The sequence below is a fragment of the Rhinoderma darwinii genome, chromosome 5, assembly GCF_050947455.1.
Source record: "Rhinoderma darwinii isolate aRhiDar2 chromosome 5, aRhiDar2.hap1, whole genome shotgun sequence".
NCBI classification, from domain to species: Eukaryota; Metazoa; Chordata; class Amphibia; order Anura; family Rhinodermatidae; genus Rhinoderma; species Rhinoderma darwinii.
The window spans coordinates 327905721-327977809 of NC_134691.1; positions in this window are offsets into that span (position 1 = coordinate 327905721).

The window sequence follows — 72089 nt, forward strand, 5'->3', positions numbered from 1 at the left end:
GATCTGGTCTGGGGTCTTATTTATGGGGTATGGTCTGAGGTCTGTATTAGTTTAGAAGTTTGGTGGTCTATTTTTAGGGGTCTGGTCTGGGCTCTTTAATGGTTTAGTGGTCTGTATTTAGGGATCTGGTCTGGGTCTGTATTAAGGGGGTTGGTCTGGGATCTGTATTAGTTTAGAAGGTCTGGTGGTCAGTATTTAGGGGTCTGAACTTGGGTCTTAAATGGTTTAGTGGTCTGTATTTAGGGAGTCTCGTTTAGCAGCTGAATTTATTTAGGGGTCTGGTCTGGGTCTGTATTTAGGGGGCTTGGTCTGGGGGTTCTATTTATTTAGGGGTTTGGTCCGGGTCTGTATGTAGAGGGTTTGGTCTGGGGTCTGTTTTTATGGGGTATGATATGAGGTCTGTATTATTTTAGAAGGTCTGGTGGCCTGTATTTAGGGGTCTGGTCTGGGTCTGTACGTAGGGGGTTTGGTCTGGGGTCTGTAGTTATGGGGTATGATATGAGGTCTGTATTAGTTTAGAAGGTCTGGTGGTCTGTATTTAGGGGTCTGGTCTGGGGTCTTTATTAGTTTAGTGGTCTGGGATCTGTATTTAGTGGGTCTGGTCAGGCTTCTCAATTTATATAGGAGATGGTCTGGGGTCGGTATTTAAGGGGTTTGGTCTGGAGTCTGTATTTATTTAGGGTGTCTGTTCTGGTTTATTTTAATATTTTTTTGTATTTTTTATGTTTAGTTTTTCTTTAGGATGAAGAGAGTCTTATCCAAGATCTCCTCTGCTTTGTACTCAAGATCCGGGAGGGAAATTCCTGCAAAAAACCCGCAGATTAAGATACTTCACCTTTTTACAACTTTAATGAAAAGTCCAATTTAGCCTTTATATCATTTTCAGACGTTTTCAGGCAAAGACAACAGACAATTATTTTCTTTAAACGCGGTCATAAAATTTCTTCTGAGCTACTTTCATTTTTTCTTGACCTCAAAACATCCAACATCTCCAAATTTGGAAAAAGGCTTAAGTTTTGTCTTTCACGTTAATAATCTCTTCCATGTGTTTCATATAGAAAGTCACTTTTTTTTCTTAAGAAAACCAGTTCAGACTATTTTGGTCGTCTTAGCCCGTTCCCCTGGATATAAAACACAGTTAATGAAAGGAGACATTAAGAAAACACTCATCAGTCACTCCGCATTTTGCCACCTCATGAGATTGCTATGGTGATAGGAATTTTCTGCCCATATGAAAATGTAACCCCTTAATGAACACCAATACGCCTTTTTACGGGCGCTGTAGAATAAATGGTGCATGAGTATCCGGTGCCGACCTGGAGCGGAAGTGTCTATCTAATGACAGCTTAGCTCCTTCTCTGATCCCGACCGCTCGATCGTTGTGATCAAGAGCGATCACGGCATGATCAAAGGGGTATCTTCTGTTTAGTCAGCCCTGGGAAGCTAGGAAGAGCCCCAGCGCTATCTTTACATACACAAGTGTGCTAATAAATTATACGTTTAAAACAAATATCTAAAATAATAATCCCATAATGGGCTTACAAAAATGTAAAAAAAAATGTAATAAAAAAATTAGAAAAATGAGGCTACAACACAAAAATTACAATAAATTAGACTCTATAACATCAAATAAGGTTTGTTATGCATAAGTTACATAAAAACAGAAACATATTAGTTATCCCCACGACAGTAACATCCTGAAAAATGAATTTAACAGGTTATTTAGTATGAACCATGAATAGTATAAAAATAAAGGATATAACAAAATCATTTTTCTCTAATCTATTTGTATTTTCTGATTGTATATTTTATTAAAATATTTTATTTACATGGTTATGGGAAGTTATTTTTCTTGAGTTTCTGCAAGTTAGAAAACGACCTATTGATTTATATAGAAAAGGGTTGTGGGCATGCTCTATGACATATGCAAAGGTCACTGTACAAGGAGGGGGAGTTGAGCTGTCCCTATGAACTAATGTCAATAACACTGTCATAACAGCAATCTGCAGCCCTCCCTAGGGGGAGCTCACTAAAGACAAATTTTTTAAAGCTCTTATTGTACAGTACTAGCTACATAAATTCATGTGCAGTTAGCTCCCCCTATTGGTGACTACATGGAGCCAGAATTATCACAGTGCTACCCTATACAGATGTTATGCACAGGAGTTTGGACCTAAAAATGAAATAAAGGTATAGACATTTGGCGGAGCACTCAGTGGGGCTTACTCCAGTTTTGCTCTGGGACTCTATAATTTCTGAGTACGCCCCACCTGAGTACATAGGGGGTCTGGAGTATGGACAGTTTTTTCACCTACTCCCATTATCAGTGAGCCATTGGCTATTTCTGGCCATCCTAATTTTTCTAGTATATTATACCTTAATCCATTGCACCAGGACCAGCGTCAGAACCCGGCGAATCTGGGCAAGTGCCAGGGCCCACTACCTTTAGGGGGCCCACTCAGCCACCGGGTGCTGACGCTCTTGCCAGGAATTTTCCTCCTAGAGGGAGAGGCCCCTGTCTAGAAGGGGAATCCCTCCCCAGAGCGTTTCCAACGCTCTGGCCGGGTATTCCGCTCTTGGAGAAGCCCCTGAACTCACTATCCATATATGGACAGTGACATCAGGGGATCCCCCTGAAGCAAAATCCCCGGCCAGAGCATTGCTGATGCTCTGGCCAGGGATTCCGCTCCTGGAGAAGCCCCTGATGTCACTACCCATATATGGACAGCGACATCAGGGGCTCCTCCAAGAGAGGAATTCCCGGGCAGATCGTCTGCAACGCTCTGGCTGGGGATTCCACTACTAGAGGGAGCCCGAATAGTGCTACCTGCAGTAAGGGGGCTGTGTGGCACTACCAGGGAAAGGGGCTTTGTGGCACTACCTGGGATGGTGGCTGTGTGGCACTACCATTGGAGGGTGGCTGTGTGGCACTGCCTGGGAGGGGGATTGTGTGGCACTATCTGGAAGAGGGGCTGTCTGGCAGTACCTGGGAGGGGGGCTGTGTGGCACTACCAGGGAGGGGGGCTGTGTGGCACTACCTACGAGTGGGGGTCTGTGTAGCACTACCTATTAGAATGACTGTGTGGCACTACCTGGAAGGGGGGCTGTGGGGCATTACCTGGGAGGGTGACTGTGTGGCACTATCTACAGGGGGCACTAAATATATAGGGGCACAAACTGGGGGCATAATTGCTATATGAGGGTATAAACAGGGCCTATAAGGGGCGGTTTCACTTCTGCCGTGAATTCCCCCGCAAAGGGGAGTTAAGGAACTAAGTGTGTGTTGCCCAAGGGCCCACATAAACCTGGAGCCGGGCCCACCGAGCACCATATAAATTCAATGCATATTTCTCAATATTTCTTACATGTAAGAACATTCTTATCTGGTGCATTATACTTAACGCACGGTACCGTCTTCCTACCCCTCTGAGAGCTGATGAGTCGTTACTTCTCGCCAGACACACTTTATATTTATTTAGTTCGGCTATTTTTGTTTCATTGCACAGAGACTTCTCTGCTGTAACTGTTGCAAAGCTGGCAGTATAAAATACATTCATGAGCATGCTACTGATACCACCTTGTTAAATTATTTAACGGAATATGATAATGAGACTACGTGGACTTTACCAAACACTGAGGTGAATAAAAAATTCACTTTATGTTAACCTCCTGCTAGCAGCCAGTTGCTTTAGCCCTGGCAGCTGGTTTAAACAACATTCAATGACTTAATCTGTTCACTGTTCGGAGCTTTCAATAATAAACTGGTTTGTTTAAACAGAGGATTTCAGCAGATATATTATATACCATGCAGTTAGCCGATACATTGCCATGTTGTAGAATTATTCCTTTTCTCCTTTCCATTGCAAAATACAGAGAAATCCGGTTACTTTGATGCATGTTGTCCATCCGGGACACTTGCACAAAGTCATGGATTTTATAGGATTCTAGTCAGGTGTATGATTAACCAATTATATTAAACAAGTAATAATGATCATCATTGTCATATGTAGGTTGAAACGCAGTCATTAACTGTAACAGAACCAGCTGTGTAGGAGGCTTAAAACTGGGTGAGATATAGCCAAACTCTGCTACAATGGTGAAGTTGTGCAATATATTTTCATGTCACAGGTCCACCATGGCAAGAATGAGAACAGCAACAAGAGACATGGTAGTTATACTGCATCAGCAAGGTCTCTCCCAGGCAAAGATTTCAAAGCAGACTGGGGTTTCAAGATGTGCCGATCAAGCTCTTCTGAAGAAGCACAAAGAAACAGGCAACGTTGAGGACCATAGCTGCAGTAGTCGACCAAGGAAACTTAGAGCAGCAGTTCATAGACACATCATGCTTACGTCCCTTCAAAATTGGAAGATGTCCAGCAGTGCCATCCGCTCAGAACTGGCAGAAAGCAGTGGAACCCAGGTACACCCATCTACTGTTTGGAGAAGTCTGGCCATAAGTGGCCTTCATGGAAGAATTGCGGCCAAAAACCATACCTTTGACATGGAGACAAGGTCAAGCGACTCAAATATGCATGAAAACATAGGAACTGGGCAGAAAGATGTCAGTAGGTGCTCTGGACTGATGAGTCAAATATTTGGCTATAACAGAAGGCAGTTTATTCACCGAAGGGCTGTAGAGCGGTACAATAATGAGTGTCCGCAGGCAACAGTGAAGAATGGTGGAGGGTCCTAGAGACCAGTACAATATTGAGTGTCTGCAGGCAGCAGTGAAGCACGGTGGAGGGTCCTGGAGAGCGGTATAATATTCAGGGTCTGCAGGCAACAGTGAAGCACGGTGGAGCTTCCTTACAAGTCTGGTGCTGCATTTCAGCAAATGGAGTTGGGAATTTGGTCAGGATTTATGCTGTCTTCAATGCTGAGAAATACAGGTAGATACTTATCCATCATACAATACGATCAGGGAGGTGTCTGATTGGCTCAAAATTTATTCTGCAGCAGGACAACGACCCCAAACAGCCAATGTCATTAATAACTATCTTCATCGTATAGTAGAACAGGCAGATTCAAAGAGAAAAGAGCCGCCTCAGTTTTTTCCGGGTACCAAAAGTCTGGTCATCCTCTCGGAACATTCATTTGAAGGTGCCTTCATACAAGCTTGCTCCCAGGTTCCTTGGTCCTTTCGAAATTCTGCAACAAATAAACCCTGTCTCCTATAAGCTGCGGCTGCCTCCTACCCTCAGAATCCCCAACTCCTTTCATGTGTCCCTCCTGAAACCAGTGGTCCTAAACCACTACAGCAAGACTTCTAGTTCCACAGTTGCCCCCAGCGGTTCTTCTGATGTGTTCGAGGTGAGGGTGATCCTGGACTGCAAAAGGGTAGGAGGAAGGACTTTCTATTTGGTGGACTGGAGAGGGTCCTGGGAGACGGAAGAGAACCTCAGTGCTCTTGCTCTCATTAAAAATTTCCTCTCTTGCTCTGGCCCCAAGAAGAGGGGGCGTAAGAGGGGGGATACTGTAGCGTCCATGGCCATGGGCCGTCGGGTTTACTCACTTCCCGACGCCCACAGCCATGGATCTGTGAGCGCTGGTCCCCATCTCCTTCATAGGAGACGCTAGCGCTCACTTCCGCTCCGGTCTGCTGTGTCCCGTAGCTTAAAGGGCTGCACTTCTAAAACAATCATCATCATCAACCACATGATTTCCTGGTCTATAAGAAGGCCCCAGCCCTTCTGATCCTTGCCTGAGCGTTGCTAGTTAAGTCAAGTCTGTCTTGTAAATGGTCCCTTAGTGTTTCCCGTTCCAGTCGTTACCCGTGCCCTGTTACCTGTTCCTGTATCCCGTGCTGTTCTTGTTCCTGTGCCTACTAGTGTCGGAGTCATGTCTACTGCACCTGCTGTCGTTGCCACGTGCAGTGTCTTCTGCCACGTCCAGTGTCTTCTGCCATATCGGATACTGCCCGCCTTGTCTGGCACTGCCTGCTGCACCGACCTCCATCTGTGCTGAAGCCACAGCCACTGTCTGGACTAGTTCAGGTACACAAGTGTTACTAACTACTATAGACTTTCGTATAGACTGTGACCTGGTCAGCTGCCTCTCCGCTACGGCGGAGCGGCCTAGTGGGTCCACATACCCTGTGACCGTGACAGTCACCTTTTTGTTAACAGGTGTAAAATCTGGCAACAAAGCTCTCAGAAGAAGCAAAAATTATGACTGGGGTTGATGTTGGATTTACATATTCTTCTTTGCACCACTATAGCCCAAAGCTACTGTCACATTTCTCTAGGGTTCTCTAATCCACTCTATATTTGGATGTATGCATATATAACCATTATTTCTAATTCGGTCATGTTTATAAAATGCACAAGGAAATCAGAAATACCAACAAGGGAGATAAAAATGGAGTGTAGTGAATGGACAACTGCTCCCTATTTATGGGTAGCATAGGTTTAGGCCAATGTGTCTATCAGAGGGTCAGTTTTGGACGTGTCTGGCCCACGACAGCAAGAGCTAGTTCACACAGCAGGTTTTATGTGGCGGGTCCCGCCGCAAAATCCGCCGGGGAACTATTCCTCCCTCCCATTGACATCAATGGGAGGTTCGGGCAGAATCCGCCTGAAGATCGAGCGCCTGACTCCCATTGAAATTAATGGGTGGCGAAATTCCTCCGTGTGAACGTACCCTAACACGGGACCCGACCCAATGATGGTGCAGTAATACAGCAGGCACAGCACAGTTCAAAGAAAGAAGACTGTAATCTGTCTGGGGCACAAAGCATAATAGATACAGGCAATAGTATTTACGGATACAGGCTTGGCACACAGCTTAGAAGTTATAGGCTCTGAGAGGCACTTGGCGGTTACAATTCTGGTGGGCACTTGTCTGGTCTTCAGTCACTTTCTCAGACAGGTGTGACCAGGCCTTCACCTAGTCACCCCTGGGTAAAGGAATACTCAGGTAGAGGTCCGAAACCGCTCACAGGATTCACACTCACAGGCCTCCTCCAGTCACCGAGCACTCCCCTGGGAAGATCCAAGTTAAACGGTAGTCCGGTAGGGTCAAGATGCTGAAAGCGGGCCGGAACCACTCAGCAGGACACACAGCGTCTGCCTTTGCAATGCTGCCACAACCCAATCCTCTTACAGAAGCTCTCCGGTTCTCTGCTATGTCTATGTTCCGTGTGTTACTTCACTCGCACCACACAATCGTCACTGTGACATTCTCTGACGACTCAGTGACATTTCTCACCATGAGGCGCGCCAAAATGCCTCCTTTATAGATCCGCTCCACCCTAGTACAGAGCCTCTTTTAGAAGGGGCCACAGTAAAATAACCCGCTCATGTTGAGCTGGATCAGTAAACCAGCTGAAGATTAATTGCCTGGAGACGGTAAAGTCTGAATGTCAGCCTATGATTTATACCCGTGTATAATGTAACTTTTTCTGGACCGGCTAAAGCTTATTCAATCCCGCTGCGCTATACAGCTAATGGTCCCAAGTGTCTGGAATTGTTCATAGTGCTTAAAATTTGCAAAGCACAAGCACCACTTTATGTTCAATTCAGCAGGAAGCTATTATCTGCATTTTATACTCTGTATCCTACTGTGTTTTGTAAGTCTCACTACAATAAGAATTCATAATTTTCCTCCAACCTACAATTATATATCTAGGACACATATGGAAATATTATTTTTGAGACGCACAAAAATCCACACAGCCGTCAACCAAAGAAATAGGATTGTCTTCTATAACAATGCACTTAAAGAGCAAAACAATAATACGTTTCTCTATGTGAGGGTGATTTTGTGAAATAATTCCCAATGGAGTTCTTCTAAATGTCTTTCGTGTTTCCTAATCACAGTGGCTACTCATAAATATTCAGTTTGGGTTACACCCGATAAGGTATTCTTAGAGTACATACTTTACCAGCTTTCCCTACAGTGTGACAGCTGACTGACCCTTTTAAATTGGCATAAAATTCACTGTTCACCCTCATTACATCTGTTTTTTTCAAAAGACCCTTCTGTGTATATAAAAAAAAATCTGAAAACCATTTTTTAATATCTCCTTTCTAGGCTGAGATGTAATGGCTTGAAGTTACAGGCCCAAAGCCTGAGGCTGAACTACTGAGGGATTCTGATGACATATTCTCTACAGATTTCTGTCAGGTGTAGTGATGTCAGGGAGATCTTGTGGGGATCCAGGTCATCTAGTCTTCAAGAACTTAGTCTAATGGGCCCTGGTTCTTAAAAAAGAATTTCCCCAGTTATGGGACTGAAAATCAAGCGCTAAGTCCTTGTTTCAAGAGGAAATGTACATGGAGAGAATTGAAGGGAACCAACTAGGGCCAGACTGGCCCAACCGGATACGAGAGAAACCTTCAATGGGCCTAGGCTAAGGCACAATAAAGGATCCCTAATACCACAGGGCCCCATAGGTCCAGCAGAAGACAACCCAAACGTTTGGAGGTGACATTGGAGCCAATGACTTGCCAATGGGGTCTTTTTCATGTGAGAGGACATGTTCTGTATAGGTGGAGGGAATTATTTCCTCTGTTAGGCCCAAGTCTGACACTGGAGCTTAGCTTGAAACCCAAGGAGACCAAACTGACGTAGAAAGTGGAGAAGACGGTATCAAGAATAGAGGTCATACAAAAATATTCCAAAGATTATTTAGAAATATTAAAGTTTTTAACTCAACCGGAGAATGTTTTACGTTTTCTAGGCAGCAGTAGGAACATCACATAACATTAATAATAAGTCTTCTTGGCCTCGGGAAAGCTTGCTTCAAAGCTGCAGAATCTGTAACTTAAGCACGGGAATGGTTTAGCTAATTTGCAGTTAACTGCAGCAAACACTTAAAGCTTAAAACTTACTCCTTTACTTTATAGGCAACCAGCTGAATTTCAATTTTTCCAATTTAGAATTGGAATCACAGTGTCAAGAGAATTCCTGCCCATAAAAGAAACTCAAAAAACATTTTACACTAATTTTTCTGAAAAAGGACAGGAGTGAAAATTCTGAAAATTCAGGCTGAACCTAATTATATACGGCTCTACTCGAAAGCTAAGTCTGCTAATGACTGCAGTTTTGCATTTGTGCACCTTGATAGTAACTCCCAACGTCTTCACACCTTGGTAACTGCACCAGTCACTCTGCGATACCCAGCAACGAGCAATCTTGCCTTCCCTCCATGCCGTTTTTTTCTGCTTTAGGTGGGCATTATCACCTTCGTAAGTTGGCCGGATCGGAGCTATAATTAGGTTTTCTTCAAAGGTTCAATTTGCTGCCCTAGCCCTGTATCCAAATACACTTGCCAAGGCAAAGTGGCGGGTTGGCGCGACCTTAGCTATGCTGCTGGACTGGATAATATTTTAACTCGGATTGCCTTGAATTCTGCTTTGTATTTCGACTACACATTTACTCTGCTTGGCCATATTCACCCCCTCTATTTACATTAATCACCTATTCACAGGATAGGTAATGTTAGATCATTTGGTCTCCGACTACTAAAACCATAAAAAATTGTAGAACGTGGGACCTCTGTGCCCCGTTCTTTCTCCTGTGGATGGTTGTCATGGGAAGAAATGGTTTGGAGCCGTGGACAGGCGTGCATGTAGCTCGCACAATACAATATTTGGAAATAGAAAGACAGCCAAGTCTCCCATAGACTTATATGGAGTAAGCCACACATGCTCAGCAACTACCCCAAGGTAAGTGCTCATGCATACATCAAAGCTGTGTGTCTAGACCCTGCACGGTGGAAGATAGAATCCCTATGCATCTGTAATATGGACCTGTAGGCACGACCCATGCCTACGTGAGGCACCGTATTCTCCCCGCAAGCAATGCTACTAGGGAATAATACCTGTGCAATATAGCTTGTGATGGAGCATGTCACATTTTTTTTTTTTTTTCAGGGATTTCATTTGAATCCATGACCCCAAACCTCTGTGTACAGTATGGGCCCATAGCAGGCTATGGGTGTAGTATTATAAAGCTCCTTTTTTCTGGGAGAACTCCTAATTCCCAACATAGAATTAATGGGTTTCCAAACTTTTTAAAAACTTTTGGCATGTCATATTGAGCCTATACACCGCTCGCTCAGCTTTCCGAGGAAAGGCGATAAACAAAAGAAGCGGCACAGCACTGACCCTCAATGCTCAGACCCCCACTGATCAAAATTTCTGACATTTCACTATGATGTATCAAAAGTTTTTTAAAAATTGAGTTGCCCATTAAAAGATAACACGCTGTCTATGTGCAGCCGCCACTAGAGGGAGCTGAGGAGCTTCCTGCATACATTGAACTCAAGAATGACACAGTATGCTGTAAGCTCCCTGTAGTGGTAGCTGCAGGAAGTCAGTATGTTATATTTTAACTATATGTCTATGCAGGGGATTAGGAACTCTGTATAAGAAAAACATAGCATCAACTGCTGTAAAGTTATGTCAACACAGAATTTTGGACCTAAAACAACTTCATGATAAAAGGTGGAGATTTACTTTAAGTATAAGGGACACCAATATTAACTCTTATTGCCCTAATAGGGTATTTGTAAATTAATTTTCTAAACCAGACAACACCTTTAGAGACCAAAAATGTGTTCATGAATACAAAATATCAGATTTGGAATGTTTCTCTAAAGGTTTTCCACCTAAATTTAAGTTTTAAAAAATCTGATTTTCTGTAAAGTAGAAACAGAGAGATAAATATTTAATTTCTGCAGTCAATAACTGTCTATTGGGGGAGATACCAAGGGCATTTCCATTAAAGGGGTTTTCCAGTCCCTAAAAATTGATGGCCTATCCTCAGGATAGTAGATTGATGAAAAACTGCAGCACTTCTTTTTTCTTCAATCTACTGTGTGCAAGTTGTCCCGTTGGACCTGGGACATTTATGCTGCGTGCACCATCCCTTGCTAGGGCTTATCTACCTTGCTTCCCTCAAAGGAACCTTTTTGGCTGTGCTGCTGATTTCTTTAGACTATCCTCAGGATAGGCCATTAATAGCTGATCGGTCGGAGTCCGACTCCTGGAACCGCCGGCGTTCAGTTCCCATTGAAGTGAATGGGAGAAGGCTGCAATACCTGTGAATCGCCGCTACATCTGTGTCGGCGATTCAAAGTGAGCAAGAAGAAATGAAGGGTAAGCAGCGCTCGTACGAGCCCTGCACTCCCTTTAAAACAGCTGATCGGTGGGGGTCCCAGGAGTCGCACCCCGACCGATCAGATATTGATGGCCTATCTTAAGGATAGGCCATCAATTTTTAGGGACTGGAAAACCCCTTTAAGTTTTGACTGGATATTGAGGAACCTGCCATGAAACTTGCAAATTAGTTAGAAAACATAACTTTTGATAATGAAGTGAAATTCAATGTCTAACAAAGAGGCGACAATTTAGTTAATTTAGAATATCTTAAGACTTCTTTTGACTTTTGCACTGCGCTGGAATATGAAGGCCAGGACCTGTATAAAAGAAGGAAATTTCATACGTTTTAATTCTTCCGCTTCATGCAATCTGCTTAGTAGAATTTACAGGCGGACTATGAACTGCGGTAATTAGTTCAGTCTGGTTAAATGAATTCAGTGGATCCAGTGCAGTCGTCTCACTCTCTTCTATCTTATAGTAAGGAAATGTTCAAGGCCTGTAGTTATCTTAAATTACTTTCTAATCCTCTTGTCCCATATCCTTATCATTTACAAACCTTAAAGCGCTAAATAATGTTGGAGTATCCTAATAATGCTTGTTATCTCAGGACACAGTCTACAAGGATTGAAAGCTATTTAAATATTGTTCCAAAGATAGAGTTGAAGAAAATTCCTTCTCATGCCTCGACAGATAAATACCTCACTGGAATGGATCAGTATGTAACTATCCCTAGAATTAAACGCCATTTGTGCCCCCCACATTCACATATCCTCCCCCAGAGGCAGCCAGGATTCAGCGGAGGCCAAAAATGTGCACCTTTGCCAAAGTCATGAGGACACAAAAAATTTTTGTTCTTGTTTCGAAACAAATGCCATTAATTGGTTGAAATAAATCCTATTGCAACGTATCTAATTACATTTCTTGTTATTCATGACTTAGATACTGGCTTTTAATCCATATATTTAGATTGTACTATTTTAATTGGCCTGACAAAGGCAGCAGAAGTCCCCTGTGCCCACGTGTGGTCCTCTTGTTCTTCAGCTAAGGACACCAGCGAGGTGGAAGCTGTTTTAAATAGCTTCTGTCTTTACCCAGATTTGAAGTCTTAATCGTATCTATATGGAGTGATGATGTGTCCAAATGATGGGTACCTCAAAGGTGTTGGGCCCTTTGCAGATAACATGGCGCACAGGCCATAACATGTCCATCCATAACAGTGTCCTCTATATTGTAGACTACTGTATTTGGAAAGTACGGTTTCCAAGTAGCAATGTAATGCTCCGTTCATATCTGTGCAGGGGCTCCGTTCATGGGTTCCGTCTCAGCTTTCCGTCAGGGGAACCCATGAACGGAATCCAAACTAAAACAAACGGAAACCATAGGTTTCCATTTGCATCACCATTGATTTCAATGGTGACAGATCCGGTGCAAATGGTTTCTGCTTGTCACCGTTGTTTAAGGGTTCTGTCATTTTGACGGAATGAATAGCGCAGTCGACTACGGTACTGATTCCGTCAAAACAACGGAACCCTTACACAACGGTGACAAACGGAAACCATTTGCACATGATCCGTCACCATTGAAATCAATGGTGATGCAAATAGAAACCTATGAGTTCCGTTTGTTTCGGTTTGGATTCCGCTCATGGGTTTCCCTGACGGAAAGCTCTGACGGAACCCATGAACGGGGTCCCGACGCAGATGTGAACGAAGCCTAAGATGGTAGCTTGTTGGCATTTTTAATCTGACAGTGATATTTCTTAGTTATGTAGAGGATTCTTTTAGGCTCTGTTCACACCTGCATCATGGTTTCCATTGTGACGGGAAGAATAGCGATGCTTGTAGTGCTATTTTTGGCATCTAATCTGCCGGGACTAGCTGTGGAGGCTCAGAACGGACTCTCTGACGGCAGTGTAAACAGAAAACTGATCAATGTCTGAAATCCAAACCTTAAAAGAGAATAAGAAAAACAAAAAGGACCAAAATAATGTATCCTTAAAATTGTATACATGCCCAAAACCATAATTCTATAAATAAATGTAGAATTTTATCGATAAGTTTAAAGGGCATGTCTCTTCAAGACAACCGCTGTCCATGTGCCTTATTGACCGATGTGGCCAGAAATTGAAAGCCGTGGTTATATGTTAGGATTAGTGGGGGCCAAGGTACCGTCAGTGAGGGTTTAGGAGGTGAGTATATGATATTTTGTTACTTTAACATATATACAGCATATTTTAATTTTTTTCTAACACTGGAAAACCCTGGAAAAGTGATTTTGTAGACTAGGTACAATTGTAGCAAACCCTCAGCTGTGAGAAGTATTAGTATCTGGTTGTGAACAATAATGTTCCCATTTACTACGAGCCTGTTAGATAGCTATAAATTATTATTAACATGAAAGAAACCCAGTACTGGGAAATACATTTTATGACGAATATACTGAATTTTGGATGTGATTTTCCCCACTTTGAAAACTTCTCTTCGGTGAGAAGGGTCCCCCCAAACACAAGCTGAGAGTTTAACAGAGTGTCCCGCTGATGGAAGTGGAACCCCACCGATCATCTGTAATTTGCAGGGGCACCTGATAGCAAGTGTTTAATTCCCATGCAGCGCCACCACAGGGGAAAGGAAGCATTACATGGTGCCCATTCATATCAATGGGCTATCCCTGTAAAGCACAGACATGCTGGGTCCTCCAGAGAGAGAGGGAGAGAGAGAGAGAGATGCTCTTTGTAGCTGCTTTCCACTCCAGCTATTCTTTAACTAGTCCAAATAAAAGATCCCTCTTTATTAACAGAGGAAGGCCTGATCAAATATTTCTAAACCAGACAACCCATATCATTAAAGGTTTTTAAATTAAATGTGGAGAATTAATAAACTACAATACTTGAGCTGGGAAAAGATTGTATAGGGGGCGCTATTGAGAACTTATGTGATGTAAACCCGCAATCTTTACCTTTTTTTCTTAGATTGGAAGAATTTTATAGAAACGAGAGGAATCAGACCCCTGCACTGCTGACAGGTGAGTAGATGTCTCCCCAACCTTCCCCGCTATGGTTAGCTTTAGTTCTTTTATGACTAATAGACAGGCGATCGAAGAAAGGAACCTAAACTGTGACCCTATTACCTATTGAGCGAGTGTCGTACAACTAAATAAATTGTCTGTATAGAAGCTGAGGAGAACAAATACAAATAATATATGACGGTGAATACAATTTTTATTACTGACTCTGATAAGATATTAGGTTATTACCGTTTATACCACATCATATAAGCAGATATACACATCATTTTCCATTTGTAAGCCGCATAAGGAAAGTCTATTATCACCTGATAACAGTAAAGGTTGCAATTTACCGCCATAAAATCATACGTGCTTGTCTGTCGTCTGACATCTGCAGACGTTCTGAGACTGTAAAATCCTATAAGGAGAAAGAAAGTGATAAAAATAGATAAAGGATAAAAAAAAAAAGAAAAAAACTCTTCTCATCGGGCACAATGTAGAAAGGAACACTGCAAAAAACATAACAGAGAGAAAAGGGCAAGTGCCGTGAAGTCGTATCATATTCCTAATACTGCGTCAAACCAGAACTGAGGGACGTTCATCTTCTTTGGGGTAAATCATGTTCTCTGATCATTTTAATTTTACTGAAATTGTATGGTGTTCATTTATGCAAACCCCTTTTTAGGTTTTACATTCTTTGCGGATTAATATTTCTTTATAGAGGTCAGATCTTTGCCCCCTGCATAGACATAGAGTTGAATGATAAAAGGTTGGCTGCCTGCATCTGCCACTAGAGGGAGCTTAAGAGCTTTTTGCATAGAGTCTTATTATCAAAGGGGTTGTCCAGTCATAAGAAATTGATTGCCTATCCTCAGGATCTGATCAACATCTGATCAGTGGGGGTCCGACTCTCGGCACCCCCGTCGATCAGCTGTTTTGAGAAGGCCGCGGTTCTCGTATGAGCGATGCTTTACCTTCATTCCGTACGTGTTTGTACTATGAATCGCTGACACACCTGTAGATACGGTTCACAGTATTATAGCCTTATTGCATTCAAGTTATTGGGAGAAGGCTGTAATACTGTGAACCGCCGGTACAAGTGTGTCGAGGATTCACAATATGAGCAGTGACAGTAATGAAGGGGAAGCACCGCTCATGCGAGCGCCGTGCACCCATTCAAAACAGATGATCGTGGGAGTGCCGAGAGTCGGACCCCCACCAATCAGATGTGGATGGCCTATCCTGAGGATAGGTCATCAATTTCTTATAACTGAACAACTCTTTTAAAGGGAACCTGTCATCTCATTTAGGGACCCTCAACCACCACCAACCTGTTATGTATTCAGTAATATTTACATAATGATGCCCATCTTTTCTCTGACCGATGCTGCATAAAGATGCTCTGGTGGTCCCCACTGGTAATTGTAGACTCTTCCCGCAGCGATGACGTGCCGTTCTTCCACACGACTTTTGCAGTCAATCACTGGCCTCAGCAGTGATGGTAACAAGAATGGCATGTCACCACTGGGGCCGGTGATTGGATGTAGCGGTCACGGGCATTAACGGAATGTTATCAAGGCAGGACCATCGGAGAATCAGCGCTGGAGCGGGAGGGCATTTAGTGATGTATGGTTTGTTATTTTATTGGTTATTTTATTTTTTTCTTGTTTTACAGTTTTCATTGGAAACCATATGGCATTGCGGAATGTGAAATTCATTATTTGTGACACTTCCTGCAACATTCAATTTGCCGCAAAAAATGCCTCCTGATGAAACCATCCATCTCTGACGTATTGCAGGTGCACCACTCCATGAATTTCTATAAGATAAAGTATTGTGTATTGACATGCGCAACGTTCAAATGAAAGACAAATATCTCCAATTTGAATGCAATTTTTATTCTGATTAACTCATACATACCACAGAAACAGACTAGGTAACTGCTATGGGGCCCATGGAAATGGGGGCCAAAGCTCATGTTGGCCACTTCCTGATTCCCAATGATTGATAAAAAGTTAAAGGGGTTTTGAAATATGCTATTAGGGAATTCTGAATTTATAGATGGGAGTCTTCTGTTCAGGACCCTCATCCATTAGCCAGAGCAGAGAGTGGCTACAAAGAGTATCTCTTGCTCTGGAGGACCCAGCACGTCCAGCCCTTTGATTTCAGTGAGTCTGTGTAATGCTTAATTTTACCTGTGGCGGCGCTGCAGGAAAAATGAACACAATTACTACCAGATTCCCCCACCAAATAATAGCTGAGTGCTGGGGGCTAGATCAGCGGGACAACCTGTAATCAGCTTATCTCTGACGGACCATTCTAACATAAAGGGATTCTCCAACATGGACAACCCCTTTAAGCAAAACTCCACCTCTCAATGGGCACTGCAATGTTAGCAAATAAATGGGAAGAACCAGTCAGAGGGTCATGTTGCTCTTTTGTCTTAAAAGGGAATAGAGGGGTCAAAAAAAATATATCATACTTTAGATAGAGGATGTGAAATACTGTAGTCGGAATTAGCTCCAAAGTGGAGCCTCATTGGGAAATTAGGAGCCCTCTATATACAGGTCATATCTGCCATTCATGAATCTAGCGCATATAATAATGAGAGTATTACTCTTCTTATTGGCTTCCTTATCTATGTATTAATATCACAGACATGTTGGAGGCCACCACTGTTCTCTCCAAATCTTTCACCTGAGCTTTTCACAAAAGTCATTGCTATTGTTTCTTCCGGGAGACGTATCCTAACTTGCTCTCTGGCTTTTCACATTCCCACTGCAAAACAGGTAACAATAGATAGCTGCAGGCAATAAACCAACAATGCACGCCACCAGTAAATAGTACAGTACAGTGACATGGAACACAGGAGTGGGCATGCTCAGCAGAGCGGGATTTATGGGTAATGCAGACAAGGCCCTCAACTATGAGACCCTAGTTCAACAAAGTCTTATTCTGACTCTAATACCGGGACCCAATAAGTGACAAATAGTTCTAAAGTGTAGCATGAGTACATATATTACTTTTATCCGACAATTGATCCCCCCCATTGATTTCAATTGGAGGCGGAGGCATTTTTTTCTCCGCGAGCGGTAAATAACACTCGCGGGCAGAAGAAGCGACATGCCCTTTCTTCGGGCGTTTCCATCGCTGACCTCCCATTGACATCAATGCGAGGCAGAGATCGTGTGTTTTTGCCCTCGGCGCTCAAGGGTGTAACAGAGTAAGGGCTAGTTCACACAGAGTGTTCTGCCGGCAGGTAAAAATCTGCCTCAAAATTCTTGAGGGAATTTTGAGGCAGATTTTTCTGCCTGCAAAATACTCTGTGTGAACTAGCCCTTACTCTGTTACACCCTTCAACCCTCTCGTGCCGCTCCGTATACTATTCCTGGGGGCCGCTCTGGGGCTCACTACAGAAGACACACGTGGCGCTAATACCAAGACATGTTTTACAGTGTGTGTATATATATATATATATATATATATACACTCCTTAACATTGAAATTGCAGCACCAAGAAGGACGAGCCGTCAGGTTATGCAATTAGAGAAAGCATCAGGTGTCGCTAGGATCTGCATATTATCAAATTTTCAAGTACCTCGCTCCAATCTGTGGCATGTGGAGGGGCATAAAAGCCAGAGTGAAAGGAAAGTTTTTTTAGCCACATGAAACCTTAAAAATTGCATCAGGTGGTGTGGGATGATTGTGCGATGCCTCCTGTTCATCGACGTGACATTTATCGCCACTTATCGCAAACAGAGAGGCCGGACAGAATCCTTGAACTGAGAGACCTTGTTTTATCACTCCGGCAGATCGCTAAGCGCCTAGGCTGAGATGTCAGCGCTGCTCAACATTGCGTGTCCCGAAGGTTGGGAGAACAACAACAAACAGGAATGACAGCAAGAGGGGCGCGGAGGAGAATCTCTGCATGGATGGATTGTATAATTGGAAGAATGTGATCCATTCTGTACTGCAAGTGAAATTAGACATCACATCCCAAGCCTAGGGCGGCAACCAGTGTCGAAACCATCAGAAGGCGTTTGCACGACATTGGGCTACAAGCCAGATGTCCAGCTACAGGTGTTCCATTGACCACACGCCACCGCTCTCAAAGGCTGTCATCATGCACAGCAAGACAGCAATGGGAGATGGAATGAAGGTCTATCCTCTTCAGCGATCAGTACCGCTTTTGTCTCAGACACAATGATAGCCGGAGATTGGTCTGGAGATCATGTGGGCAACTCCATGAAGAGGCCTTCACAAGGGAACGTCACACTGGTCCTACTCTCGGGATTATAGTGTGGGAAGGCATAATGTACGGTAGCCGGACCCCTCTAGTCTTCATTTCAGGTACACTGACAGCTCGGCATTACATTGATTTGGTCATGGAACCAGTGGTACGGCCATTTCTCCAAAGTGTCCCAGAAGCTGTTATTCAAGAGGACAATACTAGGCCGCATGTTGCTCGTGCTACTGTGGCCTAAACATGCTACCATGGCCTGCAGTGTCTCCGGACTTGTCTCACATCAAGAGCATCTGGGACGCCATTGGTCGGCAATTGCAAAGGGAGCTGGCAGCAGCCAATATTGATGATTTGCGTCCCCTAGTGCATTCAGCGTGGCATAACATTCCTGACAACCATTAGTAACCTCATTGACAGCATGCCAAGGCGTGTAACTGCGTGGATTATGGAATAAATCAAGATGTTTGGAATAATTTGTTTCCATTTTTTGATCATTTGCAAATCATTAACATGGCTATCCATCCTGTGATTCATTCTTGGTGTTGCGATTTCAATGTTGAGGATTGTATATATATATATATATATATATATATATATATTTATTTTTTTCCCTTTTATCTGTATACATTGAACATTCCAGATGCTTCACGTCTACCCTGGCATAGTATAGCATGGTCCTAATGATAAAAATGACATGCTGGTTTTAATGGCGACCCAGCCTTCTTTTAACAGTGTATAAGGGGAGGGTAAGCAGACATCAATGGAGCATTGAGATGGATTTTGTCGGTGGCGGTAATCTTATCAGCTGAGCGCACATACTCTCCTAATATTATAGAACCTAAGTATCACCGTTGAGATTTACATCATTCTTAGCAATTGGTGCTCATCCAGTGCAGAATTCTCCTCCAAAACTTTCACTTATCTGTTAAGCCTCAGACCTTTTCATGTCTCCCCTCCCTCACACCAGGTGACTAAGTCATTAAAACATTCCCTCGGTGGTGTTATTTTCCCAGTTCTTAATCTGAAAGAACACAGACCATTCTCATTCCTGTGACTTGCAGGTTATATGGCAGCATATTTTAATGCTGTTTCATCCAAAAAATCATGTGGAGAATTTTTGTTCAATATTTTTTTTAAATATATACTAGTATATGATTATTGTACATTTAACAAGAACACTGTGGCCTATTTGATAAAAGAGACGTCTGTTGTGATAGACTTTCTCATTAGTATCAAGGCGTTACATAATATCGGCCTGAACAAGGTAGTTAAATGGATACTAGTTATTGTCTTTATAGGCTTGAGAAAGTCTCAGGTGAAAATATTTGCTCCATATTATCATCCATCCATTGAAACAATGTTATTTTTATATATATATAGTAGTACGTACTATCAATGGCTGGGGGACCATAGTTTGCCAACAGCTCAGATGACAGGTAGGAATGTAATGTGTGGGTCATTATGCAAGAGGGAGATGTTTATTATTTTGCCTACTGAATTATGTGGGCACATATAGTATTATTTCCCCCCTCTGTAAATTATGTTCGACTGTGTACTGTAATACTACCTCCCTGTCTCTTTCTATCAATGATGCAAGCACAGATAGTATTACCCCCTTGTAGCATCTGGTGAATGATGCAGGCACAAATAGTGCTGCCTCCCTGCCTCTCCCTGTAAATAATGTAGGCACAGACAGTAGTGCCTCCCTGTTTCTCCCTGTAAATAATGTAGGCACAGACAGTAGTGCCTCCCTGGTTCTCCCTGTAAATAATGTGCACCCAGATAGTACTGCCTTTGTGTCTTTTCCTATCAATGATGCAGGCACAGATAGTGCTGCCTCCCTGTTTCTCCCTATAAATAATGTAAACACAGATAGTACTGCTTTTTGTCTCTTCCTATCAATTATGCAAGCACAAATAGTGCCGCCTCCCTGTAAATTATGTAGGCACAGACATTAGTGCCTCCCTGTTTCTCCCTGTAAATAATGTGCACCCAGATAGTACTGCCTTTGTGTCTTTTCCTATCAATGATGCAGGCACAGATAGTGCTGCCTCCCTGTTTCTCCCTATAAATAATGTAAACACAGATAGTACTGCTTTTTGTCTCTTCCTATCAATTATGCAAGCACAAATAGTGCCGCCTCCCTGTAAATAATGTAGGCACAGACATTAGTGCCTCCCTGTTTCTCCCTGTAAATAATGTGCACCCAGATAGTACTGCCTTTGTGTCTTTTCCTATCAATGATGCAGGCACAGATAGTGCTGCCTCCCTGTTTCTCCCTATAAATAATGTAAACACAGATAATACTGCTTTTTGTCTCTTCCTATCAATTATGCAAGCACAAATAGTGCCGCCTCCCTGTAAATAATGTAGGCACAGACACTAGTGCCTCCTTGTCTCTCCCTGTAAATAATGTACACACAGATAGTACTGCCTTTATGTCTCTTTTCTTTTACTGAATAATAATCTTTTGATACATGGAATATGAGCTTTATTTACATATAACCTTAAACTCCTTTAATGGCATAGTTATATAACTACTATTAATGAACCAGGAAGATCAGGATGGTTGCACCCAAATAACAAAATGCATGAAAAATAGAAACATTTCACATTGTTCCATAATTCACAATGAATAGTTAGTATGTTGATTTTTAAAGTTCAGCTTCATAGTCCAGACCTGTCAATATCTATTCATTCAAGACCTGGAAATGCGTCAAGTTTGATACAGTATTTCATGAGTCTGGAGTCTGGTCACGCTGCGTTATGCGGGATTTATAAAGAGGGGTTCAAAACTTATTGATGTCCACGGTGGAGTGGTAAATTGTCCCCCTCTCCACTTTATACTGTCCAGGAATTTACTAATGATTGGTAACCCTAGTTCACACCTAATATTCCTGGGGGAAAGGGATGGTGCAGGTGATAAGGATGGTGGTTTAGGGCAGAATTCTTAATAGAGGTCAAATCTCTTTTTTTTCTCATATAGAGCTCCATGATAATATTCTGCTTGCCTGCAGCCAGCACTAGGGGGAGCTCACTTCATATGGAATTACACAGCTCCCATTGAATCCAATAATAAATGAGTATGCAGTGAGCTCCCCTTAGTGGCAGCAGGAATAATCTTATAACTCAACCGCTTATCATAAACTGACAAAGGGGGTTTACAGGTACTACTTTTTATTATATCAACATGTTCTTTAGGCTCTTATCCGCTCTCCCCTTATGTTCCTGCCAGGTTGTGTGCCTTCCCATTGTCACACCTTATCTGCTCCCTTTTAGGTACTGCGATACTTGTGCAGTGAAAGACAAGCAGAGCCCCCATTGTGCAGAATTAGCCATGCACCCACACCAAGAATTTCTGGGAACTGTAGTTCTATTATTGAAGAGGAATGTCCTGGCAGGGCAGCACCTAGATATTTCCTATTCTAAAGTCAGCAAAAATCATTGGAGCCCATAGCCTTAAACAAAAACACTTAACCCCTTGGCAACATCCGCCCAGGGTTGCCAACCGTTCATAAATTCCTGGACAGTCCATAAAAAAAAGGGTATTTTTTCCAATGTTTGTAAAAAAAAAAAATTGGTGCGTCTGTGATTTTTTGAAGTTGAATGAGTATGTGCCATATATTTGGTTTCTAATTATCATTCGTTTCGAGATCACAGCAGATGCTGCTAATGTGTTCATATCACTATTATAAGCTATAGACATATATTACTTTATAATAATCTTTATGATTAATTGTGGTTTTCCAAATTGTCCGTAGAAAATGTTTGCCGTCCGTGATTTTTGGATAAGTTACCCTGAAAAAAAACAACATATCAGGTTGGCAACCTTGCATCCGCCATATATGTACGGCAGACGTGGCACTAGGATGTATGGAGTGGCTGTGGCGCAGAGCTAGCTCCATACGCACGAGATGTATATCACAGCTGACACCCTGCTTTAACCGCTGGGATCGGAGATAACTCTGATCCTGTTCATTTAACCACTTAGATGCCATGGTCAATAGTGACCATGGCATCTAAGTGGTTAGACAAGGTAGGAGGACCCTATCTATCACCCCATTGGTCCAATAAAGCTGTTTTCATGGTGAATTGGAGAAGACCAAATCAACTGCATGGCTTTAAAGCCGAGTCACATCTCTGATGGTGCGGGTTTTAAGTACAGGACCATACATTATACATTTACAGCACGTGGTCTTTAACTGGTTAATCAAACATATAATTTATATTATTTAGTATGATTATATACGCCCTGTAATTTTTTTGCTCTAGTCTCTGGAAGTCCGCTTTCATAACTTATTCCGTTGTGCTACATTTTTTTAGCTACAGCCTCAGAGATTCATTTCTTGAGCGCAAATCTATAATTTCTTATGTTTTAATTTTCCGAACAATATAAAAATGAATTGCGTAAACAGAATTTCTCTGGTAAGAGTATAAATATTCCTGGGGGCTTTATTTTATACAAGAACAAAATCAGGTCAGACAGTTTTACAAGTTATTCTGCAATCTACTTTCTCCTTGTTAGTCGAGAATCCCGAGCGCTGCAGCCTGAGTAACTCTACGTGGATTCATTATCTGGAACTTGATCGTCAAACTGTTTTGTCTTGCAGGCAACGTACTGTAGTTTTTGGCTGATATTAGCTGTACTTTACTTGACTTGAATATGTAAAAAAAATAAAACTATTACATTCCAGAGGAAAATAACCACTTATCTGCTCGTGATCTATGTACTAAAGTTACTCTGGAAAAGTTCCGACAAGGCGGATAAATTATGCAAATGAATTTTCCGAAGTGTTTAAATAGGGTCAGTCTTGTGGTAGGTTAATTTGAGTTATTATAACAAGGTTGTTTACATGCGGTGTCCTCTATTTGCATCTCAATATTATTATTTGGAAGAGATCTAGCAGTACAAATGCCCATGTAATATTATAATGGGATTTGCATGTGTTGTCTGTTAAGTAGAACAGTTCTATCTCCCTCTTGCCAACGTCGCCAGCGATATCTCCCGGGAAGAGCTTGTATTTCTTTCCATATTTGCTCACAAAAACGGCATTAGCTAAATATATTCAAAACAAATGCTGTGTATGGGCTACTAATGCAATGAAGGTTTGTTGATAGAGCCGTGTAATCTTACCGAGACGTGAATATAGACTACTGTTTTTATCAGCTTATGGTATAATATCCTATCTACAAAACAAGTGTAAGGCATTCAAAAAGGGAGAAGACCATCTTAAAGAGGCTCTGTCACCAGATTATACATTTCCTGTCTCCTACATAATCTGATCGGCGCTAGAATGTAGATAACAGCAGTGGTTTTTATTTTGAAAAACGATCATTTTTGAGCAAGTTATGAGCTAGTTTAGATTTAGTTTCTTAATGCCCAACTGGGCGTGTTTTTACTTTTGACCAAGTGGGTGTTGTAAAGAAGTGTATGAGACTGACCAATCAGTGACCAATCAGTGACATACACTTCTCATTGTTCCAGCCCAGCTTCTTTCACTGCACAATCTCACTGTGCTGTGGATCATGCTGGGCTGGAACAATGAGAAGTGTATGAGGCCGATTTGTCACTGATTGGTCAGCCTCATACACTCCTTTACAACACCCACATGGTCAAAAGTAAAAACACGCCCAGTTGGGCATTAAGAAACTAAATCTAAAATTGCTCATAACTTGCTCAAAAATGATCGTTTTTCAAAATAAAAACCACTTTTATCTACATTCTAGCGCCGATCAGATTATGTAGGAGATAGGGCACTTATAATCTGGTGACAGAGCCTCTTTAAGATGGCCGTATATGACCAATGCAACAGTTGAGCCAGGAATTGGACCAGGTAGGGACAGATATTGAGAGCACACGTTATGAGAATTTCTATCAGGCTCATAGAGAAGGATCAGGCTTAAAGAGGCTCTGTCACCAGATTTTGCAACCCCTATCTGCTATTGCAGCAGATCGGCGCTGCAATGTAGATTACAGTAACGTTTTTATTTTAAAAAAAACTAGCATTTTTGGCCAAGTTATGACCATTTTTGTATTTATGCAAATGAGGCTTGCAAAAGTCCAAGTGGGCGTGTTTAAAGTAAAAGTCCAAGTGGGCGTGTATTATGTGCGTACATCGGGGCGTTTTTACTACTTTTACTAGCTGGGCGTTCTGACGAGAAGTATCATCCACTTCTCTTCAGAACGCCCAGCTTCTGGCAGTGCAGACACAGCGTGTTCTCAAGAGATCACGCTGTGACATTACTCACTTCCTGCCCCAGGTCCTGCATCGTGTCGGCCACATCGGCACCAGAGGCTACAGTTGATTCTGCAGCAGCATCAGCATTTGCAGGTAAGTCGATGTAGCTACTTACCTGCAAACGCTGATGCTGCTGCAGAATCAACTGAAGCCTCTGCTGCCGATGTGTCCTCGCTCGTCCAACACGATGCAGGACCTGTGAGTGACGTCACAGCGTGATCTCTCGAGAACACGCTGTGTCTGCACTGCCAGAAGCTGGGCGTTCTGAAGAGAAGTGGATGATACTTCTCGTCAGAACGCCCAGCTAGTAAAAGTAGTAAAAACGCCCCGATGTACGCACATAATACACGCCCACTTGGACTTTTACTTTAAACACGCCCACTTGGACTTTTGCAAGCCTCATTTGCATAAATACAAAAATGGTCATAACTTGGCAAAAATTGCTCGTTTTTTAAAAATAAAAACGTTACTGTAATCTACATTGCAGCGCCGATCTGCTGCAATAGCAGATAGGGGTTGCAAAATCTGGTGACAGAGCCTCTTTAACCTCCGTCTAAAAGAGGTCAGACTTCTGGAATACGTCTCATGTATGAACCCTGGAAGACGTTTGTTATGCCCGCGGTTGCTGACACCATACTTACCAGCATCCGAGACCGCAGGACTCAGAAAACTTGCCGGCACCTCCCTCCCAGGAGACACCAGCACTCACGGCTGCAATGTCTGTCTGTGCTTTCTATGGTGCGCGCACGCGCTCGTCCCCAGCCTTAAAAGGCCAGTGCGCGCACCAGTGAATTGTTCCCTACCCAATCCCTTGATCCCCCTGGATTATAAAATGGACTCTCCCTCCTTGCCTGAGCATTGTTGTTGTCTTCCTATGTTAGTTAAGCAAATGGTCCCTTAGTTGTATCCTGTTCCCAGTGTTCCCGCATCCTGCTTCCCGTATCCTGTGTCCAGTAACTGTGTTTGTTCCTGAGCTGAAGTCTAGTGTTGGAGTCGTGTTGGTGTTATCTGCCACCTCCAGTGTCATCTGCTATGTCCGGTGTCATCTGCCATGTCCGATGTCATCTGCCATGTCTTGTATCATCTGTACGTCCAGTGTCAGTTGCCACGCCACGCATCATCTGTGCCACGAATCATCTGTGCCAAAGCATCTGCTACATCTCGTGTCTGTCTGGACTGTCATACAGGTACTCTTGTGCTTAGACTTTTCATTGCCTTCTGTTTGGTCAGCTGCCCCCCCCCCCCGCTACGGCGGAGCGGCCCAGATGGTCCACATATCCCTGAATCATGACAACGTCTCATCTGACTATAGACATCTTATAGTATACAGCTGACTTGTCCACTCAGGCTCCCCGTGGATATAGTACTACATGATATTATGGAGATAATGAGAACTCAATGCAAGTATACGGGGAGACAACCCACTGGGTGTCAGTCTTATAAATCCATCTTTCCATTTATGGCCTCCATTAGGATGATGAATATAGACAAAAACTTTTTTTTCTTGCCAGGTTTCACCTATACAATGGATAAACAAAACCTCTATGGGTTAGGTGCCATTTTTCTAATTTAAGGAGAAAAAAATTCTTTCCTCTCTTTTTTCATTTCCAAATTCCCTTGTGTAACTCTTCATTTCTCCTGTGGTGGCGCTGCAGGTGAATTGAACACTTACTGTCAGGTTCCCTCAGAGATTACAGCTGATCATTAAGGGTTTCCCAGATATCCTGTAATCAACCTTTTGTCAGGGGACCCTTCTAATAAGAAGCGATTATCCAAAGTAGACAACCCTTTTAAGTAAGTCATGTATTTGATGTTTTACGTGTTTGTTTTTTTTAGTTTATTTTTTTCTTAAACCTAGTAGGCTGAACATCAATGCAAAGATTTTCCATGTTGCTAGTATTCATCAACATTTCTCTTTTTTTGGAATAAAATTAGCTACAATTTTCCTCACGCCTGACTGGATACGAGCAGGGACATCACCACATACAAAATAATCAGCCTATTTTAATTTTCAGTTCTTTCTTTATCCATGTCCTACTTTTAAAATGTCCCATTGTTTTGTGTCTACAGCTCCAATACAATGTCCTATGTGTTTCCATAGTTACAGACTACAAACTGATACTGCAGTCATACTCCCTGCCATCTGTCCCCTCACTTCTTCCCGAATGTATGTAACCAAGAAAATGGAGACAGATGGAAAGGAGTATGACTGCAGGATCATACTACACAGGGTTTGTTTATAGTCTGTAACCATGAAAATACATAGCTCAGCAAAGGAGCTGTATACACAAAAAGGAGGACATTTTTAATTCAGACTATTGGCAAAGTTGCTCTACTTTTATTTTAGATATACCGTACCTATCAAGTTATTTTCACATGGTGGATTCCTGTTGTGTTAAAAGTTCAAATAAAAGTAAATTAACATTCACATACAACTTCTCCCTCCGTGTTGAAGAAGTTTAACTTAATTATCTTAAAAAACAAAGATATCATGCATTTCCACTTTCCGCTGGATAGTAAATAAATATTCTCATGGAGAGAACTGACATCTTGGGCGGTCTGGCCGCCCGATGACTTGGAGGGATATTTGTATGGAGAACAGTCAGCAACATGTTTTTCATTTGATTTTAGATATCCTGAAATCAGTTCTTCTAGAAAAGGACGATTGTACATTTAACCCCTCGACGGATGGGCAGCTGATGTAATGAAATGTTAACGTAGATCCCCCTTCAATATTATATTAGGGAATTGCATTATATAATAAATGAATGTTAGTATCGGATTTACCCTCTTTGCAAGCATTTGCATTTATTTCCCATTACTTATATAGCAAACACATACTCCGCAGCGCTGTATAGAGATGATCATCATACATATCAGTTCTTGTCCACAATGGGGCCTCATGATCTTATTTCCCAATTGCACATATAGTAGGGCCAATTTCATAGGAAGTCATATAACCTTCAGTATGTTTTTGGAGTGTTAGAGGAAACTGGAGAATATGAAGGAAACCCCAAAAACATGGGGAGAATATACAAACTCCATGCAGATATTGTCCTTGGATTCAGGACCCCGATGCTGCAAGGTAACAGTGCTAACCACTGAGCCTATAGGATAAATGTTGGTAATTTACGCAATTTTTTCTACTTGACCCATCTTATACAGCCACATATGTTGCTGCACCCTTCGGGGAAGATGAACTTTCACATGAGAGGGGGGGGGGGGTATGAACACTCCAGTGGCAGCATAGTTTATATATACAACTAAATGTAATGCAAAAATAATAGCATTATCATATATACCAGGGCTTATTGTAGCGGATACATAATAGTGCCATTCATAGCCATATAGTACCCATATAATATCAACCTCAACTAAGCCAGAGCCATAAATCTAAACAATGCCTAGGCACCATAGCGGTGGCATGACCTCATTCTACGGCAGATATTACACTGGTAATGGAGCACATTAGTATTATTTGGTCTTATATGGACACTCATAAAGCCCTCTCCTTGGATCCTTCAAGAAAGAAAACAATGAAAAATTAAGGCTTAGAACATTTCTTAGAAATAATATGACCGATCTCGAGTATATGGTCTCCACCAGAATGATCACATTTCCCATTTTAACATTGTTAAAAGCAGCATTACTACTACTGTTTTTGTTTTCCAGCTAGTGTGGTGATTTAAAGGGGTTGTCCAGTTTTTTTTTAGTTTTATTTATTTATTTGTAGAATAGGAAATCATACAGTTTTCTAATATACATGTTTTAGAAATTCTGCTCACATACATTTCTTATAGTACATGAGGCCCCTGTCACAGTAGAATGGTATAGCCCACAGATTGGTTCTGTGTAATGTATCCACAGACTAACCGAATATGTGGAAGATGGCGCCAGTCATGTGACTCCCCACACACATCATGTGACCCCTAGCATTTAGTTAGCAACAGGGTTACATAGAGGACACATCCATGGTTTAAGTGGATAGGACTGAGGCCCCATGCAAACGACCGTAAAAAAATCTCTGTAATTGCAGACCGTAATACGGTCCGCAATTACGGACCCGTTCAGTTTTATTGGCTGTGGACACCTTTCCGTATCGCTACGGATAAGTGTCCGTACCGTAAAACTGTACTGCAGAAGATAGAACTGGTCCTATCTTTTGCGTTTTGTGGGCCGTGCTCCCATACTCTGTATGGTAGAACGGACCGAAAATGCGGGCTGAGGCCCTTGGCCTTTGGGGGCCGGCCGTGACCGCAATCATGGGGAGTGATTATGGGCACTTCCGTGTGCATGAGGCCTGATGGTGGAATGATGATGAACAACTGCATCACTGTGCCTGTATTTACTGTCTCTAGATGATTTATATAATGGCTGCCTGTCCCTAGGGGATGTTGTCATGTTGTTAATAAAGTTTAATATCAAAACAACACACACAGAGGAGACGGGGAGAAGGCTCTTGCACATGACCGCGTGTGCTGCCCGAGTCCCGTCCGTGATACGCGGAAAGATAGGACATATTCTATCTTTCCACGGATCGGAGAGTCGGGTCTGTTTTCACGGAACCGATTCACCCGCTAAAGTCGATGGGTCCATGAAAACTATCAGGTGCCACTCGGATGCTGTGAAAAACGGCCTGAGTGGCACTCGGTCGTGTGCAAGAGGGCTAAAAGCTGCTCCCCACAGACACTGACAGACATAATGATAAGATGTTGCTGTAGGTAAAAATACTTTATATCTTCTGCTCCTCAATAACCTATTATTAACTGGTTATATACCTGGACAGTGTTACCTGAATTCCAGGGGGTCACATGACTGCCACCATCTTCAGTCCACTCAGTTATCCAATGGATGCATTTCTACGGACTAATATGTGGGCTATACGATTTTTTTTTTTAAAATAGGTATATATTAGAAATCTGTTTGATTTCCTATTCTATAAATTAATTGATAAAACAAATTAAAAGTGGACAATTCCTTTAAGGGGCAAAGAAGAAATCAAACTTTTTTTTTATAAGATGAGCATAAGTTAGGCCTATAACCGTTACGCGTAGTACAGAGCCACATTGGGTTTAATACGTCTGCTACTGGATGATTATACTTAACTTACTGTGGATTTGTCTTACTGTTTCATTGACAGATGGATTTACTTAAGAGACTACAGGATAAGAATCACAGGGAAATCCAAGGAAATAATTCAATGCAACCCTGAGACCAGAAACAACTAACATGAATTTTTGGAATAGTTATTTAGACAGCAGATGAAACCTTGTGTAATGTCATGTGTTTCAAAACCGATTTGTTTCTTAGTTTTCATTGTTTGGTTCTTGGAGCAATTAAAAATAAGTTCCATCAAGATGGTGAAAGTAGTTAAATGGAGACATACAAAGACACGTACTACACAGTGCCCACATAATACTGCCATATGGTGCTTACAATAGTGCCATACAGCTAACAGAGGAAAGTGCTAAAATGAGAGCGCCTAAATATACAGCTATACATTTACAAAATAATATCATGGTTGACGCCAAATTGGGAACTGGGTAGATGAAGACCCTACATGAGGAGATCCCAGGACAAATATACCTTTTGCTGATGCTATAATCTGGCCTTGGATTCCCCTATCAGATATTGACCTTGGGGAGATTATGATCAAAAGAGACCCGCTCCCTCATCTGAGATGACCACCACTGATACTCTTGTGGAGACCAGCGGAGCCACCTTCTATATTACAGAAGTGCTGATGGTTTGTACTGCTGGTAGAAGATGACTTCTGCTCTCTACTGAAGTGTGGACTAATAGGTAAGTGCATTCTTTTTTTCGCATTCAAGGTTTAGGTACTTAAAGGGCACTGCCTTTCAGCATACTACCACCAGTCTAGCCCAACTGGCACTTCCACAAGGAGGTCTCCAGTCCCTCTCTCAGGTCTCCTCCTACACTCCAAGTTAATAAAGGATCACGGTAGCCTTCTAACTATGGCCCTGACTCTCTGAATAATTACTCCAGCAGTCCAGACTATCCCAGGGAAGGCAACGTCTCAGGCCTCCGGGACAACAAGCCCTCACCGTAACTTCCATACAGGCCTGCCAATTCAGAAATCCCTATAGTCCCCTACTAGGCCCCACTCAGGGGCGTAACTAGGAAAGGCTGGGCCCCATAGCAAACTCTTAACTACCCCCCCCCCTAGCTGCCACACGCAGCCACCCTTAAAGATAGTGCCCCCTGTAGATTGTGCCATACAGCCCCGCTGTAGACAGTGCTATACACCCCCGCCTCTAGACTGTGTTACACCCCACTTGTAGATAGCGCCCCCACCTCCCCCTTGTAGATAGTGCCATACAGTCCCCCTGTAGATATTGCCATAAAGCCCCCCTTTATATAGCGCTATACAGCTCCCACTGTATATAGTGCCACACAGCCCCCATCCCTTGTATAAAGCGCAACACAGCCCCCCTTAGTAGATAGTGCCACACAGCCCTCCCTTAGTAGATAGTGCCACACACAGACCCCTGTAAATTGCGCCGCACACAGCCCCCAGTAGATAAAGCCACATCCCTCCCCCTTGTAAATAGTGCCATACAGCATCCCTAGTAGATAGTGCCACACAGCTCCCCTTAGTAGTGCCACACAGCCCCTTGTATAAGGTGCCATACAGCTCCCCATGTGTATAGTGCCACACAGCTTCCCCTTGTGTATAGTGCCACACAGCCCCCCCCCCTTGTGTATAGTGCCACACAGCCCCCCTTGTATATAGTGCCACACAGCCCCCCAAGTAGTACAAGGGAATGGCGCATCCAAGAAAGTTGTATGAGCCAGGGGGATATCAATCAAACATGGAAAGGTGGGTTTGGAGACAGGACTATGTGACTCTTCAAGATAGTGGCACCGCCCCATGACCCTTTATTGAGTAATTAGCATATAGTGTGCGCCGTTTTAAAAACTTATTTTAAAGATTTTGCTGCATCTGAAAAAAACATACATTTGGAAATATTGTTAGGTCATGTATTACTGCATGGTGGCGGTTCAAGGGGTTAAAACTACCAGACAGGTTCCCATGAAATATACAATGAATTGAAAACAATTCCATCTGCCCTGCAATTTTGTTATTATAAATATATCCTATATGATTACAGCTCCAGAACCAAGATCTGACATACATACAGTACCAGAACAAAGCTCAGTACATAAATACAGCACCAGAACTAATCTCAGTACATATATACAGCACCAGAACAAAGCTCAGTACATATAAACAGACCCAGAACCAAGCTCAGGACATATATACAAGAACAGAAGAAATACAGCTCAATTTAGTGCAACCCCTGCCGTATAGGTTTGTACGACGTAAAACTACAGCTCCCAGCATGCTCCGAACTATGATAAGGATATGCTGGGAGATGCTGTTTCACAAAAAAAATCATACCACCCATCATCCCGATGCAGATCATATAGTGACTACAGTACGGATTAGAGGCAGAATAAACATTTACATTAAGTGACTCACTGGTGACGTCTCAGATTCTAGTTCTTTTTCTCTATTCGTCTCCAACCGGTCCAGACCTCTATGATGACTTATCCCGGCCACGACCCATTTCTGCAGTTCTCCGCTTAGATGTCTTCATCTTCTCACTTTTAAAACATTTCTGTACCTATAAACGAAGATAAAATGCTCAACACCTCTAAATATAATAGCGCCATACACTGCACCACTAACTATAATAGCGCCATAAACTTTGTCCCTGATTATAATAGTACCATACACTGTGTCCCACACACACCATGCCCCCTGTAGATAGTGCCCCCATAGCCCCCTGTAGATAGTGATACCCATAGAGCCTCTGTAGATAGTGCCCTACATGGAAGCCCCTGTAGATAGTGCCCCACATACAGCCCTCTGTAGATAGCGCCCACATATGGATCCGAGAGCTGCAAGGCAATAGTGTTAACCACTGAGCAACCGTGCTGCCCCACATATAGCTTACCTTATAGATAGTGCACCACATATAGCCCACCTCTGTAGATAGTGCCTCACATATAGCCCAACCCTGTAGACAGTGCCCTACATATAGCCCCCTGTAGATAGTGCTCCACAGGTAACCCACCCCTGTATATAGTGTTCCACATATAGCCCACACATGTAGATAGTGCCCTACAAATAGCTACCCTTTTAGACAGTGCTCCACATATAGCCCACCTCTGTAGATAGTATCTCACATACAGCTCCCCCTGTATATAGTGTCCCACATATAGCCCACTCCTGTAGACAGTACCCTACATATAGCCCCCATGTAGATAGTGCCCCACATATAGTCCACCCCTGTATATAGTGTCCCACATATAGCCCACCCCTGGAGATAGTGCCCCACATATAGCTCCCCCTGTATATAGTGCCCCACATCCCCACATATAGACCACCAGTAGATAGACCCACCCCCCCTGTAGATAGACCCCCTTGTAGATAGAGCCCCCACTGTAGATAATGGCACTCACAGTTTTAGTAGAAAAAAATAATAATTTACATACTCACCCTGATCCTGTTCCAGTGCCGTCCGGTGGCTATGCAGATCTGCTCTCTTCTGAGGAGGTCTGCTGGAGCAGAATGACACAAGCGGCGCGTCGTTGAAACGTGCAGATTAGCAGGGCAGAATGACTTCCCCCGAATCAGCACCTTTCAAGAACAGAAGCTGCGCGATGACATCATTGCGCGGCTAGCGTAGTTGAAAGGCACTGATTGGCGGGGCAAGTCATTATTCCTCGCCAATCAGCGTCATTGTAAGGCACTGCATGGTCGTGCACGGACTGTGCCCGGCCATTCAGCACTAATGCATGTATTTGTACCTGCGTGCTATAGACATAGGTACAATGACTGCAAGAGGGGGTGGCTGTCGCTAGCACCAGGGCCCCCTCCGGTGCTAGCGATGCCCCCGGGCATGAGAGGGCCTGTGCCGCTCGGCCCACAAATGTTAGAGGATCGGTGGCGCGGGCCCTTTAGTAGCGTTGCTTACGCTCTAGCTGCCATAACGGCTGCTAGCGGCACCACCAGGCATATGGGGGGCATGTCGGCAGGCGGCACGGGTCCCCTGGAGCCGCGGGCCTCGTAGCAGCTGCTACGGCTGCTACAGCGGTAGTTACGCCACTGGCCCAACTACAGCCTCCCCAAGGTTTGAGTTTAGTACCGCTCACCTGCCTACTGGTCCCCACAGTCGAGCTGACTATCTCCACAGCCCCAGCAAACTCCACCATGGCTACCACTCCAGCTGACAATGCTTGGCCACTGTCGCCTCTTCAGGGATGTCCCAGACTAACCTCTAACAAGCCACTATCCTCCTCTAAGCTCTGTGTAGACCTACGTCAGTTATCTGGCTCACCCCACTAGTAGATGCAGCCTCCAGCCTTCCCCTCCATCAACACAGGGAGACACACCCGCCCTGGTGACCATGTTCCTACACTGACTACACAGACTACAGACACAGCAGCCCCTTCCAGCACCTCAAGCAGTGGTGCTACCTACCTCTACCTGCTCTCTCAAAAGGCACCAAAGCACTTTCTTACAAGAGCCCCCCTCTGCCCCTCCTCTATTCATCATGGTGGTGCAGTGCATCGGCATCACCACGGTCCACCTCCTGACAGCTCCCAGTTCTTCCTGGGCCTGCCAGTTCTCCAAACCCCCCCCCCCCCCCCCCCGTCACAGTCTTCCAGCAGCCTCCGATTTCTTTGTACGATCATAGCAACGCGCAAGCGGGAGCGCCACAGAGCATCAATACTTGCCCTCCGACCTGGACCTGCAAGAAAAAATCGGTCGGTGGGGGTCCGACCTCTGCTGCTCAACACCCTGTGGACAGTACTGCAGCTGATCCCGTTCAGTTGCATTAATATTACAATCGCGATAAATCCTGTTAACAACTTTGAAGGAGAAATTGGAACACCACGGTACAGACAATCTTGAATCTTATATAATATCCGTTTTAAATGCAAAGCAAAATTTTTGCTAATCCATGGCTTGTACAGACCCAAATTCCTGAAACTTTTTTTTTTTTTTATAATCTGCCCCTCCCTACAGAATAGCTGAAGCCTATTCCCTGCCAAACCATAAAAGGCTTTTGCGTCTCGTCCAGCTGAAGTCTAAAAACTCTCCTGCCAAAGCACTAGGCCAGCAATACTGAATGTTTCTTAATATCCATTGTTTCTCATCTACAAAGCACAATTACTAATATATTGCATGTGTTATTACAAAACACCGCCTTTAAGACGGTGCCAGCTTTTCTTTCGATTCTGGAAAATATCACTTTAAAATATAATTTCCTTTCTTCTGTATATGTACGTATGGGAGTGTGAGCGTATCCCGGGCTTGGAAGGGTGTAAGATTTTTCCATGTAAGCGTAAATGTTATTTTTCATCTCCTTGCGCTCCTTCTCTTTCCTTAGCCCACACACACACTTGATCAAAAAACAGATATCTTCCTCTGGGGCTCTTTAAAAAAGTTACAAATCCATCCATTGCCTTTGGCCTCTGCGGTAATAATGGACTTTTAAGTCTTCAGCTGCATTTTATGGTCTGCGTTGCTTGATGGGTCATTATTTAGTAGGATATAAATATTGGGTACCGTAAATAAACCTAATGATTCATATAACTCTTTCTCTAAGTATAACCTTAAGCTTTTATTACTTAGCGGGTTTCAGCTCATGAACCTTAAAGGAACAGTGTCATCACAAATATTTTATTTATATGTTAAAGATGTTAGTGCCTTAATATAAACGTTTATTTTCATTTGTGTGTTTGTGTTTTACTGTTTCTTTTTTTCACACTTTTTTTTCCCTATGGGGGCTGCCATTTTTTGTTCCATTTCTGTGTGTGTCGATTAACGACACACACAGACATGGAACACGGCAGCCACAGTCCCATAGGGACTGCGAACGGCTCCCGTCCCATTGACTGCCGTGTACGGCGTCTGTGTGGGAACTGCGCATGCGCCGCTCCCACACAGTCCTATTCGAAATTGGCGCCGTCCGGCGCCATTTTCCTGTGGACCGGAAGTCGCGGCCGGACAGTGATATTACTACTTCCGGTCGCGGCTTCCGGACAAGTGCACATGGGACAGCGGCAGCAAAGGGAGCGGACGGGCCGCGGCGGCAGGAGCAGGTAAGCGATTTCAATGTATGTTAGTGTTTGTGTGTGTTTACTACTGCATGTAAACCTACTACACTGTGAGTTACCTCAAAAAATGGCGACACACAGTGTAGCAGGTTAAACCTTTCAAACCCCTCGTTTATCCCGGCACTAGCCAGGATAAAGGAGGGGGGGATGCTGAGCGCTCACTAGAGCGATAGCTTTTAACCCAATGTTGCAATGCTGCAATTTTGGGAACTAGCTCCAAACAGCTCCATCTAGTGACCAAAAATGGGTAGTATTATAAATTTTGAAAAATTTGAAAAAATTTATAATATTTCCTGACTCGCGAAAAAAATAAAAAAAATTTGAACAATGTTTAATCACCCACACACTAAATGTTTAAATTTAAAAAAAAAAACATGTTTTTGGGGCGACACCATGCCTTTAAAGGAATGCATGGTGCTCTGTGTGGTTAAGGGGTTCAAGTGTAGGCTACAATTACTCGCATCCTAAATTTCCCTAAACGCTTTGGGTAATCTCCTTCAGTGTTTACCAATTAGACAGAGTTAGTGCCTTCTTTTCACATTGATAGACCTTGCATGGAAGTGCTTTCTCCCTGGAGTGCCATTGAACCACAGTATATTATGCGCTGCGTAATGCCTCATTGCCCCCCTGGGCATTCAGGAACTGTGTAAAACCACACTAAAGGGATCCACAATAGTCTGAAGAGTATGTACTCTGTGCTTTGTTTGTGTACATATAATCTTTAAATACTCAGCTCAGAACAAAAGCCACGTCTGTTTAATTTCAATGCCGGGATGCTCATGTTACATAAGAGAATAATAGAAATCTATTTATAGGCTTTTGTTGAACACTCTCCCATGGTGATGAGTATTAGGGGGTCTATGTTGGTGGGATATAGTCTTGGGCCCCTCAACTGTCACATTACTTTTTCCTTCAAGGTGTATAAAACCCATTTTTCCATACCATTTTAAAGAATTCTGAATTAACAGAGGGGGGTCGTCTGTTTTGGATCCTCATCTCTTGGAAAGAGTGGAGAGCGGTTACAAAGAGTGTCTCTCTATCTCTCTTGAGGTCCTGTCCTGTATTACACTGACAATAAATTGAAATGAATGAGTACTATGCAATGCTTTATTTTCCCTGTGGCGGCGCTGTAGGGAAATGGAAGACTTACTGGCAAGTGTCCCCACAGATTAAAGTTGATCGCTAGGGTTTCCTGTAGGGAGGACACTTTGTTGTCAGCTTTGTAAAACCTTCTAACAAGTAGGGATTGTTGAAAGCAGAAAACCCCTTGAACTCCCAGTACAAAAAAATATGAAATTACAAAGTCATCCCTGTAGATCTTCATCTACTGTGAATACACATTGGATGTGTACAAATTCTGATCTTAAATTTATCTTTTTTTGTGGAATTTATTTGAGAGCTATTTATTTATTTATTTATTTATGTGCTCTCTTAGGCTTCACACTAACGTTACTATACGTTTACATCTCTTTTGTCAGAGGAAGAAAGAATCGAAAGCTTAAACGGAAAGCAAAAGTTCCGTTAGAATTACCATTGATTTTAATGGTAATTATGTTGTTTCAGTTGCTTTGTGTTTGTCTCTGTTGTCTAGGTCTGCCTTTTTTTTTCACAGAAGCAAAAGCGCAGTCTGCAGAACTTTTGTTTCCGTGAAAAAAAAACGTAAACCTAGCGAACGGAGACAAACGGAAAGCAACTGAAACCAAAGAATTACCATTGTAATCAATTGTAATTCTAACGGAACCGTTGCTTTGCGTTTAATATTTCGATCCTCTCGTACTCTGACAGAAGAGAGGTAAACGAATAGTAACGGTAGTGTGAACGTAGCCTTACAACCTGTTTTAGGCAATAACTGGGCTATAAATTGGTTTAATGTTTATCTATTTATTATAATATTATTATTATTATTATTAGTACAAGGTATTAGACCCTTTTCGCACAGAGTTTTTTGGCGCTGATTTTGAAGCGGATACCGCGTCAAAATCAGCACCAAGAAGCGGCCAAAATCGCCCCCCATTGATTTCAATGGGAGACAGAGGAGGGTTTTTTCCCTGGTGGCTTTTAGCCGTTTGCGTTTTTTGCCTGCGGTCCTTGCATTAGGTTCATGGCCGCGGGCGAAAAACGCAGCAGGAATTCTGAGGCAGATTTTTTCTGCATGTAAATTACATGTTATATATTATATATATGAATTGTAATATAGTTATTAAAGCACTGAGCAATATGTTGGAGATTTATTTATAAAGATTATGATTATTATTATTACTATAATATGTAAAAAAATGCATTGTTCTTATGTGAAATAAAAAATATATAAAAATAATTATAAATAGAGAGAATAGTGCAGACACAACCTTGAATTTCTGCCAACCCTGGTCTACATGGATCATGGGAACACTAGGCCTACATGATCATGTGGAGACCTTAGTTTCATGTCAATCATCGGCGCCAGTCGTGAAGGTCAATAAATAAAAAGGCCGCAAAGTCATAGAAAAAAACCCCATAAAAGTCATATAAAGTTGTCTGTTATGTACACATCATGTCTGCCCCTAAGTTGTCATTCTACACCCTCCCAGAAAAGGACCTTGAGACATCTCGTATAAGCCCCACTTCTATTCACAACTCTCCTCCATGATGGGATTTGGCACAGTTCACTACATGATTAGATAGGAAACATAAAAGAAAAATACATTTTACATCATATCTCATTAAGGGTCAGACAGAATACCAGAGGATACTCCAGTGGTGAGGCTTTTCCACACAATATTTTTTTCTTCTTCTCTACTGCAAATAGCCCGAAAAAAATCTGTGCTGCTTAATCTTATAATATATGTTTATAGTGTAGACATTGAAGCTCAGAGACCCAAATGTCCTGCACAGTCAGAGTTAAATGATAAAATTGTGCCTGCAGCTGCCACTAGGGGGAGCCTAGGAGCTCAAAATCAATAATAAAATCATATGCAGTACAATTTGAAGCTCCACCTAGTGGTGGCTGCATGCAGACATATTTTGCAATTTTCCCTTTATGTCTATGTAGGGAATTTGAAGCTCTATAACAGAAAAACAGAGTTCTAACCTATAAAGATATATTATGAAATTAATCAGCACAGAGTGTTGTACCTAAAAATGTGTAAAAAGGGGTACATGCACCTTAAGGCACCATGACGTACAATCAGGGTGATCGCGCAGGCACTGGTCAGATACAGCCGACATCCAGGATAACTCCAAACTTAGCCGTTTAACCCCTTAGATGTTACAATCAATAGGGCTCCCTGTGGCAGCCCATTGGCGCCAAGTTTCACAACCACAGCAAGCCAGTAGGATGCCAAGCGTAACAAAGGTTTCTGACCTACCATAACAACACTTACAATAAAGGTAATGTGTTATAATTGGTCAACGCTGAGGAACATAAAAAAACCAAAACAACAATGAATACTTTTTTGCAGGTGTACCTCATGTTCCAAATTCTCATATGTACGTGTGCCATATTTGAGCTTATAGATCACTTCAGATAAAATGTTACCAATTTTGCCAATGGTTAAATGCAGCCTATAGTGGCACATTTGTAAAAATCCCAGTAAGTGTTTCATTGCGACCAGAGCCTTCGAACCAGCTGAAAATACAATAAGTGATCTAGCAAATAAATATAGGCGTCTGGAAAACTCCAAAACAGATGTGTGATCAGCTCCCGGAGACACCTACGTGATGAGTTTCATAATGTCGTATGGGAAAAATGAAGACAATTGGGGAGGTTACTGCGCAGATTAACAGGTGCTGGCAGATAGTAATATATTATGTTCATTTCTACCACACACATTCTGTTCCCTGATGCACTCGGCTCAGGGGAAACATTAGAAGGATAAGAAAAGTTCTTTACTTCCTCCAGCTGTATGAAAACTCTTATGTGCCAGTGACGCACCTTATCACGCACACAGACAAAGCACAAACTGATCCTAAAATCTTAATTATCTTCTTTTCTTATGGGGTTATATACAATCTATTACTTACTGTTATCAGCCACTTCAGTTTGGAGAGATGGGGGACAGTACTGTCTTTTAATAGGGAATACTGACCGGAAGTCCAAAAAAATGGCTTCTTTACTCAGTGTAGGGAATGGAAACCCCTCATTCTCAGACATGGTTGGGGTCCCGGTTGAATCTCGCTGATTACGCTTTTAGAATATATCTGATCAGACCAGACGGGTTACCGGAGCATGTTTTATGTACCCACTAGTAAAGGAAAATTATCACCAGAAGTCATGATGTCTAATGTCAATGACGTCTCTTGCAGGTTTCTGAGTAATAATATATCAGAGAGAAGGTACCTGGGACACTTAACAGTGACAATCCAAGAATGCACTGGGCGAAAACTGTAAATTATGATATCCCTGTGGGTTTAGTTGCAGTCACTGTTTTTCCTCCAGGCTGTTTCCTGTTCATAATGTTAGTCTATTGCCAACCAGTGATTTCTGCCCCTCCCTGCAGTGCGCTGGGGTTGGCACACTGCCTGTGACATGCATGCTGCTGCACAAGGTAAAGTCTAGCCTCTCCTGTGCCTTATAATGTGGACTACAGTAGGTTAAGATAAGGTGGGATTTTTTGAGACAACTGGCGTTTCTGTGTAAGCGGAGGTCACAAAAGAGTAATCCAGGAGCACAGCTGGGGGGCTGGTAATGATGTATGCCAGGAGTTGTGCCAATAAGCCTCTCTGTCTTGGCCAGGGTTCCTAGATACAGGGCAAAGTCACTTACTCCCACCGTAACTTCAGCCCAGTGTCGGGAGAATGACCAGACATCGCCTCCCTTAATTATCATACAGCGTGCACTACTGTGAAAACTTTTGCGGATTTTGGGCCTGCCTGGTCTAGGTTTACACTGTCTAACTGTTGGACAGAATTTGTAAATGATGGCCAATGTCCACTATGCCAATCACAATGCCTTACCACCTGGGTCTTGTGCCCCTCGGAGCTAGCGATGCCACTACTAGACAGTGCTAATGTCTTCATATAGCCCTGAATTTTATTATTCATAGACAGTGTGTAATAAGTCCTGGAAATAATGAGGTGATTCTATCGAGAAATATGTGTATATTTTTTAAGGAATGAGCTAATTTTGTCTGGTTCAAATCCTTTACTTTGCACCTGCAAATATCTTTTGCAGAAGCAAAAAGTCTTTTTAATTGCCTGGAGACCTGTCAGACTTTGGTGAATAAGATATCACTAGGTAACGAAGTGTGAATAGAAAATGCATATATATATGTGCTAAATTACAGACTGTGAAAAGAAACTCTCATAACTCATATTTTTGGCCGTGTCTCAATTTCTCTTCTCGGGCCATAGAGTGAATGGTTTGGTCATCAAATGAGCAAATTCCAGCTGGGCATTATGGATTGTGTATTGCCGCTCGCCGGAGAATCTGAATAAAACCCTTTTGAATGTTTTTATGTCTCTGCTTAATGTATTAGCTTCATGTGCATCAGACTTTCCACAAGGTTTGTTGGTACAAGGAACACCTTCACAGGGCCTCCCAAATCACCAGGGAAAAGTGTTCAAGATTTGCTGAGGTGGTCAACTTCTTCCCAATGAAAGGCTGGTAATTGTCATCAGGGGTGGGGGGGGGGGGGGGCAAAAACAAAACCAGTACCGTACAGTTCTGTATAGCTTTATGACTAGTCAGACCACACATGGAGTATTGTGGTACAATTTTGGGCACCTTTGTAAAAGAAGGACATGGCTGAACTAGAACGGGTGCAAAGAAGGGCGACCAAGGTAGAAAAGGGAATAGGTGGATTGCAGTACCAAGAAAGGTTATCAAACTTGGGGGTATTCAGTTTAGGAAAAAGACAACTTAGGGACAATCTATTTACAATGTACAAAAATATGAATGGACAGTACAGAGATCTTTCTAATGATCTTTTTTATACCTAGACCTGTAACCATGATAAGGGGGCATCCTCTACGTCTAGAGGAAAGAAGGTTTCGGCCATCATCATAGATCGGGATTCTCTACTGTAAGAGCAGTGACACTATGAAACCCTCTGCCACACGACATTGTGATGGTTGATTCATTGAAAAAGTTCAGGAGGAGCCTTTATGCCTTTCTAGAAAAATATAACATTACATGTTATGAGTACTCGATTTTGGAGATGGGACGTTAATCCAGGGATTTATTCTGATTGATGTATTTGGAGTCAGGCAGGAATTTTCCCCCAATATAAGACACTTGACATCCGCCTTAAAAGGGTTTTTGCCTGTCTTATAATAAACGTGGTGGTATTATCGGTTGGACTTGATAGACCTGTGTATTTTTTAAACCTTGTCAACTATGTTGTATACTTACATATGTTTAAGTCTTATTAAGTGATGCGTCTATCATAGAGTCAAAGTTACAATGGTCCAAGGCATTCATCGGCTTTGAGATTGCAACGCCTCCACCAAGCATGATTTGAAAGATTACCTGTCGTCTGTGTCTCAAAATCTACAATATTAGAAGACGGTGGTTTGGAAATCAACTAAGCGTAAATAGGGGAGGAAAGGAGGTTATTTAGGAAAGGGTGGATGGAAACCAAAAACAGAGCCCTATTATAATTTTGCAGTACGAATTTCTCTCTTGGTTCTTGAGGTGGTGATTTCCGAATGTGACCCCTCTCCCTGGATCTCTGAAGTTCAGCTGTTGGATGGATATTCATTTATTTGCCCCCTATCACACCTTGTAGTTACTTTAGAAAAAGTAAAAAGATACTCGGTGCTTCGTAGACCAAAAATATTTCTTGGTGCTCTGAACAAAACCATTTGGTATGACAAAAGAAACATTTTGTGAGCTCTTAAGTTGGCGCGGGTATAGTACTTCATCAGTCATCGTGCCATTAGTTCATATGGCCTTCGTCAGGCACACCCATCACTTTGATGCTCTACAGATCTTCAACCTCAAGGTCACCCAAAACCTGCTCCACAACACCTCTGTTATTTTTAGATATATTTTCTCACACTGATATATGATCACAGGTTCCAAGCCAGATCTTTCCGTATCACACAACTCGGAATAGTACAAGCTGAGGACAAAACAATTCAGGGGGGGTTGGGACAGAGGAATTGTTTCATGTTGCCTTTCTTTGATAGTGGTGAAAGAAATGAATTGTTCTTTGACTATTTCATACTGGAATTGTGACCAAGTGCTGTAAATCTTGGTACACTGTATCTGTTATTCTTATTATATATCTCTATGAAAAACTTAGAGTACATAAAATGCATAATTGTTAAGTGTAGTGAATGACCTGCAGTGCTCATTACTACCTTCAGGGTCAGTTCACACGGCTGATTTTCCTTGGCGGGTCACGCCGCAAAATCCGCTGCGGGATAATTTTTCTCATTCACTCCCTTTCACTTCAATGGGAGATTCAGGCAGAATCCGCCCGAAGATAGGGCAGGACGCTTCTTTTTCCAGCTATCTGAAAGAATCAGCTAGCAGAGACTGTGTTGGAATTAGTGCCAAAAAAGACCGAAAACGCCACCCCACCACATTGATTTCAATGTGAGGCAGTGGTGTTTTGGCCACTCATGAAAAAAAAAAAAGCGCAATGTACTTTCTTGCCGCTGTTTTCGCCACTGACCTACCATTGAAAGCGATGGGAGGCAGAAAAAACCGGCAGCACTCGTTTCTAAGTGTTTTTTGCAGCGTTTTTGCCCCCAATCCTTGCATTAGATTCAATGGCCATGGGCAAAAAAACGCTGAGAAAAACGCAAAAAAAAGAAGCATATGCAGTTCAAAATCTTTTCTGCCTGCAAAAAATTCTGTGTAAACAAGCCTAAAAGGACTCACCAGGCAAAGTTTATTCACTGGGCTGTGCCTAGTGCTAGGGGGTGGAGCATGACGCAAGGATTCAAAGATGACCAAAGAGAGAATCCATGTGTCAAGCCCCGCCTCCTCAGGGCCTGTACTAAACATAAGACAATAGAACATTTTTGCCCTTAGCATCCCGTTAATAACCTAGCAGGCTGAATTCTCTACTCTCAAAATCGCAATTCAAGTATTAGGCTGGGTTCACACGACCTATTTTCAGGCGTAAACTAGGCGTATTATGCCTCGATTTACGCCTAAAAATACGGCTTCAATACGTCGGCAAACATCTGCCCATTCATTTGAATGGGTTTGCCGACATACTGTGCCGACGACCTGTCATTTTACGCATCGCTGTCAAAAGACGACGCGTAAAATGACTGCCTCGTCAAAGAAGTGCAGGACACTTCTTTGGACGTAATTTGAGCCGTTTTTCATTGAATCCAATGAAGAACAGCTCCAAGTTACGGCCGTCAAAGATGCCTCGCAAAATGCGAGTATGAGCAATTACGTCTGAAATGACGGAGCTATTTTCTCCTGAAAACAGCTCCGTCATTTCAGACGTAATGGTCGAGATCGTGTGCACATACCCTTAGATGTTCATATGTGTGAGATCATCCCACAATTAAAATAAAAATAAATCAAAAATATGATCTATCATCACTATCTAACCTGCTTGATGGTGGTTTCCAATTACCAACCCTTTTTACTGTGCGCAAATTAAAAAATAGTATTAAAAAAAATCAGTGAAGACAGCAAATAAGGCAAATATACAATTTTTGATGACTATACAGCTAATATTAGTCAAAAGTGGAGCTTAATCTAAATGACTGGGAAATGGATTTAATGGAAACGAGAATAATTGTAAAAACATAAACCCTTGCTTTTCGCCATAATGATGTTTCCCTTCCGATCATCATTTACAGCAATAACGGCGTCCATCAAGAAAATTGTAATGCAGGTCAGATAATGATTAACTCTGATGGAACCAGTAATTATAGCTACGGACCAACATCCTCACAGTGAAAATGACTGTCTGTAAAGCCAAGAAGGCTTAATATATATATATTCTATATTTACTGGCTCTCCGTATACATGTTAATATGGGAATGCTTTTCAGTAAATGTGCTTAGTTATGCAGATATACATGCCCTTTTCTAATATCCAGCCATAACTAGGAGGGTTCAAGATTTTTGGAAACTAGGTGGCAACCCCTGAAGAATCTTTAATGACGGCCATATTGGTTGTCACCCAAGTTTCCTAAAAAAAAAAAGGACGTTTTTTAGAAAAAAAAACAACACAAAAAACAATAAAACATGTACGTATTTAGTATCCCATACTTAAAAGCTAATGTGTTATTATTGGCGTATAGTGAACATCGTAACAAAAGAAATACAAAAAAATATATAGCACATACTTTTTTTATGTGTAGTGGCATAATAAAAAAATTATATAAATTCAACTATAACTTAGATGTACCCCAAAATGATCACTAAAATATCTACAACTCGTCCCAAAAAGTTTAAAAAAAAACAACAACTTGTCTCATAAAGCTTCGTCAACAAAAAATTAAAAAAGTAATGGCTATCGGAATGAGGGGAGAAGAAAACAAAAAAATGTGGTCCTGATTATGACCCAGGTGTTATCACCCAGCTGTATCATGTAGGCTTGGAGTTGTTCTTCTTTCTTACTTTCAAAAAGATTATTCTACCGTTTTATCTGTTTCTGGGAAACAACCAACCAATATTGTTGCCTTTACAAACAGGTTATCACTCATCTTTCTCATACTAAGAAGCAAAATTACCCATTATACCAGATTAGGAGACATATCACTTCATAAATAGACAGATTTACCATTTAGGAGTCTCAGGAAGCTGAGTGATGCCCTCCTTGGGAACGATCATGGCTTCAATATCATCTAGCTTTCTTCGAAGAAATGGCTAGATTGAATTTTTCTAAATTTTACAGAAGACGATGACTAAATGACATAGATTTTCTGATGATCTATTTTTTTTCGGAGGATACACTCCTTTGATTAAGCATATACAGGGGTGTAGCTACAGAGGGGGTGGGGGACACAAATTTTATACATTGCATATGGTAGGTGTGGGCCCTGTTACAAATTCTGCGTTGGGGCCCAGTAGCTTCAAGGCGTGTCTCTCTCTCTCTCTATATATATATATATATATATATATACAGTATATATATATATATATATATATATATATATACACATACAGTATATATATATATATATATATATATATATAGAGTAAGCACAGTGCTGAGATGCTGGATATTAGTCCCTGTTGTCACGCTTAGCATCACAATTTTTTTCTGAATTTGAACGGAATTAACTAGTAATATCGTCCTCCTTCAGCTTCTCCTATGAAAAAAATCCTGTGCATGGTAATGTTTAATTTAAATGCAAGATAAGACAAGCATGGTTAATTAAAAACAAATGACTTATCAGCGAATGTCACTCAGCCGCAGCGTCACCCATCCGACAGACTGCAGTCAATTATTTTTGTTGTGAGGCGATTGTTTAAAAACAAATTATATTAACGCTCGAACGTTATATTAATTCTGTGTAACAAAGGAACGACGTTTCAGCACACAAAACCAGAGATGTTAGTATTCTAATCATTACATCAGAAGTAACGAGCTGAGAACCATAATGAGCAAGTATTGCCAAGTTCTCAGAAGACCCAGGCCCACCAAATTCATTGCCACAGCCAGGCTTTTCTTTATTCGGGGTCATACTAAAAAATTCCAACAAGCAAACTCCATGCCCGCAAACTGTTTTAACATATGCCCTGCCCTTTTATATAGTCCATGCCCCCAGCCTAAGGCGTCATGCACACAGCCGTGCCGTAAGCTCGGCCCGTGATTGCGGGCATGGCCGACCGACAGCCACAGGCCGCAGCCAGTTTTTTCAGCCCGTGTTCCCATACAAAGTATGGGAGCACGGCCCGTAAAACGCAAAAGATAGGACATGTTCTATCTTCTGCGGTACAGTTCTATGGCACGAACACCTATCCATAGCGATACGGAATGGCGTCCGCGTCCAATAGAACTGAATAAGTCCGTAATTGCGGACCGTATTGCGGTCCGCAATTACGGAGATTTTCTACGGTCGTGTGCATGGGGCCTAAGAGATTTGAATCACAAGTAGGGCATACAATTGTCTTCATCACACCCCAAAATGAATACAGACCCAGACGAAGTTCATAAACAATTACAGACCCAGAACAGACCCCAAACAAATACAGACCAGAACCCTAAACACAGACCCTGAGGAGACCCCTAAACAAATACAGACTAGACACCTACATAAATACAGACCAGACCCCTATATACAGAGCCAGACCAGACCCCTAAATAAATTCAGACCCCAGCCGTGACCCACTAAATAAATACTGACCCCAGAGCAAACTCTGCAGATACTCACCACTCCTCATTTTTGTAGCCTCTCTTCACTCCCCGTTACCGCCAAAGATAACGTTCTAACTTTGACCCTGGAGTGAGCATGTTGTCTACAACTGTGCCCAGGAGAGAAAAGAACTGCAGGGACGAGGAGAGGTGAGTATCACAACTTTTCTGCGAGTCCGGGAGGTCTCCCCCTTTTCTGGGAGCTTCCCAGACATTACTGGGGGAGTTGGCAAGCTCAGTTTGCTGCCCTAGTTATGGATCTAAATACCCTAGTCAATGCAGAGTGGCTTGCTGCTGCCCTTCCAATCCTGGAAACCTGGGCACATGCCCCACCAGCCTTCCCTAGCTATGCCCCTGACAGCGACTGCCATGCAGGGACCTCAATTATCAAAAATGTCTTGCAGTGCAGACTTCATTTTTTCAGAGCCATACAGTGATTAAGTGCCATGGGCAATAAGGACTGTTTTTCTATTAGACAGTTAGTCCAATACTGTACATGTAAAAAGTTTGTAATATTATAGCTTTATAATACCCGGCAATAGCCCTTTTCCATTTTTGTAACAGGTACCTGTATAATAGGCACATTTGTACATGTGAGCGCCGGCAGTGTACAACTGAGGCTTGACGGGGGGGTGGCTTGGGAGTGATGTCACTGGGGAGGGAAACTGTGGTGACTATTGCAGCAGTGCCCCGGTAGACTCGACCTAGTTTTGGGTTCGGGTTCTGGTATATGTTGGGGTCTTTGGTTGGAAGTATTCCCACATGGCGGTTCCTGAAGCAGTCATCTGTTACACTGTAGCGGTTGAACCTTATTGGTCACAGTTTTGTCATGGTGTTGACCTCAATAAAAATAAAAAAAACTCCAATTTCTACGTCAATTATATAGATTTTCCATAGACATTTCTGCGAAAATATTCCTAGAACTGTTTATTTTCTAATACGGTGATCACGGCAAATCCACAGAATAAATATATTTTTCTTGCCACCGATTTTGAGGCACCATAATGAAGCAGCGCTCTGTCGCACCATTACCGTGACCTTATTCTTACTTTAAAAAGGTTTTCTGTGACTTAAATATTGATGGTCTGTTCTTAGGATACTCCATCAATGTTTGATGTGTGGGTGTCTGAACCTTAGGACCCCCACCGATCAGTGTAATAGGGAACCGCCGTGTCCCCTTCATTGTTTACATAGGCACCGCGAGCGGCTGTGTCAAGTAAAAGGGTCTGAGCTGCAGTACCATGCACAGCCACACCCCATATGTATGGCACTGCACTTGTGTACACAGTGAAGGAGACACATCCCCTACATTCTGCTGATTGGCGAGGGTCCCGGGGTACCAGTCCACCAACAGAGCAAACATTGTTGGCCTATTCTAAGGATCGGCTGCCAAATATTTAGGTCCTGGAAAACATCTTAAGTGGTCAATTGCATGGAAAAGCAGGCATCTAAATGGGTTTCCATCCTTTTGCTGGTTTATATAACTACTACAAATCCCTGCGCCTCAACACCAGGACCCAGCACTTGTCCCCTCTCCATCCCAAGGATCTCATAACCCCAAGGCAGGTTTCTTCCTCAATTGTTTGCTATAGCTGCAGTACCTTTGGAGAGGGCAAGCCCCATGGTTCATATTACTCAAAAGGAAAGGTGCCCACAGCAGCTGCATGGGCTGACTCTATAGTATGTGACCGTTGATTGTCCAAAAAAATTTGGTTCTATTGTTCAGGTTTGTAGTGGGGGATATGTATGATGCCAATGCCATAGGGTGGCTAATTTAGATTAGTTAGTTAACACTTTGGGTAGACAAGAGAATTCAAATGCATGTTCTGATCACTGTATGTAGTTGTTACAGGGGTTTTCCCATGACCAGTTGTGCTCCGACTAATGATCGCTAAAATTAAGGGGCTGGGGCTCTTTCGAACAACATGACTATTCTGCCCCCGTCAGTAGTGCTTGGCTTCATTCAAGAGACACTAGGTTGGCCCACTACTACTTATTGATCAGTAGGGTCTTTTCCACCTGATCGGTGGGGGCTCGTATGGAATGACAGGTTGACTGTGCCTCAGTCATAAGTGCTGGGCTAAATCACTAACCCGGCCAAGTCATTCCCCCTATGTGGCTGCCTTTTTCCATTCTCAGCAAACGTTGGGACCATGATACAACATGATGCCAATACACAGGTGGTGAACACAGGCAAAGATTTTGCAATGAGGGCTCAGGTGCTCCAAGCGATTCCTCCAGTCATGTAGAACCTCACACTGAATTTCATTATAAAACAATTTTTTTTGCATTTTAAGTAGCTCAGTTAAGTAAATATGAACTTAAAAAGCCCCAGGAGCATGGATGGGTGGTCAGGATAGAATCTAATTCAGCGAACAAGGAATACTTTGTCAATAGGGACAAACTTGTAAAGCTGGTGGCTGTCCGTGAAGATTATGGACCATGGACGTGTTCTACGTTATCTATGGCCGGTATTACAGCATGGATCACCCATCAACTGAAATTATTCCTAAAGCTGCAGCACACACATAGGCATTATCTTACACCAGAAACACTTCAAGTTTTCTTATGCCAGTCTTGTGCCAAACACAACTTTGCTATATGTGAGGCCCCATAAATGTCCCTCCTTTCTAGAATAACAAATCTACATTTCCTGTTACTGGGACTATTCCACTGGGCTGTCTGTGCCATCCCCATCTCTAAAATTGTGGATTTGGGATCTAATTTGTTTTAATTTCTTACAGTAAAGAGAAACACGGAAAGCCGTAAGTGTTTTACTTCTTACCGTGACACAAATCGCAGAGTGAGCGTAGGTGGCGGGTGACGGGTAGTAAACATGTTGCCCCTTTTTAAAGGGAAATGGCTTTGGCTGCGAGGGGCATATTGTCCACAGTTTGACAGCGGTTAGGATTAATAGCAGGTAACCATGAAGCACAGTGTCTGCTTTTAATACCAGGTCTACGTGACCACACTAGACATAATAGTCCTTTAGCCAAGTGCTGGGGAAGAGGAGAGGAACTTGTATTATAACACTGGAGCACTATTGAGCGTGTCTTGCATTTGCTGCTTCATCTGGCAGAAGTACGAGAATTATTTATGAATTATTAAAACAGAATGTCTCGGCTAAGAACTTTTGAAACGCCGTCTTGTGCAGGTCAATATTACAGATGTTTATACATGAACCTTAGGTTAATTCTTTTGCACATGTATATGTTATGGAAGCTTCTGACTTATAGTCTCCTCATGCTTACTGTATCTTGATAATCCGGTTTAGAGTTTCCCATTATAGGGGTTATCTCATCACAACAACCCCTGCCCATATGATCTGTTAGGGCATATGGATGTCATAGTGGGGTCCCCCACCGGGGACCCCTCTTGATGAGCCAAAGCGGAGAGCCGCTTTAGCAGACACAAGCCATGAATGTATTATATGGATGGTAATTCAGGTCAATGACCACCATGTAATACTACATTGCTGCAAGTCAAATGTTTAGCTGGCCGTGGCTTCCCACTGCAAAATCAGCTGTTTGCCAAGGGACTGGGAGCCGGACCCGTGATAATCATCTGATTCCCACAGGGTTCCAATATGTTACACTGTGAAAAGAAGGACCTCAGGTTTGTTTGGACCCAACTCCATCTATACCTCCCAAGCTTCCAAGAGAGGAGGGAAGTGCACCCCTGTCTATATGACATGTTAGGGCACATAGATATCATAGAGGGGGGTCCCCCACTGGGGACCCCTCTTGATGTGTCAAAGCGGAGAGCCACTCTGGCAGACTCAAGCCATGAATTTATTATATGGGTGGCCATTCAGGTAAACCGGTACAGTCGCACAGGACATATCACCTGTCAACGGCCCTGATGTCCTGGGCACCTGGAGCTTGTCCACAGTCCGTACCCCTCCCCCTCAATCCCACAATTTTTGTCTGGAACTATGGAATGTCAGCTGGAATGGCAGTGTTATTTCTACATGGTATGACTGCATTATTTGGGCACTATATGGTACGCCATAAGGAAGATGGCATCAATAGAAGGTACTGCACCAAGCAGTATATAACCTAAGGTTGGCGGTGCTTGCACTGACAGTGATACCGCCCTCTGCTGGATGTATCCTGTAAAAATACTAACGTACCAGATGAGAATTTAATATGACTACTGTGTTTTCCATTCCCAATGACAGTTGCACTATTTGTGACATGGAAGGAAACGGGATATTAGGGACTGCTCAACTGAATCCAGGACACTCGTGGGTTATGCCCTTCTTCACTGGCAATGCTATATAGAGGGAGGGACTTGCTTTGACATTAATACTACCCTTGCCTAGAATAAATGGGGAAGTGGGGCAAGACGGGAGCTTTGGGGTATGTGGTGACATGAACCAGTACCAGGAGTTAACACATTTCTATTTCTTCATTATTTTTTCTTTTTACATATTGATATAGGCACATATATATATATATACAATGTAACATATTTCCCTGTAACAGGATGTGGTGCTGGTACATACCACTATCCTGTTGAGGCCCATAGCAAAACCATACCAAGTCCCCATGTCAGGTCCAACCACTGACAGCGACATTGATCCCATAGCAATGACAGACATAATACAGCGATTAAGCCACAATGCCCTCTGCTGCTGCCACAATGAGGGAGATGCCTCAAAAAACAGTCTAACATGAAAACTGTCTGTTACAAATAGAAACCAATCACAGTGCAGCTTTCATTTCTTATAGTGCCAAAAACAATGCCCCCTGTAGATACTGCCACACAGTGCCCCCTGTAGAAAGTGCCACACACAATGCCCCCTGTAGATACTGCCACACACAGTGCCCCCTGTAGAAAGTGCAACACGCAATGCCCCCTGTAGGTACTGCCACACACAGTGCCACCTGTAGAGAGTGCCACACATAGTGCCCCCTGTAAATGGTGCCCCCTTTCAGTAATAGTGCCCCAAATGCAAATAATAAAACTGAGCAGGCCTCCTCAGCCACATTAGGCTTGAAGCCTATGAGACGCTGAGAGGGGACACTTGCGTAAGCTGGAGCGATGCAGTGACATCATCGTGTTGACCTGCACAGGGATTCTGTCTTAGCATGTTATAGGCTGGTGAATGGTGGGGCAGAAAACTGACAGCTCCCTACTCCGCCATAGTATTCAATTGTATCTGTGTCCTGAAGATGCAAATACGGTCAAATAGAGCAGTCACCAGGGGCACCGAGGCAAATATCCCTGAATACCCGTTGCTAGCGACAACTGTATCTGCGCCCTGCTAATAACCTACTTGTATTTAATGTCAATTTTATATTTTGATAAAGAAATAATAAAGTTTTTGCAGAAGAAACAAAAGTTGCTATGTGCTTTATTACACTGAAATATCTTCTCACCTGTATCCATGACATCAGAAGATCTTTTTCACTGGATTTCCCAATAAAGTAGTTCTATTTTTTCTAACTTACACCTCCGCATGTCCCTGTATAACTAGGAAAATAAGTCTGGAAAATCTGAGTGAGAACCCATGTGGGAGATTTAATGGCGGCCATATTGGTTGTCACCCAGCTGCCCCAAAAACCTATACAACGATTAAATAGAATTCCTAGCAGAGGACTACAACATACTGTATTTTAAGAGTTAAAAAAGTTTTCCTTAGCCCAGTCGGCTTCTATCTGCCTCTTATAAGGGGATCTGTTTCCTTTCACGATTTCATTGGAAAACCCTTAGACGCAGAGGAAGAAAATATATACTTGTAGTCATAATGCATTTGACTAAAAGGTTTTCTGTGAGGATAATTCACCAGGGGATCTGCGTATTTGCGCCCGGTTACTTCATACCAGCTTGTAGAGTTATACTTTATTGGTTTTCACTTAACGTATTCTTTAGTTAAGTGCACGGCGCATTCCTTCAGTCTTTAATTGCCTTGTTTAAGTATTATAAATGCAAACATGATTTATGTCCATCATTAGCTTGCCTCTAATCCCTACATATTGTCACTATAGATTACGACCTACCCCACCGTAATTGTTTGTACAGCTGAAATGTCAAGCAGTTAAAAGCAGGTCCATAATATATCTATAGCAACAAACCTGCGCCACCCTCCTTGTCCCCTGATTGGCCATAAAAAATGTAAAAATAAATATATTTAATAGAAGACGCGTGTGTATATATATATATATATATATATATATATATATATATATATATATCTTTCTTTATGATCTCTGGTTTATGATAGAATATATTTTTTTTTTGCCCATTATTAAGCCATGTTCACACAGGGCTGATACGCTGCATAAAAGTACACAGTGGACTCCGCAGGGAATTCTGGGCGAAAAACCGCACCAAATTGTGGTGCCGTTCTTCGAGTTTGAATCTCCACTGCGAAGAGCAGCGCTGCCAAAATAAAATGTTCATACTTACCCCGGGCCGTAATCATGGCGACGCATCCCTCCGTTGTCCAAAAAGTCCGGCCTCCTGGTATGGCGTTTTAACCCATGTGACCGCTGCAGCCTTTGATTTGCTGCATCAGTCACATGTGATGAAATGTCATTCCAGGAGACCGGCCTGAATGAAGAAGTATAGAGAGCGGGGTAAGTTTTGTATGAGTTGATATTTTTTTGAGTTGCGATTTTTGCAGCGGAATCACAGCTTTTTCGCCGCAAAAATCCCAACATCTGCTATTTGTTGCGAATTTTATCTCCCCATTGAGTTCAATGGGGAAAACCAGCAACAAAAAAGCAGAGATTCCAAAGCATAAATTGAATGGATTTTATGAACGTTTTTTCAGCGTATTATTTACGCAGCGTGTGGATGAGGTTTATTAAAATCTCATCCACTCTGCTGCTATTGTATTACGCGGATTGTATTACGCGGATTTTCCGCAATTAAATACTTTTTTGCGGGAAATCCGCAGTATTTACGTTACGTGTGAAATTTTTTTTTCTAAGCTGGAAATGCCCATTAGGACAACCCATATTCAAATGTCCTATTAGGGCAGGTGAACGTCATAGATGAGGGGGCACAGTGGAGAGCGGCTATTGCTTGTGAGGACGCCAATGTATTATATAGTCAGCCATTGATAATGGTTATCGTGTACTGCTATATTCCAGGGAAAAGTTAACATGCCGGCAGTGTTCCCCAACTATAACAGTCGATTGAAGCGGCTGAACCCACAAAAAGCAGCTCACCACTGCACTAGGGAAGGGGGATCTCCCATCTGTGCAACCTCTTACATTTTTCAATATTAAGACTGCTGTCTATTGAATTTTCATACTTGACAATAAAGTATTAATCTATTCTATTTTTTTAAGTTGAGCCAGTGGTCCCCTATACCCTGTCAGTGCCCCCAAACATTAACCTTATAGCACCCCGAAAAAGTGACAGCCACCTCCCTCATACAGCGATAGACTCCCATAACAGCAAAGTCACAGCCCCAATGCTATAACAGTCATCCATACCAGTAACATCCACACACCCCTATATAGTGACAGCTCCCTTAATAGTGACAATTATAAGCCCCCACAAAAGTGACAGCCACTGGCCACCACACCAGGGAATACGGACAGGGGAGACGCCAGAGACAGGTACAAGGGAGCGAAACATAGAGGTGGCGGACCACAAGCAGCAGACACTGTCAATTTAATAGGGTAGCATCAGTCCACCAACTTTAACGGCTGCTGTTACCACATTACAAGCATTCAAGATGCGTAGATATAACTAGTAATGTAAAGAGGACCCTCCCAAGTCCTGAAGCTCCTTCCAGGTCTTCCAGGGACAAAGATGGGGGAGACCAGGCATAATGGAATTGTTGCTTTAAATCCAAGACTATCCTCTGGATCCAGGACACTTGGGGGCATGATAAAGCTGTCCATGCATGGTTTGACGCCTCATTAATATCTATCATTGAAGAGACCCCGCTAAGTTCTCAGACCGCCTACTGTGCCCTTACATTAATGGGGTGCAAATCTTTAGTTTTTTTCTAGGAGAAAAGGATGGATTGTCAAAAAGCCCAATGACTGCCCAAGCATGGTCCAATGTCTGGTGAAACCATCAGAGATGTAATTTGGATGTTCTGGTCTCTGGGTCAAAAAAAAAATGGGCCATACAACTAGTCACCAATCACCTAATATTCAGATTCCTTACGTTGCCCAACACCTTGGTGGACTATGGGACACCAAGGCATTGACCCTTGTTGCAATTGCTACTGTACCTCTGTAACCCCCATAAGTCCACCACTGCTAAGCAATCAAATAGATCGTTTCTTGAGCTGACGGGACATATTTTCCCAGCAGTATCGAGTAACCCTACAGCGTAGTCCTCTGCCTTACTTATAGATGGCACCAACAAGAACTGCACAGTTTTCACCTGCATAAAAATAACCTGAAAATTTAATTTTCAAATAATTAAAACATGAATAATTACTGTAATGGGCACAAATTTCACATGCATATTTTATGAAATGGTAAGATTTTTTTGTTGAGCCTGATCCTAATCCACCTTTGAAGTTCTGGAGTCAGCAATATGGCCTATAAGTTTAAAGAAATTTAGAAAGAATTGGAAAGTTAAAAGGTACTTTTGATGTTGTTCTTTCGGTTATATCACAAGGGCATTTGGAAGCGTAGAAGTAACTAAGTCAGAAAATAAAATATGGACGGAATTCGTAATATCTTAATGTTAAGAGAAGCTAACGATTGTGTTATCTCACTGACTATCCTTATTCGGGACTGATTCTATGATTATTATTACTATTATTATTGTTGTTGTTAGAATTGGTAAAAGGGTTAAATTCCTTTATTCCGGTATCTGATAGTCTAGAAATTCTGATAGTCTGGCTACTTACACAACCAGTGGCGTAACCACCGCCGTAGCAGCAGTAGCGGCTGCTACGGGGCCCGCGGCATGAGGGGGCCCGTGTCGCCCGCCGGCATGGGCCCCCACCATGGCCGCAGGCTCCGCTAGCAGCCGCTATGGCTGCTACAGCGGGACGCCACTGAACAGTACGGCAGAGCAGGGAGGTATCTCCCCGCTCTGCCATTAAACAAAAGACATGTATCCCCTATCCACAGGATATACACAGGATAGGGGATACATGTGTGATCGCTGGCGGCGATAGGGAGAACGGGGGACTGAAAGTCCCCTGAAGTTCTCCATCACAAACCTCGGACTTCCGAGGTCTGTGTCGGCAGCTCCGGAGAAATGAATGGAGCGCCGGTCCCGCTTGTGCGCATGCGTGACCAGCGCTCCTTTCATTTTTAGTGAGCTGCGCAGACGCCGGAAGTCAGAGGTTAGTCATGGAGAACTTCAGGGGACTTTCAGTCCCCCGTTCTCCCTATCGCTGTAAGCGATCACACATGTATCCCTTATCCTGTGGAGATCCTGTGGATAGGGGATAAATGTCTTTTATTAGGACACACTGTAGGTCGCATTTTTTTCGGAGGGGGGACGCTGTATGGCGTTCCCTACAGAGGGGGGGGCGCTGTATGGCGTTCCCTACGGGGGGGGCTGTATGGCGTTCCCTACTGGGGGGGGCTGTATGGCGTTCCCTACAGACCCCCCCTGTAGGGAACGCCATACAGTCCCACCCCTGTAGGGAACACCATACAGCCCCCCCCCTGTAGATAACGCCATACAGCCCCCCCTGTAGGGAACGCCATACAGCGTCCCCCCCTGTAGGGAAAGCCATACTGCCCCCTCTGTAGATAACGCCATACAGTCCCCCCGTAGATAACGCCATACAGCCCCCCGTAGATAACGCCATACAGCCCCCCCGTAGATAACGCCATACAGCCCCCTCTGTAGATAGCGCCATACAGCCCCCTCTGTAGATAACGCCATACAGCCCCCTCTGTAGATAGCGCCATACAGCCCCCTCTGTAGATATCTACAAAGGGGGCTGTATGGCGTTATCTACAGGAGGGCTGTATGGCGTTATCAAAAGGGGGGTTTGTAAAAAAGCCACTATCTACAAGGGGGGGGGGTTGTGTGACACCCGGGGGAGGGGGGGCCCCAGTCAAAAGTTTGCTATGGGGCCCAGTCTTTCCTAGTTACGCCCCTGTACACAACCAAAGTTTATCCATTATAATAAGTCCTTCGGACTCTCTAATGAATCATCCTTTGCCCCCCAAGTAAACTATATGGAGAAAAGTATTGGGACACTCCACCTAAACTATGAATTTAGATGTTTCTTTCAGTCCCATTCCCACATGTGTATAAAATCCGGCACTCATCATGCAGTCGTCTTTACAGACATTAGTGATAGAATGGGTCGTTGTAAAGAGATCAGTAATGACTGGGGGTAGGGAAACGGACAAGTGAGCCCTAATCTACCCGCCACTCTGTCCCTGCCTACTTGCAACGACCCGCCCTAGGCGACGGGGTACAACTGGGCGGCGGACCCTACGCTCAGTAAGTGCACGAGACAAACAGACAAGGGTACACAAAGCTAAGGGAAATGGGGCAGTTGCCCACGGCAACACTGTGAGCAACAAGAGTGGTGAACGAGCCGAGTCAAACCAGGAGTGAACGAGGTACCAAACGCAGAGCAGGAGAGTAGTCAGTAAGCCAGGGTCAGTGTGGAGCAGGATCAAATAGTTAGAAGCTGTAGCTGGGCCAGGAAACCACACGAGAAGAATCACAAGCAAAGGAGGAACAGGAAAGGCAGGTATAAATAGACAGAGGGTGGGAGCTAGCTCCGTCTGGTCAGGCTGCGATAGGTTCTCCCGCTCCTAAGCCTGCCATCCTGAGTGGTGGAAGATGGAGTCAGTCTCAGAGACATAGACTCAGGTGCAGACTGATTACCTATGGGCGTATACACAGAAGTTGTGCCTGGCAGATCCTTTACAGATCACTGAATTCCAGTGCGGTCCTGTAATAGGACGCCACCGGTGTAACAAGTCAGTTCCTGAAATTTCTTCCCTCCTAGATATTCCACCATCTACTGTTAGTGATATTATTGTAAAGTGGAAGGAACCGCAGCAACTCGAAGTGCAGACCACGTAAATCTTAATTCTTCCAAGTCATTTTGGCCCTTTTCTGTTAGATGCATGACAGTGCCCCAGTGCACAAGGTCCATACAGACATGGCTGGTCAAGTTTGGTGTGGAAGAAATAGACTGGCCCACACAGAGCCCAGACCTAAACCCCTGCAATGTGGTGGAGGTAACCATGAGGCCCCAAAGCAAAATTCTTCACTACATCCACCTTCATCAGCAAATTTTCAATGTTTAGGACATGAAAAGCTCATGATTACTTTGACATTCTCTCTTTTTCTTGGTCTCCATCAAAGGCTTTCCGTTTCAGTCCTGATGTTCTATTAATACACAGATGCTCATTACATCTAAGGGTATGTTCACACGGCTTATTTACGGACGTAATTCGGGCGTTTTACGCCTCGATTTACGTCCAAAAATGCGCCTCGATAGCGTTGGCAAACATCTGCCCATTCATTAGAATGGGTCTTACGATGTTCTGTGCAGACGGGCATTTTTTTTACGTGTCGCTGTCAAAAGGCGGCGCGTAAAAAAGACGCCCGCGTCAAAGAAATGCCTGTCACTTCTTCAGACGTAATTGGAGCAGTTTTCCATTGACTCGATGGAAAAGCAGCTTCAATTACGTCCGTAATGGACGCAGCGAAAAAGTGCCTCAACATGCCGTTACGGCTGAAATTACGGAGCTGTTTTCTCCTGAAAACAGCCCCGTAATTTCAGCCGTTACGGACGCTGCCGTGTGAACATACCCTAAGTATAAATACACTGTATAACAGGTGTAATTCCCCTTTAAATCCTGTCCCTACGGTGAATGGTGACTCAGATGTTAACCAAGGAACCAGTAGCGATCTGTTTGCTGATACATTTGATTATCACTAAGCTCGTCTTTGTCACTGCGCCAAACAAATATGATCCCATGAATTACATTAAATATTAATCCATTAAAATAACTGAGCAAGTGTTGAAAAGGATTACATAATGGGTGTGTAGCGGAGGCCAGCGCGGACTAGTCAAGTAGAAAGGTGCAGCCATAATTCTGTGAATGGATAGAGACAGGTATTTGTCACTCGGCCCAAGTCTGTTGTGAACGTCTCTACTTAAACTGTAAACTCTTTAGATCAGGGACATCTCTCCGTTCCGCAGTATATCCCTACCCTCATAGTAATTGGGACCAAATTGTAATAAGGAATACATCATGTAAGGAACAGTCCAGGCAAAACTGGCGCAAGTTGGCGCATAGACTTAGACCAGGTAGTCTGAAGATGCCCCAAATTTATTACAGTGGCGCACGCTATATAATAAATATGGCGCATCTTGCTAGACATTTAAGTCACTTTTCTCCTCCTTATACCAACTCTTGGTTTGCTTAGTTTTTGTTTGGCGCACTTTGGTGCATGTTTTAATCCATGCTCTAAGCCACGCCTTTCCTTGCTAAGCCACACCCTCTATTCGAGACACTTTTTAAGTGTCTCGTATGCCGCAAAAATATTTTCTTTTTGGCGCATTTTCATGATAAATTAGTCTAAAATGAAATGCGCCGAAACTTGTTTACACATTGCGACGCAGACACTGTAGAAAATCTGACGAAAACCAATAACGACCCCAAATAAATAGAAAGTCTACATTAATCCACATACCAATAATCTTTATTGAAAAAAGGCTAAAAACAAAGTAGAGGGAACAGCATTGAGATACATACAACAACATAATGGATGTGTTCGGGTATGTTCACACAGCCTATTTTCAGCTGTTTTTTGGGCCGTAAACGTCCCAAAAAACGGTTGAAAATTCGGAAGCAGAACTCCTACAAACATCTGCCCATTGATTTCAATGGGAAATACGGCGTTCTGTTCCGACGGGGCGTTTTTTTTGTGTAAAAAGATGTGCAATGCTGTAAAAAGAAGTGTATGTCACTTCTTGAGTCGTTTTTAGAACCGTTTTTCATTGACTCTATAGAAAAACAGCTCCAAAAATGGGCGTAAAAAATGGCGCAAAAAACACGAGTGGCTTAAAAAAAATATTTTTGAGTTTGCGTGTGAACATACCCTCAATGAAAAACAGCTCCAAAAACAGCCCAAGAAACAGCCCAAGAAGTGACATACACTTGTTTTTAAGGGGCGTGTTTTTGCATGCCGTTTTTTGAAATTGAGGCATAAAAAAACGCCACGTCGGGACAGAACGCCGTATTTCCCTTTCAAATCAATGGGCAGATGTTTGTAGGAGTTCTGCTTCCGATTTTTCAACCGTTTTTCGGGACGTTTACGGCCCAAAAAACAGCTGAAAATAGGCTGTGTGAACATACCCTTACTGTAGAAAATCTGTCCCACTGTGTTATGCCTAGTACAAGGCCTAAGGGGGGGGGCATGACACAGGGATCCCTGTATAGTGCCCCGCCCTTTTATGCCCCTTAAACCTTGTATCAGTTTTGCCCAGAGTGTCCCTTTAAGGACATGACTACTGCTCCAGTACAAATATTCTGCCCAATATTCATAACATTTTGCAAGGAGGTAATCCCCTTCTAAATGATTTTGTGTGAAGTCATTGAATTTTTTTCTCAACTGCATCTAATGCAAGTTGCACACGACTCGGGTCGTTTTTCATGGTATATATGAGTGGCACCCGATAGTTTTCACGGACCCATTCACGGACGCCGACTCTCCTATCCGTGGATCATGAATGGGACTCGGCCGACATAAACACGGTCGTGTGTATTGGGCAGGCATAAGTAGTTTTGGGCACCAAATTCTGAATGGCATCATCTACCAGCAGCCATTACGGTGCCCAAAGGGGTTGCCACCTAGTGTGAAACAGACCACAATTGACAAATAAAGTTGTATGATTATAGAGTTACATCAGACCTGGCCCCCCTCTACTCATGTACTTCCTATACAAGTGTCAGTGTTCACTGAAACACTGGAATTTTAATCCAAAAATGTGGAAATCAGAAGGATCAACTCTCTAGGTTTTGTTCCAGCTCCTGGAGTGGATAGAATTAACAGATCAAAACTTTTTAATGTAATATAAAAATGGATTATTTTCAGAAATCTTATCTGGTGCTGCAAACTTGCAATATACAAGGGGGTGTCATATAACTAGAATAGAAGAAAACAACTGCAAACAGGGACCCCCACTGATTCCTCAGACAAAGCAGTGCTGAACGGGATTGGGCACTCTGAAGCTATGTTCACACAGGATACGCTGGAAATTCCGGCTGAAAAAATGCACCAAATTGTGGGCCATTTTTTCGTCCGGAATGTCCGCTGCGGAAGACTGCACGTAGAATAAATAAAACACATGCTTACCCGCTGACATCCTGCAACCAGGCCTCCTGGGATGACGTTTCATCCCATGTGACCTCTGCAGCCAATCACAGGCTGCAGCGTCACATGGCCTGCAACGTCATCATAGAAGGCTGGAGCGGAAGTCAAAAGAGAGAACGGGTTTTTACGGCGGAAAAGCAGCGATTCTCCTGCAAAAAATGCAACTCAGAAAAAAAAAATCTTCTGCCTACCCAGAATTCTGTGTTTCTTCTTCCAGACTGGCCTCCTGGAATGACGGTTTATCCTATGTGACCAATCACAGGCTGCAGCGGTCACATGGGATGAAACGTCATTCCCGGAGGCGGGCCTGGACAAAGAAACACAGAATTCTAGCTAGGTATAAGATATTTTTTTTTCTGGGTTGCGTTTTTTGCGGCGGAATCGCTGCTTTTCTGCCGTAAAAAATTCAATATCTGCTATTTGTTGCGGGTTTTATCTCCCTATTCAATTCAATGGGGAGGACCCGCAACACAAAAGCAGCGATTACGCAAATGCAATTGACATGCTGCGCATTAAAATACGCACGTCAATTTCTACGTGTTTTTTCCACTTGTCATTTACGCAGCATGTGGAGGAGATTTGTTCAAATCTCATCCATTTTGCTGTTACTGTATTACGCTGCGGATTTTGCGTCACAAAATCCGTTTCGGATAATCCGCAGTATTTACGCTACGTGTGAACTTACACCTAGGCTGAGTTACGTTGCAGAATTATTGCGGATTTGAAGCAAATTTTACCCTCCTGAATTGCAAAGGGTAAAATCCTCGATGCAAAATCTGCTACAAATACAGAACTGGCATCTTCTAAATGGGCTTTATGATGTGTAAAAAGATGAAGTTAGACTTGTTTACACTCTCGTTACACGTCGCATTGTACTATAGGGCAGTATTATGTGGGCAGAATTACAGGGTACAGGGAAATGCCTTTAATCCGGCATTTCATAAAATATTTTAATCTCATAATCTGGCGCTTTTTTCCAGCACAGAACTGCACTACGATGTGAATAGACTACTCAAGACTAGAAGCACTGGTTTGGACAGAAGCAACTAGAAAATAGCAAATTTGGCATTATCATTATATTTATTTGTTGTTTATGCTTTAAAAATAATTTGATAATCCAGAATATCTGATAATCTGACACCTATCAGGTCCCATTGATGCCGAATTAAAGGAATTGTAATTTTAGGTATTTGGCTTTCTATGATGGTGTTATTACTCCCTATTCTAAACATAAAGGGGGTCACCCCAAGATTTGTTCAGAGCCCTCCACTATCTTGTTCGGGCCCTATACATATCCTATATTGGATCATACTTCCCCATCCCCTTTACTTAAGTCCCAGGACAGATGTAAATTGCTGTCAGTGATATGAAGTCAATGTGTTTGTGTGGGGCCCGCTGTCTTAGCGAGAGAAGGCCGGGAACGTCCTGTATGTGATGAGCCGCGTTGTGTCTGATGATGATTCACAGCCGGTGTTGTGTTCGCTTTCAGCACCGGTAATCTATATAATCCAGTCTCCTATAGTCTGTGCGTGGCACAATAAACCCGTCTATCACAGGAGACCGTGCAACGTTAAGTAATAGTAGTTTGTTGTGTTGACTGATACATGAACACATCACCTCAATAACCCCCTGCACGCCCGCACGCCCACTTCACTCACCACTCACCCGTTTATCTGCGTTCTCAGTGATGTATCCTGCTTAACGGGAAAATAATTGCAGCAGAGATAATTGTGATTCTCAGACAGTGACCGACAGCGTGAGAAGTGATCGGAGTGTTTTTTTGGTGTTGTTTTTGTTTTTTTAGAATCATTAATGGCTTGGAATATAAATCCTTGAGTTTTTGGGTAACAGATGCCGGGCGGTCACCATTACATTGCCCTTAATATTTGTCGCCAACTTACAATGTCATTTGCATAAATGTTAATATCTGTAATACCACTTTAAAGAGAATTATTGACAGCCGCTATGTCGCGTCAATGGCCAGGCTCTTTGTCATTCTGCGATCAATAGAGATCGTGGAATTACAAGGGAGGAGGGCACCCTTTGCCCCCTAATTGTCAGCCCGATCGCTGGGCTGACAGTTTTGGGCTCAATGCACATGCTGCATATTTTGTGCAGTTTTGCCAGATTCCAGGAAATCTTATGTACACGCTGCGGTATTTTTCAGGACGGAAATTGACCTGCGGTGCGTTTTTTAGCATGTCAATTTATCTTGCGTTTCCGCTTGCGAATTGTATCTGCCTAGTGCTGCGTAAAATCGCAAAAAAAAAAAAAAGCAGCCTGAAATTGTGACGAAAAACGCATCAAAATGTAAAAACCGCACTGAAAAACTGACGATTATGTGCATTTTTACTTGCGAATTTCCTGCGTATTGCTGTGTATTTTCCGCAACAAAATACGCAGCGTGTTCATGTAGCCTTAAGAGACACCCCTGGGCCTAAGAAACGTCCCCAGGGCTGTCCTAAAATAATCCGTTAGGACATACTGTAGATGAGGTATGCCCTAAAGCTGCCTGTGCATTTTACATGCACAGTCAGTAATGCATTGCTATACAAAGGCATTATAATAAAACAAAAAATGAAAAATAAAAATCCCCTTGTGGGACAAAAATAAAAAAACATTAAATAAAGTTTAATAAAACAATTGGTTAAAAAAAATGTACACAAATAAATAAAGACAAATTATTCTTATTTTTAATAAACCAGTTTTTATTAAATAGAAGTCAAGCATAAAAGAAATACATGTATTATATATCCAAATGTTACAACCCATTCAATAAATTAAAAAAAACTTCCATGTTCAGGGAACGAAGAAAAAAAATGGCGCAAAAAATTATATTAATTAAATGCTAAATTTTACATACAAAAAAAATGCAACAAAAAAATACACCCCAAACGAAAGCGGTTACAAAAAACATTTCTTGCTCTGGAGGACCTGTCCTGTCCTGCGTTTCATAGACAACACATTGATTTGACTGGGCACTGTGTAATGCTTAGTTCCTCCTGTGGTGGCGCTGCAGGGAAATTTAATACTTACAGCCAGGTTTCGCCACAGATTCCTGCTGATCGCTGGAGGTCTCAGCATGGGGATCCTCCCCTTAGTTTTGCCTCTGGTGGACCCAACTATTTATGTAATACTCAATGTAAATGTCCGGCATATAATACTACATATTACCTAGAGAGGCCGCTGCCGGGGAAATGTATGGTCAGCTATGGCCTCCTCTAGCATTAACAGCTAATCGCCGGGAATTTCTGAAGCTGGACCCATTGTGTATGGCTTCAAGTTGAAAAGGGGTTGTTCTCATGAAACTACCCCTTAAAGAGTCTCAGGGGTAAGGGGCAGTTTGTTAGTACTGTTGCTGGATCAAGTTGGTGAACGGGTAGGCAGTAGATAATGTAATGTAGAACACTGGGAGGCCAAGCAATGGAGGAAAAGACGCAGAGGAAAGAGTGAAGAACGTAAGGGTATATTTACATACCACCATGAAATCACATTGTTGCTTTTTTGCAGCTATTTTTGCAAATTTTTGAGTGGGGCCCAATTTTAAGTTTACCCTAGGGTTATTTCTAACGCCCCACGCCCTGTACTTCAATACAAGTTGGATTTGGTATGTTTTATTGAAGCAATTCGCTTTCACATGGATTGCAAAGTCCTCCTCAATCCTTTATCGAACACACAGAGGAAGCAGAATAGTCCAAAAATAACATGGAATTAGAAGTAAGTGAAGCTAGTCATGACTTGAGCGTCCGTTTCTTGGATGAGTAGATTTACATGGAAATGATTTAATGTTTTATTTCCATTTTTCTACCGAGTTAAAATAAAATGGTCTTGATTTCTCTCTCCACAATGGTTCCCATACCACACACATTCTGCACATTTTTCTCAAGTCCAAAACCCAAATTATTTTTGATATTTGAAGTAACTGTATATTTTACTGCGGGTTCATAAATTTATATGTAGTTAACACTTGTTGAAAACTTCACGTTTATAAAGGAACAACATGTCTGAAAAATAATTCCAACTTAATGTGAGCTTGTCGACTTTACGGAAGGAGAGGATCTTTCAAAAAGAACTAACCCGAATTTATTAAGAAATGCGGCTTTCATCCAAAGCTCTTCTGTAAATGCATAGGGGGCGTAATAAACGCTCTAGGAATATAGCCATGACGGATCAAGTGGTGTTCAGGGGACATAAGAGTCTTCTTACACGGCCTGACATTGGCCGTGTAACCGAGCGCTGATCAACGAGACAGTTCATTGATCGGCGCTCATTTGCTCCTTTCACAAGGAGCTATGTTTGAGGATGATCAATCGTTACTACGATCACTCGTCCTCATACAGTTCTATTATGTCGGGACCACGTCTCCCGTTTTACAAGCGTTTGCTCGTTCATCGGCTGATCGTTGCCCTGTTTACACATGAACACTCGTTTGCCTGATAACTGGCCCATGTAAAAGGGTCTTCAAAGTAAGGAAGCTCTAATGTTGACTGGAGATAAAGAGACAATAAGGACCTCTCCAGTCATTTTCTGGCTTCCTTATTGCACTTGGTTATGAGGTCTTCATGTATGATAATAATTCTGTATAGAGATATATGGACTTAGCTCTACCAAATAGAAAGGATTTCTTTATCAGGAACAATTATGATATGAACATTTTGATACGTGTACTGGAATATGTTCAGGAGATGTTGAAGACACAGTTATGTGACAAAGGAGCCTCTCCACCATCCCTGGTCAACGGGCCCCAATGGTGATGGATTCCTACCAACATAGTAATGGTAATGGATACTATGAGTATCTTTCATCACTGAGATCATCATTGTGGTATGAGAATCCCATAATGATGTGTATCTATAGAGAAATCTATACTACTGGATAATTTTTCTACAGGAATTTACTAGGGAAGTAGATCAGCCCAAGAAGACCCAGAACACATTCTTTGACTTCTATGCTGGCACATGTCTAGGAGATGTTTAAGACACAGTTACAGTATGTAAGTCCTATGTAAATCCCTACGTAAACAAGTAGCCGCTTCTGCAACAATGGCCACCATCCTTGGTCAACAGGCCTCAACAGTGATAAATTCCTACTAACATAGTGATGGTTAATGGGCACAATGAGTATCTTTGATCGCTGAGTCCATCGTCGTGGTATGAGAATCCCATAATGAGGTGTATCTCCTGCCGTGGCCAATTTTTAAAATAACTCGGAAAACCCCTTTAAGTAGCTTAACCTCAGTGGCGGATCATTATTAGGGCGGTTCGGGCGACCGCCCGGGGCCCAAGGCTCCCAGGGGGCCCATGGCCACCCGAACCGCACGTGACCGCACCTGTCATGATGTGAGGTGAGCTTCTGTCCAACTCCCAGCTATTAGCAGCTGTGGTCTTTGCTGCTAACTTAAATCTCCCTGTGCTGCTTTAGAAGCTCCCCCTCCAGCACCCCTTCCCTGCTCTACACACCTCTCCTCCTCCTGCTTCTGCTGATGCTGTTACCAGTTGGGACATGAAAGAGGGGGAGGGGAGACTGTCGGCGGGCTCTGTGTCGGGCTGTGAGCAGGAGAAATGTTGAGTGAAGGCTCCCACCCCATCAACCTGCTGAACACCCTTCACAAATATTCTACATAAAAGGTAAGTGCATGTGTGTTTACAATGTGTACTTTATATGTGCATAATGTGCATATTCATGTGTGTCTGTATGTATAGTGTGTGTGTGTGTGTGTGTGTGTGTGTGTGTGTGTGTATGTATATATAGTGTGTGTATGTATGTATGTATGTATGTGTGTATATATATATATATTGGTGTGTGTATATAATGTATGTGTGTGTATATATATATATTAGTGTGTGTATATAATGTATGTATGTGTGTATATATAATATAATATATAGATTTCTGCAGCAATTCCGCAGAAACTAGCAGAAAATCCGCTGCAGAAAAAAGCACCATTTCCTGTGTTTTTGCTGCAGAAAATGGTGCATATTTTGCTGTGCTTTTCTCAATGTTGGGGGATGGTGACATCTCCTCTGAAAAACGGAGCAATTCAGTCCACTTTCCGCAGCAGGAATTGACATGATGCAGTACGAGAATTACGCACCGCAGGACAAAATGTCTGGTCGGAAATTTTACGCAGCGTCTGGATGAGATTTGGTAAATCTCACTCACTTTGCTGCTACTGTATTCTGCGTATATTGTGGGCGGAAAATACGCAGCAATTCCGTTAAGTGTGGACAAGCCCTAATACAGTAGCAGCAGAGTAGATTAGATGTGAACAATTCTCATCACACGCTGCGTAAATGATAAGCGGGAAATAAAAAGCTCAGATATTGACCTGCGGTGTGTTTTTTTATTCCGCAGCATGTTAATTGTATTTGCGTAAACTCTGCTTATTTGTTTCGGGTTTTCCCCATTTAATTCAATAGAGAGGTAAAACCCGCAAAAAATAACAGATGTTATGTAAAAACGCAATTTTGAAAAAATAAAAATCTTATACTTGCCCAGAATTCTGTTTCTTTGTCCAGGCCGGCCTTCTGGGATGACGTTTCACCCCATGAGACCGCTGCAGCCAATCACAGACCAATCACAGGCTGCAGCAGTTACATGGGATAAAATGTCATCCCAGGGCTGCAGTGTAGCGATGCTGTGTAGCACTATATACAAGGGGGGGTGAGCGCTGTGTGGCACTATATACAAGGGGGGGGAGCGCTGTGTGGCACTATATACAAGGGGGAGCACTGTGTTGCACTATATACAAGGGGGGAGCGCTGTGTAGCACTATATACAAGGGGGGAGCACTGTGTGGCACTATATACAAGGGGGAGCGCTGTGTGGCACTATATACAAGGTGGAGCGCTGTGTAGCACTATATACAAGGGAGGGAAGCGCTGTGTGGCACTTTATACAAGGGGGGAGAAGCACTGTGTGGCCCTATATACAAGGGGGAGCGCTGTGTGGCACTATATACAAGGGGGGAATGCAGTGTCTATAGGGGGCTGTGTGATGCTATCTATAGGGGGCTGTGTGATGCTATTTATAGGGGGCTGTGTGTGCCGCTATCTACAGGGGGGCTGTGTGTGGCGCTATCTACAGGGAGTGTGTGTGTGGCGCTATCTACAGGGGGGGTGGCACTATCTACAGGTGTGTGTGTGTGTGGCGCTATCTACAGGGGGGCGCTATCTACAGGGGGTGTGGCGCTATCTACAGGGGGGTGTGTGTGTGGCGCTATCTACAGGGGGGGATGGCGCTATCTACATGGGTTGGCGCTATCTACAGGGGGCACTGTGTATGTGGTGCTTTACTTTACAGTGTGTGACACAATTATATTCAGGGGTGCAGTGCATGGTGATATTATATTTAAGGGCTGCAGAAATGGGTCATGGCCGGGAGAAGTCGTCATGAGCTCTGGACCGGATAGAGAAGAAAAGAGGAAAAATAACTACTAGCATCTGAGACGTCGTCACCTGTGAGTCACTGGATTTGTAGAGAATCTGTCCCCTCTCCTGACATGTTTATTTTAGGAAATCCTTGTATTCCACATAACGTCTTTGTGCAGTCCAGGACTTATAGAAAAATTGGTGTTACCAATCCCCTTGTCAGGAGGATGTGTCCGTACGCAGTGTAAGGCCTCATTTACACGAACGTAATATACGCGCGTGCGACGCGCGTGCTTTGCACGCATGTCGTACGCACCTATATTAGTCAATGGGGCAGTTTAGACGATGCGTGAATTGCGCTCAGCGCGTGTGCGCAGAAAAAAACTCACGACATGTTCTATAATCGTGCGTTTTTCGCGCACTCACGCACCCATTGAAGTCAATGGGTGCGTGAAAACCACGCATGCCGCACGGAAGCACTTCCGTGCGAACTGCGTGATTCGCGCAAGAGCTGTCAAACTCCTGAATGTAAACAGAAAAGCACCACGTGCTTTTCTGTTTACAAACATCCAAACGGAGTGTCAAATTCGAGATGAGCGCACCGAACTTCACCGGGTTCGGCCAAACTCGTTTTGACCGAAACCGGTAAAAAATGTTCGGGTACGCGACGTCAGGAGACAGTCACTGTCCACGGTGCTGAAAGCGTTAAACTGGTTCAGCACCATGGACAGTGACTTCCGCTCCGAAAATCCATGAACCTGTAAAGAAAAAAAAGACGTTCTGACTTACCGATAACTCCGGTCCGACCTCCCGGGATGACAGTTCAGTCCAAGTGACAGCTGCAGCCAATCACAGGCCAAGCACAGGCTGCAGCCAATCACAGGCTGCAGCGGTCTCATGGACTGCGGCGTCATCCTGGGAGGTGGGGCCGGATGACAAAAGAGGGACGCGTCACCAAGGCAACGGCCGGGAGCCCGGACTGGGGGAAGCAGGAAGTTCTTGGTAAGTATGAAAGTCTTTTTTTCTTCACAGGTTGGTGTATATTGTGTTCGGCATTCACTGTCGAGGGTGCTGAAAGAGTTACTGCCGATCAGTTAGCTCTTTCAGCACCTTGGACAGTGACGGGCGTCGACTAGCCTCATCTCTATGATGGCGGCTGCGCGAAAATCACGCGGCCGCGCATCATACACGGATGACACACGGAGCTGCCAAGTGCCTTTTGCGCGCGCAAAACGCAGCGTTTTTTGCGCGCGCAAAACGCACACGCTCGTGTAAATGAGGCCTAATACTGTCAGTATGTAGGGACACAGCCCTGTGAAAGGGGAATCGTAACACCCATTTGTTAATGCTTGCGCAAAAAGGTAGTGTTAGCAATAGTTATGGCGCGGCAGTGGAGAAGAGGGGCCCAACTTTGGTTAACAGCCCAGGGCCTATGGTCTACTTAACTCACCACTGCTTAACCTTACTCATCTTGCACTGACCTTCATTCAGAAATCAGTTTTTTTATACAGAGCTCCAAACTCCTGCATAGTGTAACTTACCTCGCCGCAATCCAACGCCGGCTCTCCCTGTTTGCCGACCAGCAGGACTGGCAGGGATGTCGAGTTGTCAGGCTGCATGCTGGCCACCGTGCCAGTTATAGATGTTAGTTTCCTTACCTGGTTAGTTGTTTCTTGAGCTGTATCTTCATCTGTCTTATCTTATATTGCTGTTGTGACCTGATTATTTATCCCTAACTACTCTTTGGAATTATCCCCTGTACCACACACCCAACTCTGCTACATCACCATTACTGAACCCTGGATTGCCTGACTACCCCCTTGAATACCAGAACTGTGCCACGTACCCAACTCTGCTATATTACCGTTGCTGATCCCTTGATGCGTGGATGAGTTCTTACTTCTCTTTCCTGGTATGTGTTATTGGGCTGTTGTGGCTGTTACTCTTAGCAACAGTATCTCCAACCCCGATTTTAGATGTCTGGTTCCCCTTCCGATGAAATTCTCCAGTACAATCTATATAACCCTTAGTACAGTCTATATAATCCTTAGGGCCAGTTCACACAGAGTTTTTTTACACATTTTTTGATGCGGAAACCGAGTCGGAAAACGCGTGAAAAAAACGGCTGAAAATGCCTCCCATGGATTTCAATGGGAGGCGGAGGCGTTTTTTTTTCCCGCGAGCGGAAAAATCGTCTCACGGGAAAAAGAAGCGACATGCCCTATCTTCGGGCGTTTACGTCTCTGACCTCCCATTGACATCAATAGGAGGCAGAGAAAGTGTATTTCACAGCGTTTTTTGCCTGCGGCGCTAAATGGCCGCGGGCGAAAACGCTGCAAAAAATGAAGCAAATGGCGTGCAGGCCGTTCTGCATGCATAAAACTCAGTGTGAACATAGCCTTAGTACAAACCTTAGTACAATTCTGCAATCCTGAACTGCAGAGCCTCCTCTGCACAGTTGCATGTTTATTATTTTATGCATATGTCAAAGCTGGACCGGCCTTAGGGGTCACAAAGTTGGCATCCCCTGCCACTACTGAAGGGGTGCGCCATTGGCACTAATGACTTTGGAAACATGGAACTTGCACATCCCATCCCACATTATGAAAATGCAGGACGCTCCCTAGTTTATTTATTGAGCAGCGTTATCTGCAAATGATACGATTGTATTATCTGGGCACTATATATTATACCATAGGAATAAAATGTACTGCACTGGCCCCAACTAACCTAAGGCCGACCCTATCTCCTATCATACACCATATGCAAGAGCTGAATTTGGAGAAGCAGATAGATTACATGTGTCATTATAATGTTTATGTTACAGTTTTGGCATATTGCATTGTTTAATAAAAAAAATTATAATGGTTTCATAAAAAAGTAAAAAGAAAAAAACAAGTTACTTGGAACGGTCTTGGATGTTCTGGACCAAGATCAAGATGGATTCCTTTATAAATGAGCACGCTGTGAAGTGTGTGAGCTAGATCAACTTCTTTTAACGCCAAAATGCCTACCCAAAATTGGCAAGCACTTACAAAGAGATCAGTTAACGGTGGGAAAGTTAAACAGTATATTCTGTGTTATGTTAACTGCTGTATAAACAGACTTATAGCATAATAAACATTTATGTTCCATTACACAGTATGAAGTCACTTCATCTTGTTTCCTGAAATGGTGGGGTAGATTAAAGCATCCCCGATTCCATGGAAATTCAGGAGGAGAAGCAAAATTCAGAGGAATCTATGAGGGAGTATTACTTTTAGGGTATGTTCACACGGCCTATTTACGGACGTAATTCAGGCGTTTTTGCCCCGAATTACGTCCGAAAATAGCGCCTCAATAGCGCTGACAAACATCTGCCCATTGAAAGCAATGGGCTGACGTTTGTCTGTTCACACGCGGCGTAATTTACGCGCC